The sequence below is a fragment of the Scardinius erythrophthalmus genome (assembly GCF_964197995.2).
Source record: "Scardinius erythrophthalmus genome assembly, chromosome: 18".
Lineage (NCBI taxonomy): Eukaryota > Metazoa > Chordata > Actinopteri > Cypriniformes > Leuciscidae > Scardinius > Scardinius erythrophthalmus.
In genome coordinates, this window is record NC_138238.1 from 19600897 (window position 1) to 19672985 (window position 72089).

Consider the following 72089-nt stretch of genomic DNA (forward strand, 5'->3'; position numbering starts at 1 on the left):
CTAAAACCAAACGATTACATTACTTTAAATGAATCAACCCCGCAAGATTACTGTTATAAACATGAGCCTCGTCTGAAACGCAAAGGGGGTGGTGTTGCTGTAATTTATAGTAATAGTTTCAATACCACTAAGAAATCAAGTTTTAAATATAATTCTTTTGAAGCATTGGTGCTTAATGTAAAAATATATAGTGTAAACGATAAATCACGTTTGAGATTTGTGCTGGCTACTGTATACAGGCCACCAGGGCACCATACAGACTTTATCAAAGAATTTGCGGACTTTCTATCAGAATTAATATTGACTGCAGATAAAGTACTAATTGTTGGTGATTTTAATATACACATCGATAATGAAAAAGATGCATTGGGATTGGCATTTAAAGACATTGTAAATTCAATTGGAGTTAGACAACACGTGTCAGGACCTACTCATCGTCGTAATCATACTCTAGATCTAATATTATCACACGGAATAGATGTGGATGCCGTTGAAATTCTGCAGCAGAGCGATGACATCTCAGATCATTATCTAGTCTTGTGTAATTTGCATTTAGCCAAGGCTGCAAAGCCGACTCCGTGTTTCAAATATGTGAGACCTATCACTTCTGCTACTAAAGATTGCTTTATTAATAATCTTCCTAATCAGTTTCATCATCTCAGCATCTCAGATAGCTTAGAAGAACTAGATATTACAACAGAAACGTTTAACTCTCTCTTTTCCAGCACTTTAGACACAGTTGCTCCGTTGCGCTTAAAGAAGATTAAAGAAAATAGTCCAACGCCGTGGTACAACGAGCACACTCGGGCCCTTAAGAGAGCAGCCAGAAAAATGGAGCGCAACTGGAAGAAAACAAAACTAGAGGTATTTCGCATTTCATGGAAAGAGAGCTCAATTACTTACAGAGAGGCTTTAAAAGCTGCTAGATCTGCTTATTTTTCAACCCTATTAGAAGAAAATAAACATAATCCTAGGTATTTATTTGAAACGGTGGCTAAACTAACGAAAAATAAAGCTTCAAGCACCGAAGTTTCCAAGCAACACAGCAGTAATGACTTTATGAACTTCTTCACTTATAAGATTGATAATATCAGGGACAAAATTATAACTATGCAACCGTCTACTACAGTATCGCATCAGGCAGTGCATTGTAGTCTCCCTGAGGAAAAATTTGATTCATTCGTTGCTATAGGAGAGGAAGAATTTACTAAACTCATTAAATCATCTAAATCTACAACATGTATGTTAGACCCTATACCGACTAAGCTACTGAAAGAAATACTTCCAGAGGTCATAGATCCTCTTCTTAATATCATTAATTCGTCTTTGTCTCTAGGATACGTACCAAAAAACTTTAAGCTGGCTTTGATTAAACCGCTTGTTAAAAAAACGCAACTTGATCCTTCAGAATTAGTCAATTACAGGCCGATCTCGAATCTACCTTTTCTGTCAAAGATATTAGAAAAGGCAGTATCCTCACAACTGTTTTCCTTTCTTGAAAGAAATGATATCTGCGAGGATTTCCAGTCCGGATTTAGACCGTACCATAGTACCGAAACAGCTCTCGTTAGAGTCACAAATGATTTGCTCTTATCATCCGATCGTGGTTGTATCTCTCTATTAGTGTTACTCGATCTTAGTGCTGCATTTGACACCATCGACCACAACGTTCTTTTAAATAGATTAGAACATTATGTTGGCATTACGGGAAATGCACTAGCATGGTTTAAATCATACTTATCTGACCGTTATCAGTTTGTAGCAGTAAATGATGAGATGTCTCATCGATCACAAGTTCAGTATGGCGTACCACAAGGCTCAGTACTAGGACCGCTGCTGTCCACTCTGTACATGCTACCCTTAGGAGATATCATTAGGAAACATGGCATTAGCTTTCACTGTTATGCCGACGATACTCAGCTCTATATTTCTTCAAAACCTAACGAAACTTATCAATTCACAAAATTAACGGAATGCATAGCGGATATAAAAAATTGGATGACTTGTAATTTCCTACTTCTAAATTCTGAAAAAACAGAGTTTCTAATTATTGGACAAAAAACTTCCTCACGTAATAACCTAGAATACTGTCTAACACTTGATGGCTGCTCTGTTAAGTCTTCGTCGTCGGTTAGGAACCTGGGTGTGCTCTTTGATACCAATCTTTCATTTGAAAGTCACGTGTCTAGTATCTGTAAAACTGCATTTTTCCATCTTAAAAATATATCTAAATTACGTCATATGCTCTCATTGACAAATGCGGAACAATTAGTTCATGCGTTCATGACCTCAAGGCTAGATTATTGTAATGCTCTACTAGGTGGTTGCCCTGCACGCTTAATAAACAAACTACAGCTGGTTCAAAACGCAGCAGCTCGAGTTCTTACCAGAACCAGGAAGTATGACCATATTAGCCCAGTTCTGTCAAAACTGCATTGGCTCCCTATTAAACATCGCATAAATTTTAAAATATTGCTGATTACTTACAAAGCACTGAATGGTTTAGCTCCGCAGTACTTGAGCGAGCTCTTAACGCATTATAGTCCGTCACGTCTATTACGATCTCAAAATTCCGGCCAGTTGATTATACCTAGAATATCAAAATCCACTGCTGGCGGTAGATCCTTTTCCTATTTAGCACCAAAACTCTGGAACAGTCTTCCTACCATTGTCCGGGAAGCAGACACACTCTGTCAGTTCAAAGCCAGATTAAAGACACATCTCTTTGACCTAGCTTTCACATAATACATTATAGACTTCTATAATTTAATGTTATGCTGCATAGATTAGGTCAGCCGGAACCGGGAACACTTCCCAAAAATCCTGATGTACTCGTTACATCATGAGAAGAATGGCATCTACGCTAATTTTAGTGTCTGTGTTTATCCCAAGGTTTTTCCTGCAGCCTGCCGGATCCAGGCCGTATCCAGATCTGACGAAGGACCCTCACCTGGACCGATGACAACGCAGTGCTGAAGTGCCAACTAGTCTCTCCCTATGGAGGATCCCACTACCACTCCCGATAAGGCGTTGTCGGGAAAATTCGTCTCGCGGTCCTACCCCAAAGCAACAAATAAAATAAAATTCCTTATCAAAATTTATAAGGAAAGACAAGTATTTTGTTTAGGCTTGGCTTGTAGGGAATTCCAAACCTGCGTATATTCTAACGCACATAACTATAGAACCCATTCTAAATGCGCATGTGACCGCCATCAGCGTTTCTCACAGGTTCGCGTTTAAAGTCAGTGTAGAGAGAATGGTGTCGTCTTAGCGGCCCCTAATTTAATAACAAATGATCATTGCGACGGAACCAAATCAATTAAAACTAACTTTAGATGGAAATAACTTAACTCTGCTGTAAAGCCGAAACAATCTCTGTTACCTTAAATTATACGCTTATCTCTGTGAAGCTGCTTTGAGACAATCTACATTGTTAAAAGCGCTATATAAATGAAGATGACTTGACTTGACTTGGCAAATCAAACAATGATTTGTCTCAAAACAGTGATTTAAAAAAAGCTGTGATTGGATGATGACAGGTGTCGGTGATCATTCTCAAGTGTCGTGGTCAGCACTGCTGCTGTTGCTGTTGTATCAGTCAGTGGTTTATCAGCTTGTCAAAAAACGGGACACGGGAGGTCACGCACGGGACAAATAAATTAGGCCCAAAATACGGGACGTCCCGCCTAATTTGGGACAGTTGGCAACCTTAGTGACAGTATCATCCTAAACCAGCAATCCTTCGCTCAACACCACCATCTACAGGCCGATGAGTGTACAGTCACTAAATGTGCACATAAATGAATTTATTTTAGCATACCCCCAGAGGAGGTCAAGTTAATCATACACATGAAATATGGTGCAGTTCTGAACATCTCAACTGAAGATAGGGGCGATTAAAGCAGAATAATATTGCATTTTCATTCTTTATGGGAGGGGCGCAAATCACAAATGAGTGATTATGGGCTAGGTTGATGTGGGCCCTTAAGAGCAACATACCATAAAAATTTCTTCATCCTCGGTGCCACGGTTCAGGTAGTTATTTAGGAAAAACTGCATTTTTGGGGGGGTTTGGGGGGGTCCAGCGCGGGGGGGTCCAGCGCGGGGGGGGGGGGGGGGAGTGGCCCCCGGGGACCAAACGAAATTTTTCCGTAAAAGTCTAGTGGGGCTACATGCCCACCAAATTTCATGTTCCCCGGTGTTTCGGTGTCCCTGGTATCATTGACGAAAAAATTCAGTAGATGACGAAAAAAAAAAAAAAAAACTTTGACAATCGATTATGGGCTAGGTTGATGTGGGCCCTTAAGACCAACATACCATAAAAATTTCTTCATCCTCGGTGCCACAGTTCAGGTAGTTATTTAGGAAAAACTGCATTTTTTGGGTTTGGGGGGGCCCAGCGCGGGGGGGGGGGGGGGGGATTGGGGGGGGGAGTGGCCCCCGGGGACCAAACGAAATTTTTCCGTAAAAGTCTAGTGGGGCTACATGCCCACCAAATTTCATGTTCCCCGGTGTGTCAGTGTCCCTGGTATCGTTGACGAAAAATTCAGTAGATGACAGAAAAAAAAAAAAAAAAAAAACTTTGACAATCCCTATATGACCGCTTTCGCTAGCTACGCTAGCGGCGGTCATAATAAAGGTGACTTGACTTGACACGGTCCTTGATACGGTTTCAGAAAAGTGTCTGACATTAAAAACAGTTTTCCTTCTAGCCATTTCTTCTCATAAAAGAGTAGGATATTTCACTACTGAAAAGTAATGTAGATGTCTGAATTGGCTTGAATGTACACCTGGTTAATATTTAATCAGATATAATTCTTTATGATTTAATATGTTGTATTTGCACTTGAGCAAGGATGAATGGAGAGGAAGAGAAGGACATAAATGAAGGCACTGGTTTTTGGACAAAGACTTCCATTCTGCAGCACTTTCAGCTGCTTGCACTGTGAGGGCTGAGAACGAGCCAAGACACCATACAACGTCTCACACACGCACACAATCACACCCAAAACCAAGTGTGTGAAATGTGCCTTTGTGCTGCAACAATGACTAACAAGTCAAAAAAATTATGCAGTACAGCTAAGAATATGTTAAAGACGGTATCATAGCTTAGTTTATATGCGTGAATAAGATAAATATCAAACGCAGAACTATGTCCTGCCATGCTAAATCATCCAAGATGTCAATTGTGATTTTGTCAAAAAGTGATTTCTTGTTTTTCTCCCTCATTACATTGCAACCTTCAGGCAGGCCACTGATAGCTGTCAGGATGTGTCCTTGACAGAAGCCTCCTGCTGGGTTTGGCTCGCTCCACCAGGGTCCAGCATGACTCTGGAATGGCATCCAGCCAGCAGGATACAGATGAAAGTTCAGCGCGGTCATCCATGGTGTGAGATTCCTCATGTGATGCAGTCAATGAGTGAGGCTATCGGTCACTCTCGGGACCCTCATGACATGCTCATTGTGTCCTATTAATGATGTGTTCACAGGGACCATGTAAAACAGCTGTGATGCATCACGCATGGTGTCAGTATGTCAAGAACACACAGCTGAAGTCCTCTTGTTGTTTCCATCCACATATTTGTTCACTTAAACAATGGATCCTAAAGGAAAGGGTATGAGCGTCTCAGAACAGTGAGTTCTGGGGTTAATGAAACTGATATGACCTCTATGTTCTTTTCCTCACAGTCACATTGATTACTGAAACGTATATATGGGAGGTGGTGTAATAGAAGATGTGTTTGAAGATGGTATATATGAAACTGATACTGTCTGGGACAAGTAAATCATCACCTTCTAAACAGTTATGTAGCCTATGTTACGTCACAGCAGTGAGTCATACTGTCTACAAACTATAATAAGGTCATAAGAAATTAACAAAATATTCCATATAATGAGAACTAATGTTTCATACTGCCTCAAAAGTTGAAAGAATCTCAGATGGTGAATGAACATTTCAAATACTTTTGTCCTTTTTTGGTATTGATTTTTGTACAATTCTAATAACAAGAGTTTGTGTAATTCAGAGACATTAATCAGAAAAATGGACCAACCTTTGTATTGTGCAGAAAGGGTACTTACAGCACCAAAAGAAATGATTTATTTTTAAATATTAAAAGAACATCCCTTTTTCAAAATACTGTATTTTAAAGATATTTTTATAAAATCTATAAGCTTTATAGATCATTATTGGAAAGGGTTTAATGCCCTAATTCAGGTGTGCCCAATCCTGCTCTTGCCGATGGACTGTCCTGCACTGTTCATCTCCAACCCTTATCAAACACACCAGCCTTTAATTTATTTTCAAGTGATCCTAAAGACCTTAATTGGTTGCTTCAGGTGTGTTTGATTAGGGTTGGAGATGAACTGTGCAGGACAGTCGATCGGCAGGAGCAGGATTGTGCACCCCTGCCCTAATTGAACTAAGGCCTGTTTCCTGGCTTAGTCTAAACCCTGTCTGTGAAACTGGGCCTTAGAGTTTACTGGTGTTAGACTGGTGTTTCAGTAAAAACATTTTTTTCCCCACAGTTTTTTTGTGATGGGTAGATACAGGGAATAGGGTTAGTGTAGGGGGATATATAAAAAGGCTCTGGAGAGAGTCAGAAATTCAGCACAGATCATTATAAGGACACAGCTTCCCTCACTGAAGAGCCAGATGTCTGTGTCGTGCAGCACGCATAATCCAGGACTGTTCTCACCCAGGAAACAATCTGTTCACACTGATGTCTTCTGGGAGGCGCTACAGGTCCATTTTTGGCCTGCACCTCTAGACTTATGAACTGTTTTTATCCAAGTGCCATAAAATTACTAAACTCATAATATTCAATGAACTAAGTATGGTAGAATTTCGTTGTACAGCTAAGTGCAATGACAATAAAGGCATTCAATTCAATTTAATACAGTTTGTACAGTATAAAACCATTACGCCTATTGAATGTCCTCATAATGATAGGTTCACTAATGTGTGTGTGTGTGTGTGTGTGTGTGTGTGTGTGTGTGTGTGTGTGTGTGTGTGTGTATGCATACATCTCTGATGGCAAACAGCCTGGCCCTCAAAAACAGTGTCAAGGGCATGTTTCCAAATGTTTTTGAAGTAACATCTGAGTTTCTTAAGAATACTAAATGTGCTTTTTGGTGTCCAAGTCAATTGTGTCCTAAGTGATTAACCACATTAAAATAGGACATGAAGGAAAGGCAATCACCCAACATGTCTATCCTCAGTCCATATGCTGGATGTATTAATGGAAGCTTGTACAAACTGTCTTGTTAATTAAGACATTATGATCTGGTTTCAATGTCTGTTTCATCAATAAAGAAGAGCCTTTTCAAACGTGGTAATCTTAAGACATAAACAAATCAAACAGTAAAGCATGGTGCTAGTCTATGGCTTAATGTCATGCTGTCAGGATCAGTTGTACGACACAGTGTCCAGTTCTAAGAGCTGAGCCATATTTGTCAATACCAACTGCAGAATCCAAGTCGTGTACTCAAATACTCATGTTACTGTACAGGAATGTTCGTCTGACTGCCGGGAGACAGTGAAGGCGGATGCCTGACATGGTCACAAGTGCTGGACATATATCACATTTTGCAATCTAGTGATGGTTTAGTGTAAGTTGAAAGCCAAAGATTATTTCAAAAGGAATATGCTCTTGTGTGGTCTGAGTAAAAGAAGGACCTTGTTTGTACTTCAAAATACATAATTTTAACTGTTACATTGAGGAAATAAATGTTGCCATGTTTAAATACAATTCTGAGATGTTTTATTTTAGTTATATTTAGTTTTATAGGCTATTTGTGTTCTCTGTGGTTCTCCAACAATGTTTTTTTTTTTTTTTCGTCTTCAACTGAATCATTTTAATATCCTGTTGAGATTCATTGAAACAAATTAAATCCCTTAACCTGTCAGTGTTATGCTGTGTTAGAATTATACTAAGATCCATTTCATTGCAATTGATGTAAACATGTTTCACGTTTTACAAAGACAGATCTCTTCCTCCATCTACTGGACGAGTGTGTTAGCAATGCAATGTTGTTATGAGCTTAGATGCAGAGCTAATTATTGATGGTCAATACGACTAGCTGTTTTATCCATCATTACTTTGAATTATAGATTGTCAAATTAAACAGCCTATATAAAGCATATGTAAAAATTACTTAGATTATAACTTTAATCTATATTACTTAGATTATAACTTTAATCTATGTCTATGTAACGCTCCAATTCACTGGTTATAAAAGAAGCAAAATATGTGGTTTGTTCATTCTGACACCTCTCGTCAAGGTCACAATAAGAGAAAGCTGATGCACAAGAACCTTACAATGCTCAGATTACCCACTTGAGACTTGAAGCTCTTTCCCTCAATTCACAGACTCAGAAAATGTACCTCTGTCAATGTTTCAAACCATATTTTTGGTGGTGTGGTGAAATGTTTTAAATAATACACGACTTATGCTGATACAGTAATAGCATGTTACAATAGGTTACATTATTCGTTAGCCTATTTATTATATTATATTATATTATATTATATTATATTATATTATATTATATTATATTATATTATATTATATTATATTATATTAGCCATATTAATCACGTTTCATCTAGGTCATATTTAGCACATTTGGCCACACCCCCCAAAATATGGTAGCCTGGGCCAGTGTACTTGGGCCGATTCTGGCGCGTCATTCATTGCCGCGTTTCACAAGAGTCCGGCAGCCGGAACTGGGCCGATTGATTTCTTCCGGCTTGCCGGTTCTGGGCCATTGTTGGCCCACATCTGTTTGGCTACCTGGGCTATGAGAAAAAAATCTTAAAATGTAACATTCAGTAGCACAGTGATATGCATGGTCTCAGATAGCCTATTTTAACAAAAAAATATAAACATATCCACTAGTGGACAGTAGGCTATGTGTTCACTTTTCTGTGGGCTATTCATCATCCTTAGTTACTTTTTATTTTTCGACCACCAAATTGTGATTGTGGTATTACCTACATACAAATATAGATTTTCGCTGGGTGTATGTTTAGTTCTAGAAAAGATTTTAATTAGAGGTGTGCAATAAATTTGACTCAGCAGCACGTCCCCAGTGTTACGTCGAGGCAGAGGCCGTATCCAAGTCCGTAACTACAAACCTCATCATCATCATCATCATCATCATCCTCAACAACATGGCGCCAGCGTACAGCTGGACTGCACACAGACGCCACGGCACTTCTTAAACAAGTTACTTCACTCACTAAACGCAGCGTCACGAAGATTTTTGTTGCTTTTCTTTTTACTTTTCTTATTATCCAGTTCATTTGTTCTCTTTGACAAGCAAAGATCAGCCCTTTTGGTCATCGTGGTCTCAAAAACTCACCTGCTTAGCAAAAAGAACAGACAGTAGCCTACTGGACTCACTACTCACTACTAGTGAAAGGAAAGTGAGCACTGAGATTACGCAGACGGGAAAAGTACTTTTTTTCCAGAAAAATAAGCCATGTAACTGTGCTCGAAAGGCTTTTCTTCAGAGGACATGCATCTAAACATGAGCGAAAATAACTGTCCACTTGAAGAAAGGGATAGAGACAGACTTCCTCCTATACTAAACCATGTAAGTTAAGTATTTTTCTGCATTTCATATCAGGCTATTGCAGACTGGTTGTAATTTACAAATATACAATATAACAAATACGTTATCATGAATGCAGCATTTTTTTTTAATCTTATCTTTATCTTATAATTTTTCCCTTTTTTAAACGCATCACTGATTTTGAATTGGACTAGGCTAATTATTTAGACTGGATCCTACGTGAAATTAGCCTACAGCTGAGACAACACACTTTTTGCAGTGTAAAACTAAATATTGATGGAATGTTTAGCTAAACATACTGCATGTGCAGTGCATTTTATCTTAGTGAGTATCTTAGTGTTGAAAACACACAGAATACATCAGACATTAATGTTCCGTTTCTGCAAAACAACACTGATGCTTCTGGTTACGCAATGAGTGACACAATCTCAATTAACAAGTTTTTGTTTACCTCCACTATTGTTTGAATCTGTTTTAATATGTATTTTGTACTTTGTAAACTGATACTTCTTGTTATTCAAATATTTGAATAAGAGGGAGGGGCATATTACTAGTACTATTTCTTTTTCTTTTTATGTTAATCTGTCCGTTTTGTGTACAGTAGTATAGCTACATATAGTTTATTGTAGTATCTGTTTTTCAGTGCCAAATGTGCACATATACAGGTGTACTGCAGCACCATTTATTTTCTAGAAATATCGGAATATAACGTGGATTGTTTCATCAGCAGAGCTTGGATCGTGGACCGAAATTCCCTTTCCCATCTTACGGAAGTTTCATCTCCACCCTGAATCACAAAAGAGAGTCAGGCAGCCATAGTTTTTCTTCTCCGTTCCTGCTACCTGCAGTTAAACAAGGTCAGACTCCTTCCAGTGATGCCAGTTTTGGTTAATTCTTGTTAGATATCTTAATTATCAAATACATCCACAGTCTGTGCAAGCAAAGGTTACTATGGCTTAAAAATGATATGCATGAGTGATTTAAAGGTAGTTCCCTTTTACAACATGGCAAAAAACTCATTGCATTTCAAAGCTGTCGATTCGGCTGCTCTGAATTAATAACCACTTCACTGTTTTAAGCAGATGATTTCCTTTCTTTGTCTTGGAGATCAAAGATGTTGTCTATGTGATGCATTCATCTTCAAGTCTCTGACAAGGCACAAGTGTGTTCACGTCTAACATGTCTTTAGCACAGATGAGCTGGGAACTCGCTATGAAGGCACTACATGGGCTGGAGGCTTGACGCAGTGCTAAAGCTCGTTAAATATCTCACTTTACCTTGTAAATTCACTGGCCGAACCCATGAAAACATCAGTTTTGCCTACTCTAGTCCACAAGTACAAATAGTTTTGTGAATTTTAACTCATCGATCAGCCTTATTCAGTGCATTTGTTGAGAATGAAAGGACTAGGGTGCATTTAAATAGAATAACAATTTGTGCTGATGGTAATTGCATGTCACCAGGTAGTTATTGGGATGCTGAGAGTCATTGTTTTGATAGTTGTTTCTGATAAGATAATGACAAATAATTGTTAGCTGGAGAGTGATTGCAAAAATCCCCTTAGAGGGCATGATGAACGGCCCACCTTGCTGATATTGTGAGTTGCCGTGTAATTCATTTTGTGTGTGTTTGTTTTCAGTAAGGGAGCTTCCCCCAATATTTCCAGATGTGAGACATAAGCATCGTATCTCTATTGATGTTCTCCCTCCAGAGGTGAAAGCTCGTTTTGTTTCAGAACCCATTATTCCCATTCGAACCAAAACCGTCAAAGAGTTTCAGTACGTACTTCTCCTTCCCTCAGTAACCCGCAGATTCACAGATCAGTTATATACTGATACAGTGAAGTATGATTAACCATGTCTTTGTCTGGCTGTAGGGACGATGTTGAAAGGGCAACTATCTCAGGGGATTGGAAGCAAGTCCATGATTTCTACTTGACCACATTCGACTCCTTTTTGGAACTCAATGGTGCCTTTAAGGTGTGTTGAAGCTCCCAAAGGTGTTGTTCTGGTTTCAAGTGTTGTTTTTTTTGGTCACATACTAGGTGTCTTTAACTACAATGTACTTACATAAAAATAACCGTACAATGTAATTATTGTGTTTATGTTGCATTGCAAAACACATTTGCTGCTATACTGTGGGATACGGGTAAGGTTATGGACAGGTTTCATGGTATAGTTAGGTTTAAGGCTAGGCTAATATGTATGGAAAGGGTCACAGTAATTATAGATGTAATTACAGCTGTTAGTTGTAATTACATGGTATTTTTTAAACAAGTACAATTTAAAAACATATATTTATACAGTAAGTGATTGTGTCAAATTATTAATTTAAATGTTAGTACATAGTAGTTAAAGACCTTTTTAACTAGGTTGCTGTTGATTGTTTTCATATTGCTTGAAATATCTATTGAGCATAAGTTTAATTTGCCAAATGGCCCAAATTAATCACAGCCCACTGTAAATCATCTGTTAATTTAGTATGTGCAAAATTTAACAACAATCATTTAATATATACAACTTTTCTTTAAATATTTCACTCGTTGCACAATTACTAATAGCATATAATTGACCTATCTAAATGTGCTTTTATTCAGACTTTTGAATAATGGTCATTTTATGAATGAACATCCTTTTAAGTATTGCCAATGTTTTTAATAAGAACTCTTGGAAATCTGTGGAAAACATAACCGTGAAAGTCAGGAAAGGAGGAAAACATTTTGATTTCCAAATGAATCAATGAGCTCATTGAGGGAGTAAAAAAGAACATCTGCATATGGTTTCATCAGAAAATGTTATTTTTATATGAGGTGAATGTTTTACCAACCATTTTATATGGGAAGTATATATAAAATGTAAGTGGATAAAAAGTGTGCTTAATGTTTTTATGTTGTAATGTTCTCCTTAGAAAGAAGCAAATGCTCCCTTCAACACTATTGAAGACTCAGGAATAAACATCAAATTTGTCAATATTGTTTATGATGCCTTGCTCCACACGGTACGTAAAGAAACTTTCCAAAACACAAACTGACTGAACTTCTCTTATAATTGAATTACACAGTAAGCCAGTGCACAAGGCTCTTTCTGTTGTTTTAATTTTGATTTTAACTAAATTGGTTTAATCTGGCTAATTTTCAGCCCGCGGACACACAGAAATCAGTCCTGAAGGGAATTATCAATAGCTTATTAAGAGAATGGAAAGGGTGAGTAGTGCATTGTGTTCTCTCACTGAAGGACTAAAAGAGGACATGAAGTCTTTGCAGAAAATTGCGATTAAAAAAGAATCACTGTCAGCTTTGTTTCTGTATTTTTAGGCCCCGCACAAAGGATGACCTTAGAGCGTATTTTGTTCTTGTGCAGGTAATGCCATTGTTTTTACACAGTTGGGTTTTCTTTTTGTTCATAAAGAAATTCATGATATTTTTTTTTTCTGTTCATCTCTCAAGAAAGCAATGCTTTCTTTTACTATAACATCCTGGCTCGATGAGTTGATCTTCAGTTTTAGTGAAGGTACTTTGAAACTGCTTTAAAGTTATCAGAATTTAAGTTAGAATAGAGTCAAGATACAGTACTGTTAAAAAAAAGTAGCTTCAAAACTAGCTACTAACATAAAGTAGCTAACTACTTTGAGCTAACTACATTGAAACTATTTATTAGGACACAATTCTAAATGTATAACAATAAGATAATATTGTTTCTTGTTCTGATAAGAGCAGTATTTATTTCAATTATATTTATTGTCATAATACACTGGCAGAAAAATACAACTAATTATATTTCAGCACCAGAATTTATATAAATTTGAAAACATTGATATTAGCATGTAACTAGTGTTGTCAAATGTACTGACTTGATACCGAAGTCGGTAATTTTGACAACACTACATGTAATTAAATAATGTGCAACAAAAAAGATGTGGGGATTGCACTTTTAAGTGATTCATTTATTTAATCTGCGAAATGTAGTCGATTTATGTATTTATTTGGTTAATTACGTGAACCGAATAAACAAACAAACTGATTTATCATAATCAATCATTCTCCTAACACTAACTAAAATACAAGAGAGAGAAAAGATAGTTGAGAAGAGTGTATCTGAATACTGCCTCAACTTGCTTAAAAAGCTTCTTGCACAATAAAATGTGATTAAAGGAGAACTCCGGTCAATTTTAACATTGAGCTCATTTTTTTGTAAATTTGGAGTGCTGTCAATACAGAGAACAATGACAAAAATCAGTGTTGCCTACACCAATGTTATCCTCTTTTAAAAATTTGCACCCTGTTGACTTCAATGGGGCAAGTTTTAAACCTGCTTTTAGCCTCTTAACATCCTTGATGTGTCATTACAAGTGCACAGCTAATGTGAGTGATTCCTTCAGAGTGATCACGGGTGAATCTGACTGCAGTAGATGTGAAAGATATGAATAAAAATTATGTTATTTCAGCCAGCGCACATACCTGTATTTTCTTCCTGTTTTCGGTCGAAGTCCATAGTAATCGATTGTCGAGTTCACGCGCGTGCGCGATCATAGGTAACTAAACCTATGCGTGTGACAATCGATTACTATGGACTTCGACCGAAAACAGGATGTAAATTCAGGTATGTGCGCTGGCTGAAATAACATAATTTTTATTAATATCTTTCACATCTACTGCAGTCCGATTCACCCGTGATCACTCTGAAGGAATCACTTACATGGCTGGGCACTTGTAATGACACATCAAGGATGTTAGGAGGCTAAAAGCAGGTTTAAAACTTGCCCCATTGAAATCAACAGGGTGCAAATTTTAAAAAGAGGATAACACGGTGTAGGCAACACCGATTTTTGTCGTTGTTCTCTGTATTGACAGCACTCCAAATTTACAAAAAAATTAGCTCAATGTTAAAATTGACCGGAGTTCTCCTTTAACAAATATAGTGTTGAGTTTTGATGTCACGCTACCGAAAATTTAGTTATGTTAGTGTCTTTTAGTTACTTTTTAGTCTTTTAGATACCCATACACTGCTGGCCTCTTCACTCCTCTTACTAGTGACCAAACCCATGGCATTAATTCAAAATTGCCTTCATTACACAGAACCCACAGACATGTGATACTTTTCTGTAATACCTGTAATTTCCATTTGTGAACCAAAGCAGTTATCTGTGTGCAATCCTATAGATTTGCACTTACAGCAAAATTGCTCTAATCTGTCTTTGAGTTGCCCTTTGTGTTGTCAGCCATGTTAAACACCCCAGGCTGAGTAAGAGGCGAACCGGAGTTGCAGGAAAGTCTTGATCTCCTCTCTCACCACATGGCCCATTGACTCTAGACATAGCTCTGCTCTAGTGCAGACAGATCATGAGCTAAGTGTTTACTTCACACATGACCAGCGCAGGCTGGCCTGGGACTGTCCAAATAAGGACACAGCAACTGGATTTCAGCCTGGGAAACCGTGGGCAGAGAGAGAGACGATGGCTTGGTTAGCAAGGATTCAGTTTGTTCTGGGGTTCAGCTTTTTTCTCTCCATTTGATGGGGATCAGTTGTGGTGGGAGTTTAGACGTTTTCATAAACAGAAGCATGTACAGATGTCGTCCTTTGCATATAGCGTTATTCATCTCCAGACTGTTGATGGGCTCCTTGACCTACATATACATGGAGGACACGGTGAAATTGAAAAGCCGAGGCAATTATTGGGCTGATCTGTCTGCCACCAATGTCAGGCAGCCTCTGTATATTGCGTTCACTGTGCCGAAGGAAGGGATGAGATCATGCTGGAGAGGAAAAGAGCTGGTTTCCGCTGCAATGCCACTTCTTATTAAAAGCCAGACTTCTTTCTCTGCTCCTAAACGAAAAGTTATATTTCCTTTTTGAAGTTTGCTGAAATGCTTCTGTGTGTCGCAGAACCCTCAGTACACCAGCCCTGCCACATATGTCATCTATGCACACTTACTGAGGCAAATAGCGGCCCTGGCTGAAGCGGACCACCATTTCCTGATGCACTGGTTTAAAAAGTGAGTCCGACGCTGTACAAGAGAGCAATTACCAATGGAAAAGTCTAGATCTTTTTGTTTTAAATAATTTATTTATTTTAAATACAATTTGTGCAGTTTGTACAATTTATGTATGAAACGTCATTATAATACACTGCCATTCAAAAGTTTGTGGTCTGTATGATTTTTTAAAATAAATTAATGCTTGACTTCATTTCTTTTAAATAAATTAGCTATTTGCCTTTTTTATCTTAAGTAGTTGTGAATTTAATTGTGAAATATATAAAGTCAACAAATAAAGTTGAATTGTGCACTATATAACAGTCAAGGCAGCTGGTGTCAAGGCATTACACAAACTGACAGTAAAAAAAGAAGTGTGTATGGATTATATCTCTCTGTTTACGATGTTTCATCTTGTAGACTGCCTCAGAAGCGTTTCAAACAGCTGGTGGAGCGCTTGCAGCTCTTCATCACCACCCGCCTATTTCCTGCCAAGCCAGAAGACCTGCCATCCATGGCCAAATGCTCTTGGTGGATTCCCTCAGCCACTAAAGTCCTCTCCCTTCTTAGTGAGTACCATTGTGCTAGCCACTAGAGAGGGCTTGGCGAAAGTCAAGATGCTTTCCCTTAATAATTTACCTGTAATAATTCCGAACAATAAAAATAATTCTAACATTGATCTTGACAGATGCGGCAAACAGCATTTCCTGTCTCCCTATCGTCCCTTTCACTGATTTCTACAACCTAACCCTGGACCATATAGACTTTATGGAGGATTATCACACGTGGCAGGCTCACGGAAATTCAAACAGGTGTGACAGCAAAAATATATTTTCAAAATAAAATATTTATTGAAACCAAGTCTTATTGTTTATGCAATTTTGCCTTTTTTTAAAGGATGTTTTATCAAACAATGATGCAAAAGTAAGATTCATGTGTGAAAGATAATTAAAATAAACTACAATTAGGTTAGGTTTTTAAAGAAATCAATTTTATTCAGTATGAATGCATTACATTTATTAAAAAAGACCATAAAGACATTTATAATGTAATTTTTTTTAAATAAATTGTATATAAATCAATCTTTCATCCTGATTTTTTTGTATTTTTTATCATGGTTTCTATAGAAATATTAGTACTGTTTCCAGCATTGATAATAAAAATGAGACGAAATGTTTCTTCAGCACCAATTTAGCATTTTAAATTGGCTTTTGAAGGATGATGTGACACTGAAGACTAGAGTAATGGCTGCTGAAAATGTATCTTTTTCAACAGGAGTAGATTACTGTCAGGATCACCAGTCACCATGCCTGTTTCCTTTACACACTACATTTCCCATAGTCCTCCCTGGTCATCACCTGCAAACCCTTCTTAATCACCACACCTGTCTGTTATCATGCTCAACTCTCCATAAAAGCCAGCACCACACACACAGTGGTTGTCTGGTCTTGTCCAATGGTAACCTGGATTGTTTTTATTGTTAAACGCTACTTACTTGCATCTACTTACCTGTAGGGATGGGCAAATTAAGCCTCATGAAGCACTGAGGCTTTCCTCTGATTGTTCCAGGAATAGATTCAAAGCTTCGAGAGTGTCGAAAACAGTGCCATCTGGTGTTTAGCAAAAATTAAAGCAGCCAAAACCCTGTGAAAGAATCTTCGTCGGATGAAGCAGTCACCACGCATTTCCTAGATAGTTTCATGTTACGTGCACAAATAAAAGCCTAACAGTTTGTGTGTGTGTGTTAAATTTCTCTCTGTGATAAATTAATTTAGCCATTAAGCTCTGGCATTTAATGCCAGTATGAATATCACTAGGATGTAATAGAAGAATAATGTACACACATATGTGAATTGCATATGGCAAATATTTTATTTTCCTGAAATAATTTGCATTCTTCATATTAATTGTATGACTGGGTATTTTAAAACGTAATTGAATAAGTCTGAATGAAAACTTACTCATAAAGTAAGATCTGGGGGTTCGAACATTCCGACACGCAAAATGAATCGCACACGTGATTGGACAGAAAGTAAGGCTTCGTTTGTAATTGGTCACGTGATTTCTGCGTTAACAACACAAGCCTCGAATCGCAACTTCATCTGGCACGCCCATTTATGCTCGACACGAGCTCCGACGCCTCGGTTCAAATGTCACATCACTACTTATCTGCATCTACTTACCTGTATCGTCTTCCTGTGATCCATTCATCTGTGTTCCTGCTTCCCTGGATTCCTGTCTCTTCCATTATTGTCTGTTCAGCTCCTACAAAAATAAAAGACATTATATCATCATCTTCAGCAATCATCAAGGTGTGTGTGGTGCTACTTACCTGTTTGGACTGTTTCATTCCTCATCCACTCTGGTTGTTGTGATTTGTGAGCTCCATTTCCTTTGATCTAGCCACTCTGATTCTCTCCATAATGCAAGATGGCTGCCCAATTGAATTCTACGATGAGGATTTATTTTGGAGTGGTTTGGACAACCAGCTGTTTCTCCAAGCACCAGCATGTGCTACCCCAGGTACTCTGGCATCATGTGCTGTGGCTCATCCTGCACCGTTGGCGAGGTTGCAGAAGACAGGACAGATGCGGTCTCCCCAACCCACTCCAGCCGTAATTCCGTTACAAGCCGGTTCCAGCCCCAGAGTTCAGTATCAAGCCTGTCCTGGCTCCTGAGTCTGCATTGGAGCTCACTCTAACCCCTAAGCTTGCATCAGAACCTGATCTAACTCCCAAGTCTGCTTCAGAGTCCGTACTCACCTGTGAATCTACTCTAAACTCCCCTTCGGTCCTTGTTTCTGTATGAGAGTTTTCCCGAGACCAAGAACCCGCTCCAAGGATCATAGCATTGCCAATTCCAATGGTCACAATGCTTCCAGTGAGTGATCTTCCCGAGTCTGCTCCAGTGAGTGATGTTCCCGAGTCTGCTCCAGTGAGTAATGTTCCCGAGAGAGAAGTTCCCGAGTCCGTTCCCCAGTCCGTTCCAGTGAGAGGAGTTCCCCAGTCATTTCCGGAGACTGTTACAGTGAGAGGAGTTTCCCAGTCCGTTCCTGAGTCCGTTCCAGAGAGAGAAGTTCCCGAGTCCGTTCCCGAGTCTGTTGTTCCCGAGTCAGTTCCCGAGTCCGTTCCAGTGAGAGGACTTCCCCAGTCCGTTCCCGAAAGAGAAGTTTCCCAGTCCATTCCCGAGTCCGTTCCCGAGAGAGAAGTTCTCCAGTCCGTTCCCGAGACCATTCCAGTGAGAGGATTTACCCAGTCCATTCCAGTGAGAGGAATTCCCTAGTCCGTTCCCAAGGGAGCGGTTCCCGAGTCCGTTTCAGTGAGAGGAGTTCCCCAGTCCGTTCCCAAGAGAGAAGTTCCCGAGTCCATTCTCGAGTCCGGGAATTTTCCGAGTCCGTTCCAGTGAGAGGAGTTCCCCAGTCCGTTCCCGAGAGAGAAGTGTCCGAGTCAGTTCCAGTGAGAGTCGTTCCCCAGTCCATTCCCGAGAGAGAGGTTTCCGAGTCTGTTCTAGTTAGAGAAGTTCCCCAGTCCGTTCCCGAGTCCGTTCCGGTGAGAGGAGTTCCCCAGTCCGTTCCAGTGAGAGGAGTTCCCCAGTCTGTTCCAATGAGAGAAATTCTCAAGTCTGTTCCATTGAGTGAAATTCTCCAGTCCATTCCAGTGAATGAAATTCCAGAGCTAAGCCCAGAGAGTGCAGCACTGACCATAATGACTCTGGTGTAGTGCAACTCACAAGTTTGGTCTGTTTCATTCCTTCATTTTCTCTGGTTGTTGTGATTTGCTACATTTGCCATATCATTTCACCCTGTTGGTTAATAAGCTGTTTCATCATTGTACTCACCGTTCTCCATGAGTCTGTATTCCATGACAATTACGTTTGAAAATATATTCAAAAAGACATTTTAAGTTATTTTAAATTGTAATAATATTTTACAATATTACTGTTTTTAAGCATAAGAGACTTCTTTCAAAAATATTATTAAATCTTACCCACCCCAAATATTGAATGGTAGTTAAATAAAAAAAAAACTATTTTTAATGGGATTATTAAAAGAAACTTACTTCAAAGTAAATGATGTGAATCCAAAATAAATTATGTGAATCTAAAGTCTTTATTTTAATAAAATCATGCAATTTTGTCTCATAAGTAAATTGACCGTGTTGTAAGGATGCTAAGATAAATTTACTGAAAAACAAAGTACAAATATATATATATATTTTATTTAACAGTATACACTAGTGGTCAACCAGTATCACTCGATTAATCAACCTCGCCGATGTATTGGTCTATCACTAGTGTACACTTTAAAGATACAGTTTAAACTCCTCCCCCAGACAAAGTCATTTCTGATCTATATTTTCTCAGGTTCACCTTCTGTCAGTTCCCTTTCATCCTGTCCACAGTGGTGAAGAAGGCTATTATCCAGAGAGACTCTGAGCAGCAGATGATCAGCATGGCCAGGGTGAGAATTCACATGCCTAAAGAGCTCTCACTATAGCCTTAAGATGAAAAAGCTAGTCTCTGTTTAAGAGAACATGTCTTCTAGTCTGAGAGTATTTTCTGATAACAATCCTAGCATGGGTGGGGCAGCGTAATCGCCATTCCTATGGCTCCCTCCCAAACATATGTGTCCAGACTGTAGGATAAACAGACATGTGGCTAGAGAATAATATCATCATACACCGCAAATAGGCATCATTCATATAAGAAATGTAACTCAGAAACAAGACATCTAGAGGCATGAAATAAAACCTAGATGAAGCCATGTTCTGCAAACTTGTTTCTTTCAGGGGGATGTTTACTGATAAATGCTCTGTATGTCTAATGCAGCAAACCCTGGTGGACAAGGTCTCTCGCAGGCAAAGGGTGGATATGAGTCTGCTGTTTCTCAACATTAAAGTTAGGCGTCTGCAGCTGGTCAGTGACTCACTGGATGAGGTAATACTGCTCGGTCCAGATCTGTAAACGTAGAATTGCGTCTGCTCCTGGAGATGTTACCATGAGTTCCTTTGAACCACTGAAAACTATTTAGTTCTATAGGAGGAAAGACTTTTGTATGGGCTGCATTACTCTGGATAAAGTAGCACAAATCTACATTTTGTTTTCTTAGGCTGAAAGGACTTTCAGGCAAAAGCGTTTACATTATATTCTGGAAAGTTCTGAGTCTGGCTAAGACTTAATTTGGAAAAATGGCCCCTCCATAAATGTGTTCCCTTTTTTAATAGCTTTCGAGAAAGCGAGCAGACCTGAAGAAAAAACTGAAAGTGACGTTTGTTGGGGAAGCAGGGTTGGACATGGGTGGACTCACAAAAGAGTGGTTTCTTCTCCTGATTCGACAGATTTTTCACCCAGACTACGGTAAGATGGTCAGGACAAATAGTGCCAGTCTTGGATGATATACAGCTGGTATATGCTGCAAAAAAGCAGTCTTGTTTTCCCATAAAAACATCTAAGCTATTTCTACAAATACAGTTCCTTGAGAGACAAAATGGCAAAAAATATTAAATGTTTACTTATCTTAACAAATATGTCTCCTCACTAACATACTTCGGAAAGGTATATGTTGAAAAAAAATTCCCAATAGTTGAGAATTTATACCCTAAAATTAAGTGCTTTTCTAATGGTATGGCAATTTTTATTATTTTAACTCTATTAATATTTTGAAGTCAGTTGTTACTTCATTTGCCTATTTTATATTGACAGTGTGTGTAAATAAATAACACAATCATGCTCATTCTGCTCGTTAATGTTTATTGTTCTATTCTGTGTCTGTGTGTCATGTTTCAGGCATGTTCACATATGTGAAGGAGTCCCAGTGTCATTGGTTCAGCAGCTGGAAATGTGACAACTACTCTGAGTTCCGATTGGTTGGAGCCGTATCCTTTCATTTTCCTGCAGTTTATACAGTATAGGTGGTCACGTGTGGGTGTGACAAACTTAAAATAGTGCATAAATATAGAGTCAGCTCCCACTTGGCACACACTTCTGAGGTTCATTCTCGTCCTTCTGTTTTCTGGTGGGAAATGTATTTTCTGCCACCAATCTGTGCTATAATGATGTGAAAATGGAGCATATGCTATTTTTATGCCATGTGATTTCTAAATGTTAATTACACAGGGTTATAATGCAATATGACACTAATGAAAGATGCACAGATATAGTTATAGTTATGAAATGGTTTTGTAAATGATGGGGTGCGGGGACAGGCACGTGTCAGTGTGGAGACCCGGTCCACACGGTGCTCTTGGGAATGTGTAAGGAGAGACACGGTGGCAGCCAAAGCCTGCCATGTCCTGCTTTTACCCCTCTAATTGTCCCCCTGGCTCGGGCTTCTTGATACATCTGGCTGCCGGTCCAGCGCACGACCTAGCCTGTGCCTGAGTTCTCTCTCCTGCAGCACAGAACTGCTGTGTCACATCAGTGAAAAATTATGAAATAAAGATTCTTTTGTTTTGTCCCGTTAGGAACAGCCAGAGCTCGGTTTGTGTTGTCTCATCGCTGCAGTCCTCATGGAAACTGTCCCGCCTGTCTGCTCTCTCCCCTCTCTCTCTCTCTCCTGAGCTGAGGACTTTTTTTCCATCGCCCTCACTACACATATGGAGAGCACATGGGGTTGAGTTGTCAACTACAGCTGAAAGCACTTACTCACAGGGCTTTTCACTTTTTCCTCTAAATGTATTATACACCTGTTGGGTGTTCTTCCATGCATCTTACTGTGATACTTTAGGGGATGTTGTGATATAAGGGAATATGAAAGAACTTGTGCACCACTTGTGGCACCAAAGCGTTTCAACAGCTTTCTTCATCTTCAATTGGTATTCAGTTGGGACGCTCAAACAGATTACAATTCCATTTGCTGCCACTAGTTGCACAGAAATGGGAAGTTGTGCCCCAAATGACGTACTAAACATTATGCAATTATACTATGCACTATGTACTGAACCATCTAGTGTATGGTTTTTTTAAGGTTATTATGTCATCCAACATCGGATAGTCAGTCTGATAGTCCCTCCCCCTCAGCTACATAAGGAAAGTGGTGACAGTTGAGTGCATGAAGAGTCCAACCACACTTTTTTCGGCATATCAAAGGGCTTTTTTTTTTTTTAAGCCAGTAGGCTTTAGTTTCCGTTACAGCCATAAATCATAATTTGCTACTTGCAATTGCTAGTCAAATACATGTAGGTTTAGGAGAGGGGCGTTCTTATTCAAATAAGCACTAGTACTTTAGCATATAGAGCAGCTCTGGCCTTCAAGGTCCACTTTCCTGCAGACTTAAGTTACAACCCTAATCAAACACACCTAATCAATCGGCCTTTGATATCCCACAATCCTGTGCATATACACTACTGTTCAAAAGTTTGGGATTGGTAAGAATTGTCTTTTGCTCAAAGTCTCTAATGCTCATCAAGGCTGCATTTATTTGCTTAAAAAAAACAGCAATATTGTGAAATATTATTATGTTTTAAGATAACTTTTTTTAATATTAAAAATGTAATTCATTCTTGTGATGACAAAGCTGAATTTTCAGCAGCGATTACTTCAGTCTTCAGAGACATGATCCTTCAAAAATCAGTATATCAATATATGGATTAAATCAATATGCTGATTTGGTGCTGAAAAACTTTTCTCATTATTATAATCTATGTTGAAAACAATTGTGCTGCTTAAATTTTTGTCAAAACCATGATTTTTTTTCATTATTCTTTATAAAATATAAAGTTTGAAAGAACAGAAATAGAAATCTTTTGTAACCATATAAATGTATTCACTGTCACTTTTAATCAATTTAATGTAATCCTTGTGCAAAAAAGTATTCATTTCTTTAAAAAAGTATTACTGACCCCAAACTTTTGAATGGTTGTGTAGTTTGGTAGGCTAATTTAAAGATGTGCATTTTTGTATCTTTTTTTTTTTTTTTGCTCTTAATAAAAGCTTTGCAACCGTTAAATATTTGCTTGCAAGCTCACTTGATCTTGATTTAGATCATTAGACATGAAAATAATGGAAAGCAAACTGTTAAAGGTGCCTTCATACTAACAGACAGCGGTGACTTTGGTTTCGGATACAGCCATTGTGTAACAGAAGGCTATAGGTGTGTGTCAGGTCTGTGAATCTGTCCAGCTGTGTGCACTTAACTCCATCTGTCAGCTTATGGGCTTGGCTGTGTATAACAGCATCACACTGGACATCCGCTTCCCCCCCTGTGTCTACAAGAAGCTGCTGACCCCGCCCATTGTGCCGTGTGACCTCGACACCCCCGTTGGCATGGCGACCCTCACCCTGGAGGACCTCCAGCAGATTATGCCTGTATGTACACAAGCTGTGACACCCCTCATGGCATAATATTCAATCCAGTCCAATCCTGATGAACACAGAGTTTGTAAGTCACTGATGAGTGAACCACCAGCTGTCATTGTGCAGTGTAACACATTATTATTCCAATATAAAGTAATGATATTCTGCAGCCCATATAGCTTATATGTACTATTTAGGATGTGTTTCTCATTATATGGTTGCATTGAGCTCACTCAGCCATGTATAAACAGTGTAGATGGCTGACAGAATAGTCACTGGAAGCAGAAATAGCTTTTGCGTTATCGTTTGCACTTCCAGGGTGTCAACCAGCCATCACAGGCTCACACACTCCTGTTGTCTAGTTTCCTGGATGTGATTAATAAGCTTCAGATGATGCATTGTTTGGTAATAGCACTCTGTTGGCTTACAGCTTTGCTGGTTAAGTCATGCCTGTCTTGTGATTCTCACAACACCCTTTGAAGTATCATGTTTTTTCTTCTTCTTCTTTTGAACTCCTTCACATGTTAGTTTCTCATGTTTTGTTTCTAATATAGCAAAATATCAAGTACAACATTTTCAATTACAGTTACTTATTACTGTTAATTATGAAACAAACAAGGTAGCAAACAAAATTGTCTGAAAGTCTGATTTTACTTACGAAAGTTTGGGGTCAGTAAGTTTTTCTTTTGAAGAATACTGGTGGTGTATACTCATGGTTTCGACATGAATACTCATGGTTTCGACAAAAATATTAAGCAGCACAACTGTTTTTAACATTTATATTAATAAGAAATGTTTCTGCCACCGCTGAAGAAAACAATGGACTTTTGACTCAAAACCCTCTAGTTAATGAGATATAAACATTGTAGCAAGCCACTTCACTGTTTGACAACTAGCCCTGCTCTCCCCTACATCATTACAGTTTTTTTTTTAAATGGTATATTATTAAACTTAGTAAGTTTTAAATACCTTTAATTAGAACCACATGGGGTAATCATGACTGAATGGTTCCAGTGTACTACAAAGCTAATTTATGTTTTCTTTGAGACATGATATGCCTGTTCAGATTCAGCCATTTCCTCTCCTGTGTCCAGCAGAGGGCGCCCAATATTAGCTATTTCTTCTGAAGCAACACTCTTTCTCATAATACAGACTAGTATGTTTGCTGAAATATAATGTACAAGAGGTTGATTGTATTTTGAAAAACTAGTTAAGCTCCGCTTTCATATTGATTTCCCTTCACTCTCCTGTTACTGCAAAGTCAGATTTAATTGAGCCAGATGTTCTGTTTTAACGGTCTCTGGCTTCCTCCAAACTTACATAACTGCCTGCGGGCGTTGTTTGCTTCCTTGTTTCAAACTTTTTCCAAAGGTAATGTGGACGTGGAACCTCTAAAGCTACTTTCTTAAAATGAAAAAAAAAAGCAAGATATCCGCCATTTGCCTCAAACAGTACAACATCTCATCTGCTATTACTGGTATTATTTTATTAGCCACACAGACTTCAAACTAAAATGAAGTACAGCCCTTTAACATAAGATTTAATGATCACACAGTCATGGATACTTCACATAATGTCACATATGTTGAGACATTATCATCTCTACTTTATTTTATTTTCAATGCAGTTTTTTATGATTTGTATTGATATTCCTTCCTCTGCAAAGGAGAAATACACATATACAAAGTTACAAATTCAGAATATTTGTCTAATGTAAGTGCTTGTGTGTACATTTCAGGATCTTGCTCATGGGCTTGGGGAACTCCTTAGCTATGAAGGAAACGTTGAAGAGGACTTTTACACCACATTTCAGGTGAGTCTTTAGGTGAGTCTCTAAACTTGACCTGTACAATCAGGATGTTTGCTCTCAGACTTTTCTCTCATTCCATGGTATCTAATAGATAAGCATGTTTGTCTGATTGAACTAGACGATCAGTTCTACAGATAATGGAAGCAGAGGTCATTTCTGTACATTTCCCTCTAGGTTTTTCAGGAAGAACTTGGAGTGGTCAAGTCATATAATCTGAAACCAGGAGGGGACAAGATCCCTGTTACCAACCTAAACAGAAAAGGTGAGAGAGTCTCCACTCTCTAGTTATGTGCATGACTGTGTTTTCACTTTTCAACATGAATTGCCTCATTGTCTTATTCCCGCTACTGAAGGATTGATCTGTTTGTCCCTGCACAGAATACGTCCAGCTCTACATTGATTTCCTGCTGAATAAGTCCATCTACAGGCAGTTTGCTGCTTTCTATCATGGTTTTCACAGCGTTTGTGCCTCAAATGCCCTGATGGTAAGTTTGCTGTATAGTTTTTGTCAAAGTCCTCATTGCATGGTAAATGAATAAGGAATTCTGAGGGGAATACTCTGGAAGCAAGTGAGTAGAAGCCAAGAAACAGCTTGACATTTCACTTCAACTAATCATTTTTAGCAAAGCAAGCTCTGCAATATTCTACTAGTGGCTCTCAGACAGAGAGAGTTTCAGAGGCAGGAGAGAGGGCAGGGTGTGTGTGTGTGTGTGTGTGTGTGTGTGTGTGTGTGTGTGTGTGTGTGTGTGTGTGTGTGTGTGTGTGTGTGTGTGTGTGTGTGTGTGTGTGTGTGTGTGTGCGTGCGTGCGTGCGTGCGTGCGTGTGTGTGTGTGTGTGTGTGTGTGTGTGTGTGTGTGTGTGTGTGTGTGTGTGTGTGTGTGTGTCTGTGTGAAGGCTACATCTGTGTATGTATGGTCCATCCCTTCCCCCTCTGTTGGAAGGGTGCCCTGTAACTGGGCCTGCTTTGTTTGTTCAATCTCCATACCATATCCAGGCTCTTCTGCTACTGGCTGGGAGAGACCTCAGGATTCAAGGTCAAATAGAATGAATACATAGAGACCCCCAGAAAAATGCAAGTCTCTAGCTCTGCTTAGCATGTCAATTGGAATCTGAACAAAGGCGCAGTTTCTTGCAGAATTTTCACAGCTCATGAGCATGTCATTTAACATGCTCTCTTCCATTTGTTTAAAAACAGCCAATCCTGACTAAATTAATGGCTAGTTTATGAGATTTTAATACATTTCATATTATTGAAATAAATATTATTATTGTAATTACTAATAAGTTACTCCAAAGTAGTCTGTAAGAAAAGACATTTAATAAAATATGAACATAATAAAAAAATATTTTATAATAAAATATAACAATTAATATATTTTTTATAATAATAAATAGTTATTATTATTATTTACTAATTATTAATGTTACATATAAATTCCTTTTGAACAAAACACAATAATAATGGAAATAAATATTGATTACAAAATGAGCTATGCTTGAAGAAGTATATTTCTATTCAAATTGGAATATCAGTTTCAATTTATATTTTGACTGAAAGAATATCCAGTACAATTTAAAGAGACCAAAACTGATATACATTATAGACTTCCTGAGCTCTTTAGACTCTTTAGATTCTTTTTTCATGCCAAGCTGTTGTACGGTGGGAAAATGTTGTTATTGTGATACATGGATAAGAGTGTTTTGTATCAGCAGAAGTTGAAGTTGTTTTGTTGTTGCTTGTTTTGCATGTTGGCACTATTTGACATTTCGTGCAGTTCGCTGAGTTAATAGTTCTTAATTAAAATTCTTGTGTCTTAATGCATGTTAAAGGAGTGTGTTGCAAACTGTGCCCTGGAATAGTTTGCATAAGAAAGCACATCTACCAATACACATTTTCTTTCTTATTGCAAAACTTTCTTTTATAAAAACAACACTTCATTGAACCTAAAACTACTGATGATGTGTTCAGTGTTCAGGATGAAGTGTATTTGTTGGATATTTTTCTCTATGCACCAGGGCAAATAATAAATTGAACGTATGTTTATCTTGGTGATGATCCAGCCTCGATTTAGACTTCCCAATATGGTGATTCCCCAGACTGCTCTCTTAATCAAGAGATGCACACAGAAAAAAAGAAAAGCAGAGGGGTAGTAAATTCATCAGACCATTTTAAGGAATGTTCAGCCTGTGAATCATTTGTTTCTCTCAGGGTTCACTGAACTGCACAATCACAGGATGCTTTGCTATGGTTTTTTTTTTTTTTCTCTGTATGTTGTAGGATCAGCTGTATATGTGTCTAGTTGGTTAACAGTGTTACGGTGGTAAAATAGTGTAACAATGAGAAGAAATAAACATGATTTCAGACCTCCTCTGGCCTGATTCCACTAACCATGATCAACTTTAGACCCTCCCTGTCTTTAGTGATTACGCAACAGTTGACTGTGTCCCTGGCTGCTTATGTAAGAGGCTCTGTAACAGTAATATCTGACTCGCTGGTCCTGGTGTGGTGTGAGGCGGGGAGGGGTGAGGTGGAGGGTTAGGGGGAGGGGAAGGACGTGGCAGATTGGTTTGGACCATTGCTACCTATTTTGTGGCTTAAAGACCTATCTTTATCTTTCGTCCTCTCTGTTTTTCACACTGTCTGTCTGTTTCTCAACACACTGCACAGCACAGTCTATGTACGTGCAGGGTGTGGCATTAGAAAGGGTTTCATGTTAATACCAGCACAGAGTAATTTTACTTTACTTTTATTTTACTTTACTTTTTCTTTTTGGTGTGTATGAAATGTGTGATGCAAACACAAATGCAAAACATTGTTTAATATGCAGATTTGACTGTTTCTTTAATTGTTTTTTTTTTTCTCTCTAGGGCTGTCAATCAACCCTTTATTTTAATTGAAATTTTTAATTAAAGCCATATTTTTTTATTAAATGTTAATAAATTAACATTTATTTTGTTGAACATTTAATTCTGGTTTATTTTGTCATGTCTTGCTGTTTTTCAGCATCTAGCATGACTTTTTAAGATGCTGTGCCAAATTAAAAGTGTAACTATAAGGAATGCAAATGCTAGAATGCATAAATTGGTCAGTTGGTACTTGTAGGATAATTTATTAACCCTTTTCAATGTGGTTAATTTTAACATTAATATATTAGGTATCAAACTAACAATGAACAATAACAATTATTTATTTAAACCTGGATTGGCATGAATTGATCAACTTGACTGTATAATTAATTTCAACTTAAATTGTATTAAACTGACTTTGAAAAATGTTATATAACTTAAAATAGTTAAAACAAATATTTTCACGAGTTAAAGTAATTTATAAAATGTTGTCATGGCTTACTGATCATATAATTTTTTACAGTGTACCGTTCAAATTGTTTTTTGAAAGAGATTAATATTCAGCAAGACATTAAATTGGTAAAAAATGACAAAGACATTTACAAAAGATTTCTGTTTTATATCATTTTAAATACTGTTCTTTTGAACTTTCTATTCATCAAAGTATCCTGAAAAAAGTAAAAAACATTTAAACAAAAACCTACAATCCCCAAACTTTTGAATGGCAGTGTACATTTATACATTGTGAGTTCATGTTTGCTATTGCTAGTGCTAAATAACTGTAATTAATGTTAATTATTGCTCATGTTCATGTATAGAACTTTACTATCAAGTGTTACCCATACTTTTTTGTTGCAATGTTTATGTGCAGGTGATTGTGTGTAATTAAATGCATAATTTTTATACGTTATTTAAATTAACAATTTTTCTACACAAATATGCATATAATTATAACTATAGAAGTAATATAAGGACTCATTAAATCTGTCATTTATGTAGCTCTTGAGGCCAGAAGAGGTTGAGATCCTGGTTTGTGGAAGTCCAAATCTGGACATGGGCTCTCTGCAGCGAGTGGTGCAGTATGAGGGCTACAGCAAGACTGACCCCACCATCCGGTACATGTCTTGTATACAATTTGTTATAGTCATGCTTTCAAATGCATGTCTATTAGTAGAAAAGTGACTGTTCTCTCTGGTGTTGCAGGGCCTTCTGGGACGTGGTTCTGGCCTTTCCTTTGGAGCTGCAGAAGAAACTGCTCCACTTTACCACAGGAAGTGACCGCGTTCCTGTGGGTGGAATGGCCGACCTCAACTTCAAGATCTCCAAGATTGATGTCTCCACTGACTGGTAATCATCACAATGGCTGATTGCAGTGAAACGACTGCATGCATGTTCATTCTCTTCAGTTTATTTATTCATCTTCTTCGCAGGCTTCCAGTGTCGCATACATGCTTTAACCAGATTTGTCTACCTCCATACAAGAGCAAGAAAGAATTACGGCAAAAGTTAACTATTGCCATTTCAAATGCAGAGGGCTTCGGATTGGAGTAGATTACAGTTGTAGATCTGATAATACAACTTATAACTGTATTCAGCCTGCATTCACTGAAAGATAATGGGCAATGATATTGATATTGATATATGATGATTAACAGCCAACAGGGTTGTGCATCAACTGAATTTAGATTTTTGAATGGTGGTGAAGATGTATTTGTAATTGTAGCATTGTTGGTTCATTAAAACCTTTTTTGAAAGATTTTAAAATTATAGGTTTATAGACTTCATTTCCCAGAATGCATTGCCTGTGTTAAATATCAATCAATTCCACTTCCTGTCATGCCAATTCCAATTCCAAATCGACTACCTGCGATTGTGGTCAATTCAGTTCACATTTACACTCATGAAACAATTCATTGGAGGATAACGCACAGCAGTGATAATGTAAGCTCTAGATGTAAAGTTTCACCAATATGACATATTGTGGATTGTGTGTACAGTGTAGTATTATTTTTTTGTGAACCAGGGTTCTATGATGAACCCAGTTAAGCTGTTCGTCTTTAGTCGTTATGTAATTTGGACTCCTCTAATGCCATTTTATGTGGTATTAGAATATAGGGATTTTATGGATAATACAGTGTATATTTGTTCAAGAAGCTCAATTGTGCTGCAATATGAAATGAAAACTAAAATGTTTTAGGATTTTCTCTTCAACATGGGCCTGGTCTAATGTCCCATGCTCTTGTTGAAAGTAGGTCAGTAAGGGGCTTGGTCTCAGCTAAAATAGCCTGGCAAACAGGCTGTCAAACTAACCCAGCATTCTTAAAGAGACAGCGCTTTGTCTCCAGGGTTACAGAAGCCCACAGTTAATAAAAGCTTATTTTATTAAAATTACTTAACTCAAGCATTTTCTCCATTTCTGATGGGCTTTTAAATTGTAGCTGTTAATAAACGTTAAACTTTTTAAGTAAAAGTTTGTGTCTGAGCTCAAACGTCTGGGTTTTTTTTTTTTTTTTTTTAGTGTAGTTTAGTAATTGTCGACAACCCTTTCTCATCCTCTCTTGGGCATGAAAGGAAGTTAGGTAATGTGATTTTTGTGTGTGTCAGTGAATGTTTCATGTTTGTTGACTAGCCATAACATGGATGAACTTTTTATTTGATTTTTTATTATTCTTTAAATAGAGTGGTTGACAGCAGTATTGGTCGCAACAACAAAAACATTATTTATTTTACAATTAATTCTCTGCTTTATGCCATCAGTTTCATGATTCATTTAGGACACAATCAGAGGTCTAGTGATACTGCAGTATGCTAGTAGATGGCCTCTAACTAGTGGGGTGTATATCAGTCACCCTACTTATCCTGGTTTGGCTTGCGTAATTGGATACTTTTAAGTGGTGTATTTTTGCATATTTGTGGCTCATGTGATTTTCTTTGGACTTGTGAAGTGGCTTTATATGTATTTATATCGTCTGTAAGTCTGAATCACTCCAGTGTTCATGCTATGGTTTTATCTTCTCCAATGACTGAATACAAATGTATTTACCATGTATTTATTTCAACTTTGCTCATTCATTTTTAATGAATAAAGTTATACTGCAAAGATTTTGTTTTGTTCTGTGATGAAAGAGAGATCCTTTAACCTGTATTTTAGTTAGCTTGGAGTTATTGCCACCTCCTGTCTAGAATGTGAGCCTAGAGCATTTCTTAAAAGTCATAAGAAGAATCTGAAGGTCAAATGAAGAACTACAGAGAGCACAACAAGAGCCGCATACATTTCACCTTAGGCTCTTTAAAAGAAAAAAATATTATTTGCTATATTTTTACTGTTATAATTTCTGCTGTTAAGAGTAATGTTTTTATGCATAGTCTTTTTATTCAAAAAATTGTTTGTACAAAAGTAGAACACAGGTAATGAATGACTATCTTCACTATGCAAAATATATTTATTTGGTGGAAATCACTATACACTAACAATCAAAAGTTTGGTGTCAGTAAGATTTTTTTATGTTTTTGAAAGTCCTTTATGCTCACCAGCGCTGCATTTATTAGATCAAAATACAGTAAAAACAGTAATATTTTGAAATATTATTACAATTTAAAATAATAGTTTTAATATTTTTAATAACGTTAGTTCTTGCGATGGCAAAGAGTTTTCTGCAGCCATTACTTCTGTCTTCAGTGTCACATGATCCTTCAGAAATCATTCTAAAATGCTGATGTGATGCTCAAGAAACAATTATTATTTTCAATGTTGAAAACAGTTGTGCTGCTTAATTATTTTGTGGAAACCAATATATTTTTTTTAGGATTCTTTGGTGGATCCTAAAACAGCATTTATTTGAAATTGAATTTAAAATCTTTAACGTTATGAACAGTGTTGTGTAAGTTACTCTTAAAAAGTAATTAATTCCTAGCCACTAATTACATCTTCGTCAGTGTAATTAGATTACTAGAGTACTAATTACTCTATATAAAAAGAATTGCATTGCTTATTAATAAATACTTTCTAAATCCTATTTCAACCTCTGCCAGTTGAACAATACAAGGATGTAAATGAAACTGCTCTTTTAATTCTTTCAAATAAATAATATAAAATTGCATAAATTATTCTTGAACTGACCAATGTATTTAAAGGGAGAAGGTTACATTAAAAACAAATTTAGATGTTAAATCCACTATTGTTTTATTTAGAATTGTTCTATACAGTAATTAAAGGGTTAGTTCACCCAAAAATGTAATTTCTGTCATTAATTACTCACCCTCATGTCGTCAAAAACCCATAAGACCTTCATTCATCTTCGGAACACAAATTAAGATATTTTTGATGAAATCCGAGAGGTTTCTGAATCTGCCATAGACAGCAAATTTCAGGGTCCAGAAAGGTAGTAAAGACTATTGTTAAAATAGTCCATGGTGACTACAGTGGTTCAACCTTAATGTTATGAAGCGACGAGAATACTTTTTGTGCACAAAAAAACAAACAAACCTCTTGGATTTCATCAAAAATATCTTAATTTGTGTTCCGAAGGTTTTACGGGTTTGGAACGACATATGGGTGAGTAATTAATGACAGAAATTCATTTTTGAGTGAACTAACCCTTTAATGCAGTTACATCAGAAGTAATTGTAATCAAATTACAGAAAAATTAAGAGTAATCCCTTACTTTACTTGTTCAAGGGAAAAGTAATTAAATTACAGTAATTCAATACTTAATACATTACACCCAACACTGGTTATAAATGCCTTTAATGTCACTTTTAATATATGCTAGCTGAAAAAAAAAAAAAAAAAAAAAAAAAAAATCTTACCTCAAATTTGAATGTAAGTAGTCAACCAGGTAGTCACTTCCCCAAAGTCATGCTATTGGTTCACCCAATAATGCTAATTGTTAATGCAATGGTTTAGTTTACTCAGGTGTTGTTACACAACAAGTATAACTTCATCACAGGGGATGACTTTCTTGGTACCTATAGCAGTCAAAATGAGCCTCCCAGCTCACAATTTTTCAGCTTTTTGATTCTGGTTGCACTCTTCTGATGCAGACAGGTCATTTGGGTTTTGTTTGTGTACTGTATCATAGTAGGGAAGCACACATTTTCAGATATAGATCATGTATACATATTGGTTTAAAGCATGACCAAGCAGGCTAATATTTGAGAAGAAAATAATCTGCATAATCTGCAACTGTTGTGGTCTAATGGTGCTCCGGCCCATGCTTTGGAACACACTGCTACTCAAGACAATGATCCGTTTCTATAAAAATTCCGGCACTAAAAGTGAGAAGTGCTAGGTTCAACCTGTTCAACCGAGGCTATTTTGACACTGAAACAAAATACTCCCGAAATCTCAGAGAGATCTGATCGCAATTGTACGAAGGTCACGATTGTATCAGGTTGTCATATTAGGAAACTAGGCAGATAATTAGGCTATATAACTTGTCAACATATGAGACATTTACAAACGATTGCCAGATATCTCTTGAGGGCCTGGCTGCTATCCAGCGTGGATGGATGAGCTGACAGTCAAGGGGGAAATGGGCCCCCATAGTTGTGGTCAGGGCCGGCGAAAGCGCTGGGCAAGCTGGGCAATTGCCCAGGGTGCCAGACACTAGAGGGCGCCGCACCATGACGAGCACGATCATTGAATAATTTATGGGATGGCTTTGCTAAGAGCAGGGAATTTGATTTTCATACTCTGAGCAGTGGTAACGGGTAATCACAATGGCTATGTTTACATGCACAACTTTTGTTTCAATCGGACTGAATTCATTCCGATTGATGAATCTGAATGTAGTGTTTACATGAACACCAAACAAGTGATTGGTTTGATGTGCGCGTTTATATGTTAAAAGTTTCAAATCGGAATTGATTTTTTAACATGCGCACACTGCACAGATAAACAGATTTACTCGCTGTTTGTGCATGATAACCATTCTCCTACATTGGTTCTTTATTTGTTTTAAACAGCAGACTTAAAATGTATCCGTTTCTGGCCATAATTTGGAGACAATGAACATATGAACCATTGTGCCTGGCTGCTTATATTTATCATGCAGTAAAAATGTCCCTCTCCACGCCCAAAACCAGTCGTTTGTAAATGAGAATCCGAAAGAACAAGGACTGGTGGGACGTTGTCCTGCTCCACTTTACAGACGCTGAGTGAAAGGAGAATTTTATAATGACGGGACAGTCATTTATATGACGCTTTATTCAACAGGAAGAACAGCTCATTCCTCACGTCATGCGTCATTAATCCATTAGTAATCAGATTGACGGCTCAATCGGACTGAAAAGCCTTCATGTAAACACGTTAATCAATGAAATTTCGATCAAATTGAAAGGGGTGGTTTGCCCGTGTGCAATGACGTAGAAATAGTGTAATGACGTATGACGTGTCTTATAATAAAATGAGTGTCCCGTCATTCTAAATTCTCCTTTCACTCAACGTCTGTGAAGTGGAGCAGGACTACGTTTGTAATAATGGTGGGTTCCTTAGGTAGGCAGCTCCCTCATGTTTTAGTGAAGTTGCGGCTGCTCCCCAGATGCTGAGTCCCTAAGCAGGTGGCCCCTTCACGAGTCATTTTATGTACTACAGTAAGTTTCCCCTGATACCGGATTCCTTAAGCAGGCAGCCCCCTTAGGTCCTGAAGTGGTAGCTGCCTTCCCGAAAGTTGGAGTCCTTAAGCAGGTGGCTCCTTCATGAGACACTTCATATATATTTAAGTTGGAAGCTGCCTCACCTAATATGGGTCCCTTATGCCTTTTGAAGCTGTGGCTGCCTTCCCCAGAGTTTGGGCCTTAAACAGGCAGCCCATCCATGAGCCACTGCAATGCTTTCAGGTTGAAGCTGCCTCCCCTAAGCAGGTGGTCCCTTCACAAAGTCATTGCAATATATTCTATGGTTCATGAGGTGTAGCTTCCTTCCCTATCTATTAAATAGGAAGTTCCTTCATGGGTATTTAATGGAGAATCCTCACCCCTAAAGGGGTTCCTTTTAAGTAAGAAACTCCTTAATACCAACAATTGGTTGCCTCCTCTCCCTTGTGTCGGGTTTAGTGAGTAGGAGGCTCCCTTGGGTATTGCCAAGGTGTAGGCCTCGCCAAATTTGCGTAAGCTTCAGGAAGGCCACCTTGAGACTGGTAGAATGACTGCACCTTTAATATAATGGGTTCTAAGCAAGGTCCTTGTCACAGCTTTCGAGCACTCGCGATCTCCAAGGTCAGGGGAGATCATGTATGAGCAAGTAGCCCCCTTATGATTGTCATGGGCAGCCGCCTCCCTCAAGTTTTTAGCACGGGGCTCCCTTTTTCTAGTATGCTAAAGTTCAAGGTTGTAGCTGCCTCTCCCTATCTGAGTCTTATAAGTAGGCAGTTTCCTTGTGGACAGCTTTTTAATATAGCCGTTTCTAGTTTCCTCTAGTGGGTATAGTTACCCTTCCTCAAGGGTCATTCGTCCCTGGTCTTAGCCTGGTCTAATTTGGGGATTAGTCTTGGGTGAGCATTGGACTCCTCTAGATAAGAGGGTCTTTCTGCTGAGTCATTGGCTCCCCAGAAACCCTATATCTGGTCCTGGTGAGAACCGGCTTTTTTCCTGAGCGTTGCTTTCCTTCTCACTGGTTGAACACTCTTAATTCAGGAATGCTGGCTGTGCAAGATGCTGACCTTAGGTCAGGCAGGGTGGAGTATTTCATAAGAAAATGCTCCTCTGTGGCGTTTATAAGGTTCATGCCTCCCCCTATAGCGGGTTTCTAAGTAGGCTAGCTTCCTTATGTATTCATGAAGCTGTGGCTGTCTCTCCACAGGCGGGGTTTTACAAGCAGACGGTCCCTTCATAAGTTTATAACAAGGTTGAAACCGTCTCCCTCTGATTGCGGGTCCCTTAAGTAAACAGCTCCATTAGGTTATGAGTGACAGGCGAGGAAACTATTGTTTTCCTGTGTGAGTATTCCCTTGAAGATAATGTCTAGCATAGAGGCTAGCATTACCAGATCTTTGAGCTCTGTCAGTCTAAATTAAGAAGGCATGGAGCTTGGGTGGTGGCCATAGGGAGTAATAGGGCTTTTCACACTTGAAATAGTTAACCCTGAGTCATTCTGAATCCTGAGTTATCTTGCTTTTCGTTTCACACTGCTCATAATTTACCCGGGGTTAACAATTAATCCTGGGTATTCATAAACTGATGTTTCACATTGTTCATTTTCAAACCCTGGGTTAACGTTCTTATTTGCATATTTGCGGGTTCAGTGTCATTGAATGGATGAATTCAATAAAAATGGATGAATTCAATTAAAAGCGGTGTTTAGAACAATGATAACCTGGGGTTAAGCGCAGTGTGAAAAGCCCTGAAAAACTGTCACTGACAGTTCCATGGACCTGAGTGAGGGAATCTGACTCTAAGTCCATTGAGCTTTGTTTTGTGCTTGTTACAGCCATTTAGGCAGTCATTACCTTAGCATGGTGGTGTTGGCCATTTGTTCCCCTAAGTGTCCTCTAGAGCAGTGGTTCCCAAAGTGGGGGTCGTGGGACCCCGGCGCAGGGGTCGCGAGATGATTTCTATAAAAAAAGTGGAAAAAATATATGGGCCCCATTTATTTTTGTTGCAATTAATTTAACCCTTTCGCACATACGATCACACCGGGTAGATTTTCTGTTTGGCGAGTAAATCTCAAAAGGCTATCCGCCACACTGGCGGGTGAATGTTCATACCAAAATATGAAATTTTCAGCGCGCACGCGCTCTTCTGCCTCTGACGAGCAGAGAGAGAGCGAGAGAGCCCCGGCCGCGCACTCACTATTCAAAGCGGCTAAGCGCCAAGCTTCCCCGTACTTTTTGACAAGCGTCCTTGACAGGACGGCCAGAGCTTCTTTGCAGCTCAAGTCGGCGGCGGTGTGTGCGTACAGTTAACGCTCTATCTGTTGACGGCGCTGAGGAAAAAGCTCCCGCCACTGGAAGAAGCGGTCGCCGCCCATTTGTGTCCTGCTGGCAGTTGGAGAGCAAAGGCTGCGCACCCATCTAAGCCGCACAGAACATCTTCAGCACTCGTGGAACGTGCATACTCCGCCGCTGGCCAGGCTGCTTCTGCTTTACACACCATGGCCGTTCTTTTCTCGAGAAAAGGAGTTTTCCCATAGCGTTTGCAACGCAATACTCGTTCCCTTATCTCTTAGGGAACCGAGGTTACGTAACCGAGTACGTACGAGTCAGGTAACAAAACTGACAATAAAAAAAAAAAGTATTTCACCCCAATGATAGTAATATTTCATATTCTCACATTTTGATCAATATAGATTTTTTTTTATTTTTTATTATACATTTCAAATTTTACTCTGGACATTTTTTTTTATATTTGTATTCAACATAATAGGCCTACCTTATTATCTCAATTAAAAGTACTGAAATGAATGTATATGTGACAAAAAAAAAAGGGGCATACGGGGTCGCGGGGCAGCAGCGCATTTATCATGGGGGTCGCGGGCTAAAAAGTTTGGGAACCCCTGCTCTAGAGGATACAGTGCAAGTGCCCATTAGAAAGGGAACATATCAGGTTATGCATGTAATGTCAGGTTATGCATCTCTCTGCCATGCACTGGGCCTGCCTATTTATGTCTCCTTCAGACAAACAAGTTGATGACGTCTAATTCAGGTCGCACCAGTAGTGACGTCACAGACTGTCATCGGCCAATGACATTGTCGCGTTTTTACACATGCTTCAGACACCGGTTAGACTGAAGGCGTTCCCCAAAGTGTCCTCTAGAGGACGCAGTGTCTTGTTCCCGTCTCAGGGAACCATGGTTACATGCGTAACCTGAGACATTTTCTGTGTGCTTTGGCTGTGTGTCTTGATATTTAAAAAGGTACACTGACAGGTATCAATCAATGATAAACTTTCAAAGGTACCATGCACACAATAGTGGGATCAATTAATCTTTTCTATCTAGGTTTACTGTTTACAAAACATAGAAGAAGATATTTTGAAGAATGTTTTCAGCAGAAGAAAGAAATGTACAGGTTTGGAACAACTTGAGGGCGAGTAAACATAATTGTCATTTTTGGGTCATCATTTAAAAGTTGTTTCTGTTTTTTCCTCATGGGATTGTCATTATATGCAGGCATGATCTTTGCTTGGTAGGAGAGTACAAAGGAACATACAGTAAAGTGATTTAGCCTTTGGTTACAGCTTATGGACTATGGAACTATGGAAAACATAAATAGAAAACATGAAGGAAATCACCACTATTTCCCAGTGTTCCCAAGGCTGCAAGCTCATTATACATACATACATACATACATACACATCATAATTTAAGTAAGTTTGGGGCAACTGTAGTTTTGGTCAGATCATTAAAGGATGCATTTATTTAACATCATGGAAATCGTAATCTGTCTTTTATGGCACAACTTAAATGCATAGATTGATTTTCCATGACAGCAGGGCATTGATCAAACCCATGATCATCTGACGAGACGACTCTATCTTGTGTCTGTAATCAAATGTTTTCATTAAAGGGTAAGTTCGGTATTTTACACTTAAAGCCCTGTTTACAGATCGTTTCTGATGAAATAGAACGGTTAAGATTAAAATTTGGACACATGCTGCTGTCCCAAGAATTTTAGGTTTCTTTCGCTTTCCCCAAAACCTCTAGAATGGGTGTATCTTTTGCAGCGATTTTTGTGTGAGCATATCAGTGAACACCCCTGACCACTCGGTGAGTTTCAGATCTTTGTAAACGAAAGTTTAATGCGTTTTATGAAGTATTGTTCCAGTGCACCTATACACCCATTCTAGAGGTTTTGGGGAAAGCGAAATAAACCTTAAATTCTTGGGACAGCAGCATGTGTCCAATTTTTAATCTTAACCGTTTTATTTCATCAGAAACGATCTGTAAACAGGGCTTTAAGTGTAAAATACCGAACTTGTCCTTTAAGCTTAAAGGTCCCATGACATGAAATTTTCACTTTCTGAGGTTTTTTAACATTAATATGAGTTCCCCTAGCCTGTATATGGTCCCCAAGTTTCTAGAACTTTCAATCGGTGTAAATCGAGCTTTTGCTATCTTTCTCTACCTTTGAGAAAATGGAGGCTCATACGCGCTGATCTTGAATCTCCTCTTTATGACGTCATAAGGAGGAAATGTTACCTCCCCTGTCTCTGCTTTGCCCGCCCAGAGAATATTTTCCGTCCATGAGAAAATGCGATAGGAAGTAGCGATTTTAGTTTGTCCACGAGAGATATCATGGCTTTTGAGCGAGCGAATTGCTCAATAATTGGATGTACAAATGAACACCGAAGGGTCAATACAGAGCTGGGCTTGCTGAACGTCTGAAACTAAAGTCTGGATCACTCTCTTTGGCTCAGCTACACACCTCAGATAAGTAAGTCAACTAATGATATAAGTGTGTTGCTTTACTGTTTATGGTTACCTAGATTGTTACACGTAGAATGTGGCTGTAACATAAGCTATGCAGTTTATGTGTGTGAATACACTGTAACGCGAGTGTTGTACACTTCTTTGTTATTTGGATAACCGTTTTCCTGTTGGTTATATGGCGCGCACGATATCCGCATTTCAAGATCGCAGAGCTTGATGTAATTGTAATAAGATAAATACAGACGTAACAGATCTCTCATGAAAAGGCAACAGTAGGTTAGTGTTAGCTACATGATAATAACTGTAAACCATCCGAATAAAGTACCGTATCCAGACATAATATTTTAAACTAACCATTCGGAAACGTCCTGCTGGAGCCGCTGAGTTGCAACTTCTTCATCGGTTGCTTCTCCATCCAGATCAGATTCTGGGTCAAACTGAAATGCTTGAAAGACTGCGTGTCTTCGTGCCATTGCTATATCCAACGTAAACATGCACGCCACGGTACCGTTGCGCAAGATGGTCAAGGCCACACCCACCCTCCACCTTGCGCCGCCTTTCTCCTCCTTATTAGTATTTAAAGCTACAGACACCGAAACGACCTGTCTGAAGGAAGCTCATTCTGGGACTGGCTTGTAGTGGCTATAATTCTGCACCGAGGCTGAATTTTTGGAAAGAGATTTCAGATACAGTACTAGGGACCACTAAGGCCTATATTAAAGCCTACAAAAAGTAGCATGTCATGGGACCTTTAACTGCCGTCTTATTTTAAGGTTTGATCATCACCATTACTATCACCAATTTTAATATTCAATTCAAAATACTCCTGCTAGTGGTTTATTCATGGCTCGATGCTGTTAAGTATTGCTAACATCCCTGCTATAAATATCGAGCACTGTGGTGCAATTAAAACTATGGCTGCAGTACTAGAGGGCTTGTTAGACATACCAAAATGCAGTGCTATGTGGCCTGGTTCTGTCTGTGACACACAGCCTTCTACAAAAAAAGAGTGTCCGGTTTGATTTGCAGCACTGAGAGATATAAGCCTTAAAGGGATAGTTCATCCAAAAATTACAATTCTGTCATCATTTACTCATGTTTTTCCGTATGATAAAATAAAATATTTTAAAGAATGTCCAAGCTGCCCTTTTCCATGCAGTGAATAAATAGGGGGCTAAGCATATCTTTGCCATTTAATAGCATGGAAAAGAGCAGTCTGGACATTCAGACAAACTCTATATTCCACTTTAAAAAAAAAAGAAAGTCCTACAAGTCCAAAAGGAGTAAAGGACAACAGGAATTTAATTCTAGGCTGAACTATCTCTTTAAGATCAGAGATTATGTTCACCACATTATGTGAAAAGGGTGCCATTGCATTTTTTTTTTAAATGCAGCTTTTAAAGTAGCTGATATGGCTTTATACCAAAGCCGTTGTTTATTTACATAGAATCGTCTTTCCTGGTTAAGCTGTTTTTTGTAGCTTTAGTGTAGATCTTTGCTCAAGGGTGGCTTTAAAGGTAATTTCTCCTGCAAATATGAAGGTTATTCTGAAATATTAGCCATTCTAGCTCAATCAAAATAGTCTGCTTTAAGTCTGGTTTGGACTTCTGACCCTAAAGTCCACTACTGTAAGATATATTAGAGTTAAATATATTAACATTATTATTACATCAGAGTAGAGTGCAAAATATGTTTATAACAGAAACATGACCTACAGAGGCCATGATATTCTGTGCTAAATAAGCACATGCTTCTAATCATCACATGGTTCTTCTGTGAGATTGTACAACCATAAGAAGCTGTTCCTGTGTTCATGCATGATACTTTTTAGAAAAGATATAAACATTTTTGATGAAGATACTGTATCAGAGTATAGAAAATTAAAGTAGCCTTTCTTTTCAAAATGTATACAATGAGAAGAGTAGCCTACTTGGTCAGGAACAAATACAGCCTACAAATATGGATATAAGGATTCTTTCTTTCCTTGGTCCTAAAGTATCCTTTGTCCTAAAGTATTGACCTTTACATGTATTTAAATTATAGACCTGTAGATTATGTCAAACATGTTACTCTTTGGCAGACCAAACAGCTCTGTCCGAGTCTAAGTTTAGAGCGAACTTATATAACCTTTCTCTGGTACATGCCAGTCCCCATGAATTCCAGTCTGAAATGGTGCGATGGCTATATGTCAACACATGCAGAGTCTCCTGTTGGAAACCTGTGACATGGTGGTCATTCTATTTAGGGCCAATCCCACCTTCACCTCAGTATAGATATCCATTTCATGCATTTTTGTATGTGCTTATACTGTATATGATTGATTGATACAAATGTGTGGATACCAACTGTTAAAACAAATACTTTATTAATTTCTGTATATTACAGAATCTCCATGTCTACTAAAACGGTCTTCCATATTATTGTTAAAGATACTTTTATTAATGAAAGTAAATAAATAAAAAGGTGCAAACTTGATGTAAGGATTCCGGGATTCTTAATTCCATGTTATTTGCAATAAAAAAATGTTAAAAAAGTTTTATAGCTAAAATGTATACTAAATGCAATTAAGATCATTTTTTTTGAGCCACTTAATTAGGTATTAAGTACATCTTTGTGTAATTTCATATTTATTTCTATAGTCTTTTAAATATGGTTAAAATTTAATTTTAGAATTTATGGTAAACTAAAATATCCTTTAATATAATTTATATTCAAACTTGTGTGTCATATTTAAATTCATTACACATTTGTAATGATGTTGCAATGTAGTACATTTAAAATATATTAACTTTAAATGTAATATAAAATAACACACCTTGTTATGTGCTTTAGTTTGCTAGTCAACACAGCGAAATAATTGTACTTCTTTAAAGCACAACAAAAATGATAAAACGCAATGATTTAAAATGTACTTTAAAGTAAAACTTTTAATTTGAAAGTATTACAAAGTGTACTTTTTAAAAGTGTACTTAAGTGTGTTGCGTGGCCTTTTATTTCATTTTATCACAAGTACAGTTTTCATTAAATATACTTTTAAGACTTGAAGTATACCTCATGTGCACATTCATTACAATTAAGTGCATTTCTTTTTTTACAAGGGTAGTGTTAAATGAGCACATGCTTTGAATGCTGATGCTCATGGCATCAGACATGGTTTCACACCATAATAGATGCATTTCAAAAGAATGTATGCTTGAATTGTGAAATGCATTCCTTCAAAGCAATGTCCTCACAAATCATCTTTGTCATTTGCCTCTGGCAAGGTGGGGATTTTGAACACATTTCCTGTGAGATCATATGAAATTCGTCCAAAAGCTTCATATTGGTAAAATCAACATAGCAAGACTGAAAGATGCAAACAGCTGAAAGGTTGTAAATGCGTTGAGGTTACTGATGCCATTCTAGCTTTTTGATCGTGATTACAACATTTTCATCAGTCTATCAACAGATTAGCATTGAACTTTATGTCTATATTTTGAGAGGTTAGTGTCAAATTAAAGCTCATACAGAGCTCTCTTTAAGACTCTTTATTAAACACTGGACTATAAGAGCCATTTGATCACTTTGCATCCTTATTTAACTTCTCGTGAATATTTCTCATGGTTTGATAACTACGTTAATGCTGCAAGTAGACTATGATCTTGCTAACGCAGATGGATATTGCTACAATCTATTCTTTCAGAATGATCCACGCTGTGTGATTATTACAATCTCTCTAGTTTTATAAAACATTATTTTATTCTTATGTACCGAGTCCTGTAAACAAATACCTTTGTCAGGAGGAATCTGTGTTGATGGTGCTGTTGTCATCCCTCATTCATCAGCTCTTTTGAGCTCAGTGCTACAGTCAGACTCAATCATGTACTGGTGTTTAATGAAGCAGCACATTTTGGCCATGCCAGTGCCGCAGGCACTGAGGTGGCACTGTCTACAAACCGAACCCTCCCAAAAATAGGCTACTCTGTGGCTCCTTATAAAAAATCCTGGACATTCTGCTCAAAGCTATTCATGTCCTAGGACTTGAAATGATGAGTTTCTGTGCAATACTATAATGAATGAATCTGTGTATTTTGAGTAATCAATAGATAAAACCAAAATACAACAAATACTGCAACAGTCATTATACAAATGCATTAAGAAAGTTATAGTTTATTTAGCTGGACATTATATATTTATTCAACTCTGTGCTAACAACATTAAACTGTATTGTATGCTTTTGAAATGAAAAAGAATTAAGTCCTACAGAAGAAAGAAGAAAGTGAGGTGACAATGACACACGCAGTACAAAGTTTGGTGTCAATATGCCAAAGCATTGCAGAGTTGCTTTCATAAAAATTAGTAGCATTAAGTGCAGCTTTGGACAGTTGATGGCTGTCACAAAACAGAAACTCAAGATCCAATTGCAAGTCAAATTAACAGTCTTTATTAGACAACTCCAAACATACAGTCTCAGTAGAAGTGCAGAATAAATCCGGCCGTGCAAAATCTTCAGCAAAGACAAGGAATAACTTCATCCAGTCCTTACCATCCAGAGAATGAGAGAACAGCAAGCAGATGAATACAGACTCGAGTCACTAGAAGAGCTGACAGAGAGCAAGACAAGACATGAGCAACAACGATCCGATAACACACACACAGAACGCCAGCCAGATAAAGACAGTGCAGATGAGTTACACCTGTGCCCACTCTGATTAACTCATCAGGTATGCAGTGATTAATTAACCCTAACAAGCCCAACGAGTGGACCTACACACAGACATACACACACACACACACACACACACACACACACACACACACACACACACACACACACACACACACAAAAATGAGCATACGGATCCATGAACCGTGACAGTACCTCCTCCCTCAGGAGCGCCACCTGGCGCTTCAAGAAGAACTTTCTAGGGCTGGGCGATATATCGCATGACATTGTTAGGCGCATCTCGTCAGTAAAGCCGGTTCCTTGATTAGTAGTAAATCGGCATCACCTGCTTTCAGATGGAGCGGCATTTACAACACAGAGCCGTAGTTAACTGACAAGCTGAGCCATATCGCATTAATTATCGCAGGCGATACGTCCGTGATAATTAATGCAATATGGCTCAGCTTGTCAGTTAACTACGGCTCTGTGTTGTAAATGCCGCTCCATCTGAAAGCAGGTGATGGCGATTTACTACTAATCAAGGAACCGGCTTTACTGACGAGATGCGCCTAACAATGTCATGCGATATATCGCCCAGCCCTAGAACTTACCTGACGATTGTAATCATTGATAAGAGAATGATCCAACATGTCCTTTGCAGGCACCCAACTCCTCTCCTCCGGACCGTAACCCTCCCAGTCCACCAAGTACTGGAATCCTCGTCCCCTCCGTCTCGAATCCAGAATACGATTTACAGAATAAGTTGGTTCCCCATCTACGAGTCGCGGCGGTGGGGGAACCAGGGCAGGCGGATTAATATCTGAACAAAATGAAATGACACATGAAAAATGGAATGAATCCTCCTGTACGCCGGAGGAAGTTTGAGGTGGACTGCCACCGGATTAATGATCTTGGAGACAGTAAACGGGTCGATAAATTTGGGAGCTAGTTTGTTAGAGACGGAGCGGAGAGGAATATTCTTGGTTGAAAGCCACACTTTTTGACCAACAATGTATGCGGGAGGCTTCGACCGGTGGCGATCGGCCCTAGCCTTGGTGCGCACCCCCACCTGGAGCAGAGTCTCACGGGCTCTGGTCCACGTGCGGTGACACCTCTGGACGAAAGCGTGGGCGGAGGGGACCGCGACTTCGGATTCCAGACTGGGAAAAACTGGTGGCTGGTAACCTAAGCTACACTCAAACAGAGATAGGCCCGTGGATGACACTGGTAACGAGTTATGTGCGTACTCAACCATTGAGAGCTGCTGACTCCAGGAGGAAGGATTCTTGGACACCAAACATCGCAAAACTCTTTCCAAATCCTGGTTGGCTCTCTCGGTTTGGCCATTGCTCTGGGGATGAAACCCAGAGGACAGACTGACAGTCACTCCCAGTAATCTACAAAATTCTCGCCAAAATTTGGACACAAATTGGGGGCCCCTGTCGGAGACCACGTCTATCGGGAGGCCATGTAAGCGAAAAACATGGTCAACCACAGCCACCGCTGTCTCCTTGGCAGAGGGTAATTTAGGCAAGGGAATAAAATGAGCCGCCTTCGAGAACCGGTCCACTATGGTCAAAACGACCATCATGCCCTGGGAGGGCGGGAGGGCGGTGCTAACATCTAGCGCAATGTGGGACCAAGGTCTCAAAGGGACAGACAGCGGTTGGAGTAACCCATCTGGGGGTCGATTGGAACTCTTACCAGTGGCACAAACCGAGCAAGCCAAGACAAAACTGCGAATGTCACAAGCCGTTAATGGCCACCAGAATCGTTGCCTGACCAAAAAATTGGTGCGATTAACTCCTGGATGACAAGCTACGTTAGAACAATGCCCCCATTGAATAACGTCAGACCGTAATCCCTCCGGTACAAATAATCGGCTTGGTGGGCCTTTTAAGGCCGTCTTGACCTTCGACTCGATCTCCCATGTGAGTGTAGAGACAAATAGGGTCTCTGGTAAAATGCACTCGGGAGTGGACAGGCGTTCGGAATGGTCAATAATACACAATAAAAAATCGGGTTTGATATTTTTGGAACCCGGGCGGTACGAGGGAGAAAAATCAAAACGATCGAAAAAAAGAGCCCACCGAGCCTGCCTGGAGTTGAGTCTTTTAGCTGTTCTGATATATTCCAAGTTCTTGTGATCGGTCCAGACGATAAAAGGTACCCCCGACCCTTCTAACCAATGACGCCATTCCTCTAACGCCAACTTGACTACCAATGTCATAGTTGCGTTCGGCAGGAGATAAACGATGGGACAAAAACGCGCAAGGATGCATCTTGTCATCTGTGAGAGAATGTTGGGAAAGAACTGTGCCTACCCCCACCTCTGATGCGTCGACCTCTACCACAAACTGACGTGAGGTATCAGGGGCTATCAGGATGGGAGCCGAAACAAAGCGACTTTTCAGTTTGGCGAATACAGCCTCCGCTGTATCGGACCACCTGAACATAGTTCTGGGGGAGGTCAAGGCAGTCAGAGGAGCGGCTAGTTGGCTGAAATTGCGAATAAAACGGCAAATAGAAATTGGCGAACCCCAGAAACCTCTGTAGGGCCTTACGGGAATCTGGACTTGGCCACTCTACCACAGCCTTAACCTTATCAGGATCCATACACACTCCCTCAGACGAGACGATGTACCCTAGAAAAGAAACAGACTGTGCATGAAAATCGCATTTCTCCGCCTTGACAAAAAGCCCATTCTCTAGCAACCTCTGAAGTACTTGTCGGACGTGCTGCACGTGTTCCTGGAGAGAAGACGAAAAAAAAAATCAATATATCATCCAGGTAGACATGAACTGATCTACCATATCTCGCAGCACGTCATTGACGAGTGCCTGGAAGACCGCTGGGGAGTTGGACAGCCCGAAAGGCATGACCAAGTATTCAAAGTGCCCCCTGGGGGTGTTAAAAGCGGTCTTCCATTCATCCCCCTTCCTGATGCGAACCAAATGATAGGCATTCCGTAAATCCAATTTTGTGAAGACTGACGCTCCCTGCAACCTCTCGAAACCTGAAGACATCAACGGCAAAGGATAAGTATTCTTTACCGTGATGTTGTTCAACTCCCGGTAATCAATACAAGGTCGCAGAGAGCCGTCCTTCTTACCCACAAAAAAGAACCCCGCCCCCGCAGGTGAAGAGGAAGGCCGGATGAAACCTGTTGCTAGATAATCAGAAATATATTTCTCCATGGCCTCCCTCTCCGGGACAGAAAGTGAATAAAGTTTGCCCTTAGGCGGAGACGTACCTGATAATAAATCTATTGCACAGTCATAGGGACGATGCGGAGGTAGAGAAGCAACTCGAGACTTACTGAACACTCTCTTCAGGTCGAGATACTCGTTGGGCACGTTTGACAGATCCATATGCTCATCCTGAAACACAGAACAAGACACAGAAGGACAGGCAGACAACAAACAAGCAGCATGGCAACTCTCACTCCAAGAGAGAATAGAATTCTGACTCCAATTAAAGTGAGGGTTATGTAGCACAAGCCAGGGATGCCCAAGGACTACTGGCGTAATGGGAGTGTCAGTTAAAAAAAAATTATGGTTTCAATGTGATTACCAGAAGTGATGAGTCTTACTGGACCTGTGGTGTGAGTGATGGAAGAAAGAGATAGACCATTAAGAGCATGAACAGCAATAGGCTGGGAGAGAGCAACCACAGGAAGTTTGAGTTTATGAACCAGATCAGAGTCAACAAAATTACCCTCAGCACCAGAGTCAATTAAAGCCTGACAGTCGTAAGTGGATGAGGGCCCTTGCAATTTAACAGGAAGAAGGGTATCAGCAAGAGAGGATTTAGTTAATGTGACCCCACCCGTCAGTAACCTCTTACCTACTGACGGGTCCTGGCTTTTACAGGACACTGCGCTGTGTCCAGCAGCTCCACAATACAGGCAGAGACCCTCATTTTGCCGTCTACGCTTCTCCTCCAGGGACAGACGGGACCTGCCCACCTGCATGGGTTCCGGTTCTGAGAAAACGACATCAGCATCGCAGGAGGTGACGGGAAGATGGTTCAGCAGATTGGGTGTAGGGGCTCGGTGCGCGCGCTGACCTCTCTGCTGCAATCTGTTATCCACCCATATAGCTAGACTGACCAAATCATCCAGCGCTGTAGGTAGCTCCAGTGAGTAAATCTCATCCTTGATATAATCCGCAAGTCCATGTAAAAACACATCCCACTGTGCTTCTGAATTCCAACAGCACTCCGCCGCCAGGGTGCGGAATTCAATGGAGTAATCTGTGACGCTCTTATCACCCTGACGTAACTCCGCCAGAAAACGAGCCGCCTCTCTGCCCGAAACCGCCCGATCAAAAACCTTTTTGATCTCCTCCGAAAATGATTGGAACGTAGAGCAGCAAGGAAGCCTCTGCTCCCAAACTGTAGTACCCCAGAGAGCTGCCCGTACCGCGAGTAGCGTTATGACAAAGGCTACCTTCGATTCCTCAGTAGGAAACGACGATGGTTGCAGAGAAATGTGTAGAGAACACTTGGCAAGGAAAGAGCGGCATTGCTGGGGCTCACCAGAATAAAAGGCTGGTGGCGTAAGGCGGGGTTCGGTGAAACGAACAGTTCGATCTTGGTTAGCAGACACAGGTGGATTAGACGCAATGAGTTGTTGGATAGACTCAGGCTGGAGACGCTGTACCTGGGTGGTCAGCTCCGAAACTTGATAGACCAGGGCTTGAACAGCACGATTAGAAGCTGCCATCTGTTCCTCCTGGCGATCAATACGTGAGTTACTGTGCGACAATAAGTCTCTAAAATCTGATGTACTCGCTGGATCCATCTTGATCGGATCGTTCTGTCACGAAACAGAAACTCAAGATCCAATTACGAGTCAAATAAACAGTCTTTATTGCATCTCCAAACACACAGTCTCAGTAGAAGTGCAGAATAAATCCGGCCGTGCAAAGTCTTCAGCAAAGACAAGGAATAACTATATTCCAGTCCTCACCATCCAGAGAATGAGAGAACAGCAAGCAGATGAATACAGACTTGAGTCACTAGAAGAGCTGACAGAGAGCAAGACATGAGCAACAACGATCCGATAACACACACACAGAACGCCAGCCAGATAAAGACAGTGCTGATGAGTTACAACTGTGCCCACTCTGATTAACTCATCAGGTGCGCAGTGATTAATTAACCCTAACAAGCCCAACAAGTGGACCTACACACAGACATACACACACACACACACACACACACACACACACACACACACACACACACACACACACACACACACACACACACACACACACAGAAATGAGCATACGGATCCATGAACCGTGACAATGGCTTTAAAGTGATTGCAATAGAGACACCAAAATTGCTGTGGTTAATGTTGAGACTATGGACTGCCATAGACTCAAGAGCGGAAGAAGAATAACACTAACACTAATTTACTCACCTTCGGTGCTTGGCCCCTAAATACAGGAATTAATCAACAGAAATATTACAAACTAGATGCTTATTGCTTAACTACATTTTACTGCTGAAACCGTTGCCATTTCAAGTGTGTCTGCATGATGTTGCAGTGATCAGTACAAGTACAGGTACAAGTCTCAGTTCTCAGAAAACTCAGTTTACAAGTTGCAATTATGATTTCTACGTGGACATGAATGCATTTAACAAGTCAGAATCTCGTAATTACGGTAATTCTGAAATGACCGCTCTTTGTGTACTGTTAAAACTGCCCAAAACAGCAACATAAGCAATGGCAGTAATTTTGTGTGGACAAATTAGAATGTTAATTCTCTATTCTAAACTAAAAATTAAAACCAATTCTCATGTCAGTTTTTATAATGTTTATATATGGGTTTTTAATGTTATGCTGCCACAAGTTTAATTATGCACACATTACCAAAGTGTTTAGCTAGCCAGGCAGAGAAGCAATGCCAGGAAAAATAAAGTTATTATGTGCAACAACAGGCCATTATTTAATTAGCAAAATCCTGCAGAGCTGTTCCTAATCTTCATTCATACAGATAGCAAAAGGATACTGATGACTGCAATGTAACATTCCTCATTTGTTTGTATTTCAGAAGGTCAAGTAAGGTCAGCGCTAGTTGATGGGCTGGAATATGTTGTCCTGGGAAAAAAATACCTTGACCTTTCTGGTGGGCTTGACAGCTTGGAACACAGTTGTGATCAATCAAATCATCTAGATGTCAAAACATGTTATGTGTCACATATGATATGGGTATGCATGTCAACACTATCCCTGTACTATATGCAGGAGGTATGAGAAGAATGGTTTCTTTTCCCTTATGCCCCAGTTCACAATAAACAACCCCTTATTTTGTTTTGGTCAAGTTCTTTCTCTTATCTCGTGATATCCCCTGGCTAGGTCACAGTGCCCTTGATTTGCTGGAAGAAACAAAAGGATATTGTAGAATAAGTTGAGACAGGTTTTAGGTTTGGTCAGTTTTCAAACACAACAAAGTTTGGGACAGGTGTGGAAAGTTTTGACCTCTGTGTGCCCTGCCATCAGGTGCTTTTCCTTGGCATGGCTTTACAGGTTGTTACTCTTTGTGTAAAATACTAGGGTGATGGAGAGAGATTTTCTTCCTTAAAGTAAGGATTTGGGAAGCCTCTGTGGAGCGTGCGACTAAGATAAGAATTCAGGAAAGACTTTTACTGCCGAACTTTTCAATTTCCGTCTCATCTTCTAAAGATTACAGTGGCTCGCCATTTTCAAGGCCTGCAATTGTTTGTGTTTGTGAAGGAATTGTGTGTTTTCTATTAAGGCCATGCTGTTATTGTTAAGAACTATGGTTGCTTGCTGGAAAAAAGAAAGTTTCTAGCAGGAATATAAAAAAAAACTGCCCAGAGCATTTCATTCTGTTGGATTCTCTAAGTCCAATTTCATACAGGTCTCATACAGATATTTCAAAAGCAAGTAATGCAGGTTAAGTTTCTAGGATTTGTTCTTCTCGTTGCTCTGTGATTTTACCGCCATAGTTTGATTGCACAATATTTGTGGTATAAAATCAACCCTGAGGGGGTCTTGACTGCAAATACAGATAGATATCGAATTGAATTGAATCTCAATATGGGATCAAAGAGTGCATGTGGTCAAAAAGGTCAGTGTGTGCAAATCTTTATATATCAGATCATATATTAGTTTATTAGAAATTTATTCTTACTTCATTTGCATTTTTCCTTAAGACAAAATATATGAATATTACAGGTTTTTTTATTGCTTTGGCACAATTTTCACAAGCAATTGGTAAATTTTCAAATCTTTTAGTACTAATATCACAACAGATCATCGAAAGTGAACTTTTTTCAAACATGTCAGCATATTTTCAATTGTGTTAGTACAAAACACAAAATTACAAAGTATCCTTTTCAATACACTTAATGTGTGGCATCTGTTTCAACTATTCATTCACAGTAACTGCCTTTCATAATATCAAACTTTTGATTTGCATCTCTTATCATTCAGTTTAATACATTTGTCTATCATTTAATTCAACTGATCTTAATTTTTAATCAATTAATCATTTATTATGTCTATAGATTTTCAACTAGCCAGATTGTTGCCTGATCATTTGTAAGTTACAAATTGCTGTAAGAGCTTTCAGTCAAGAAAGACCAAATACTAATTACTTTCACCTGATGATCACATTTAGATACCATATAAGTAGAACTGTGTGTGAGTTGTTGCAATGCTCAAACATGGAGCAGGATAGACTTGTAGAGAGAGGTGGTGCTCCTCAACAAAGAGGTGGTGGTGGTGCTCCTCAACAAAGAGGTGGTGGTGCTCCTTAACAAAGAGGTGGTGGTGCTCCTCCACAAAGAGGTGGTGGTGCTCCTCGACAAAGTGGTGGTGGTGCGCCTCAGCAAAGTGGTGGTGGTGCTCCTCGACAAAGAGGTGGTGGTGCGCCTCAGCAAAGAGGTGGTGGTGCTCCTTAACAAAGAGGTGGTGGTGGTGCTCCTCCTCGACAAAGATACGGTGATGCTCCTCGACAAAGAGGTGGTGGTGCTCCTCGACAAAGAGGTGGTGGTGTTCCTCGACAAAGAGGTGGTGCTACTCCTCGACAAAAGAGGTGGTGGTGCTCCTCAACAAAGAGCTGGCGGTGCTCCTCAGCAAAGAGGTGGTGGTGCTCCTTGACAAAGAGCTGGTGGTGATCCTCAACAAAGAGGTGGTGGTGCTCCTCGACAAAGAGATGGAGGTGCTCCTCAACAAAGAGGTGGTGGTGCTCCGACAAAGAGGTGGTGGTGCTCCTCGAAAAGAGATGGTGGTGATCCTCGACAAAGAGGTGGTGGTGCTCCTCGACAAAGAGGTGGTGGTGCTCCTCAACAAAGAGGTGGTGGTGCTCCTCGAAAAAGAGGTGGTGGTGCTCCTCGACAAAGAGGTGGTGGTGCTCCTCAACAAATAGGTGGTCTTCAGAGAAATGTAGGGAGAAGACAGGGTAGTGTCATCTCAAATGAAGTCTGGGCCATCATTGTTGACCATGTGGTTAACAGAGGCCTTACCATGGAAGAGGCTGCCAGGTTCGTTCAGCCTAACTTACAAAGGTAAGGTCAGCTCTATCATCAGAACTTTTCACCAAGAAAACCAGTAAGTTTGCTACAGTAACTATTCACTATACTTTTACAATATAGTACTGTAAATGGCATTACTGTATAGAAGAACAACATATAGACACAGTTTGATGTAATTTATAGTAGTAAAATATTGACAGCATACTGCTTTACTCTCAGAATTAACAGGAGACACCTGGTGGTGGTCGCCCACGTGTTCTGACTGACCAGTAGGAGTTGGCTGTGGTGGAAATGGTCAGGGCAAGGAATGACATACGGCTGACTGAAATCAGTACCTAGTACCTATAATCTTTGTATACAATTGACCGTTCGCAAAAGCCACGCCCCCTAGTTATTGTTACTACGCCCGTCAAACATTGGAGAAACAGACACATGGCTGGGTTGAGCTCCATACCGGTATAAGTGATTGTTTTGGAGTAATGCAGCAGACATATCCTCCAGGGCACGACAGAAAGGGCTACAATATGGAGTGGAGGGATATGTTCAAAATGTTAAAATAAGCAAAGACAGGAATATTACAACAATCGAGGCCAGTGCTTGAAGTGGGGGGAAAAGGTGCCAGTAACTGTTACTCTCATGCATTGGCAAATCATGACATTTGAGATTAATACAGTGAAAAACAAAACTTGAAGATATTGCTGGTACAACAACAATTTATTGTTATTTATTCATATAAATGTATTTAAACAAGTCGTGTGTGTGTGTTTGCTTGTGTTGTGTGCAAACGGAACTCCTCCAAGTCTGCAAGTCCAAAAATACATTTAGGCTATGGTGAGTTTACTACATTTTATTTTATTAAATGCATTTATGGTGAGATTATTATATTTTCATGTCAATCTGTGTTCGTTTTGACCAAGAACCATGCGCTGTCACTTTAATTCAGCGCGTGCAGCACAGCAAAAATAGACTCGGTGCAGAAACGATTGCAGCATCCGCGTGCAAAAAAGTGAAAGCTTTACCTGTTAACATGGGTGCGGAAAAAAAACGCACTGTAAACGGACTACGGAGTATATGTGAAACGGGCGTGACTGACGCTTATATACGCTGACATATGTATGCTTATTAATCTTCGAGGTATTTAGCTGTGAGTGAGGTCTCCCACACTGCTTAATCCATTGTCGGCATCTTTCCGCTTGGGTCTTGGGTTTTGGAAAGGCGAAAAAAATGACCCCTCCCTCTAAACTTTTGGGGTAGCCTACCTAGTGTCAGGCTTGCAGGTGCCATAGGCGCATCGTTTCACCATGTGCTGAAATCGCAATGTTTGACGGAGGTCCTTCTCCTTAGTTACAGTTGCTAAGCTAGGATTGGACGAGGACCGTTCGAGGGCGGGGTTTTGCGAACGGTCAATTCTACAGTAAAGTAACATTAATTCAGCACCGAGGGTGATTTGAAACCTGTACCTTGTATTGTTTGCTACTGAATGAACTGATTGTTAAAGGGTAACTCTCGCCAAAATGCAACCTAGGCTCTTTTTGTTAATCTACCCGAGGCAAACTTTCATTTAAAAGCATAATTAGAATGGAAACGCCACTTTTAAGTTTGACCGTATTCTCGTTTTAGGTTAAAATGCCTTGTGAATGGGAGTGAATGATCCCATAATGACACATCAAGGATGTTAAGAGGCTAAAAGCAGGTTTAAAACTTGCCCCATTGAAGTCAACAGGGTGCAAATTTTAAAAAGAGGATAACACTGTGTAGGCAACACCGATTTTTGTCGTTGTTCTCTGTATTGACAGCACTCCAAATTTACAAAAAAATTAGCTCAATGTTAAAATTGACCAGAGTTCTCCTTTAAAAGTGGCTTTTTCATTCTAATTATGTACACATAACCAGTGTCTGTGTTTCTTTCTTTCTTTCTTTCTTTCTTTCTTTCTTTCTTTCTTTCTTTCTTTCTTTCTTTCTTTCTTTCTTTCTTTCTTTCTTTCTTTTCCAGTTGGTTGAGGAAAAATACATTTTAATTCAAGGTATATTCTCGGGAAACAACTCTTAATAGCTAATCAGACAGTAAATATTGTTTTTTGGATGTTTTGTTATTTTTACTGAAAACTGTGACAAAATACTGATTAAGAAAATCAGTATATTTTGTGGTGAATATATGCTTTTGTGCAGCACACAATGGTTGCTTAATCTCACGATTATGTGTGCTTGTATATATCTTTGAATTGTACAGTGATTCGCACACATGTCTGTTACAGTGGTCAGAGTATAGGCTTCATACTATTGAGATAAACACTGGCTATAATAATCCCTGGATGTGTCCTACTTTAGAGGCCCTGCCCACTGTCATGTGTTATATTTAATATCTTCCTATTCAGCATAGCTGATTATCTCTTGAATACACAAGTACTTCATTTTTTGCATTAATGAAATGCAAGAAACAAAAACTTGTATATTTAAGGTAAATACAGGAAAAGTTGCCTGACAGGTCAGAGGTATGTTGATTTAATTGATTTAGACTTTTCTGAACCCTGGATCATCACTGTTTAAACAAAGACCATTGCAGGTATTTGATTTATGTACTTTACTCCACAGTTACCTTTCGTGATTACAAATCATCATATGACAGCACAGTTATTCCCCATTTATCTCAATACTGACAAGTGCTTCACTGCATGTGCTAAAATATTACATTTTGGAATTACATTTATTATAATTGTTTATCTTATTTGCATGTTTGCATTAAAAACTAGTTTCAAGATATAAACAATTTATTTGTTTATTAATGCATTTTCTTTTTGGCTGTTGTGCTGAATGTGTGAGATTATTTGTGTACAGAAATGTCTGACTCACTGAATTCAAGCTAACATGACAGGTGTGTCTGTTCATGCCTGTCATCTCTGTTAAACTCAAATGCAATAATAGTTATGGCAATTTACCACTGTGATCAGCACCTCCCTTTGTTCACTGTAATCATCGTTCAAGTCTGGTACATATTTCAAAATGTATTCAGTTACATAGTTTAATTCAAGTTTTGCTTATCTGAGATACCAATTGTTAGGTCTCCGTCTGACTATAATAATAATAAAAATAATAATACAATAAAAATGCTGTTAATTTTCAAACATTTACATTTATGTATTTGGCAGACACTTTTATCTAACGCAACTACAATCAAGGTATACAACGAAACCAGTTGATAACTGGACCGTTTTTTCTCTTCTATTGAGTTCATTTTAATCTGAACTTGTGCAAAGCTTTTTATCAGATAACTTAAAATAATATTTTTTTTCAGACACAAACCAAAAAATGTTTTTATTTTGTTATTATTTGTGTCACATCTCAGTTATTCTGTTGGTTAAACACAGGGCCCTCGATTCATTGAAATTAATTTAACACTTAAGAATATCATAGAAGACATTTAGTGCAGTTTACACACAAGCTTATAAACACAACCAAATCTAGGACAAGCATGTCACCTCCCAGCCTCTGGTTGTTTTGGTCATTATACCTGCATTAATTGAAAGCTGTTTAACTTCTGTAGTATATCATGAAAGATGCCTGACATTTAGTTCAGTTGCTGGCATGTGAAGCAGAAGAGGTATGAGCTTAGGAACTAAGAATAGATATGATCTAAAGAGAGGAACGGTTCCCAGCTCTCCCTGTGCAAATACTTACCCAGCAAGCCAATCAGAGATACACGTATGCATGGGATTTCAAGTGCTGAGTAAAATTGGGCTCAGTGTCCTCAACTGGGCTTTTAAGCCTGAGCTTGACCCTTGAAGTCATAAGGGGAGTGGAAAATTCTGGAGTTCTTCCAAAAGGTCATATGCTACCCAGTGTTGATAATATGTTCAGTGTCATACTGAAGATAAGAATGTTCAAGTTTACGGATTAGGAAAAGCTCAAGATTCAACCAATTGCTGTACTTAACATGCCCTTTTTTGTGTTAAATGTACCATTTCCTCTGGATTTTAGTAATAACTGTTATGAACCACACAATAGACCTTCACAGTTGCGCCATCTTTGATTTTTAACGGGAATGAAAGTGAGGCTGTGAGGGCTACACTGTTAGAAAAATCTGTAGAAATTACAGTATTACTGGCAGCTACTTGCCAGTAACTTACTGTAGATTTAAATTGATGTTATTTACTGGCAATAATTTGTTTAAAATTAAATGAACATTAAACATTAACAAGTCTTTATCTTTACAGAATAAAACTAAAATAACATCCTCATGCAAAGCATTCTGGGAACCAAAATCTGAAGGAAAAAAACAGAAAAAGGTTGATGAAGATTTCTGGTTCCCAGAATGCTTTGCATTAGATTGTTATTTTATAATTTTATTCTTTAAAGACAAAGACTTGTTAATGTATAATGTTCATTTAACTTTGAACAAACTGTTGCCAGTAAATAACATAAATTTAAATCTACAGTAAGTTACTGGCAAACAGCTGCAAAATTACAGCAAATTTTTTACAGTGTAGACTACAGTACATCTCTTCAGTGGGTTGTACTGTTATTTATTGTGTTTTTGGATTGTTCTGCTTACAAAACACTGCAAAAATATCTTTCCAAGAAATCTCAGTAGACAAAAAACTCTAGACAACATGAGCTGTGGAAAATTATACAGCTTCTTACAGTGGATACCACTGAAAACATGGTAAGTCAATCCCTCACAGCCTCGCTTTCATACCTGTCATGGTGCTGCTCTGAATAAGGTCTATAGCAGCCTTTTCAATGTTCCACCCGTTTCACTTGAAACGGGCCTCTCAAAAAAGAGCCCCTCCCTCTGCCACCATGTCACGCACACACCAGGGTCGCAAATTACTAGAGTAAAAATGTCACCAAAATAAATAAAAATGTCCCCAAAATTCAAGATATGGGACAAAATAGTTAAGCAATACAACACGAGCAAGAATGCTGTTTTCCCGAATGTCAGAATTATTTCAAATGTGATTTTTTTTTTTTTTACAACATTTTAATAAACAAGTTAATATTTTATTTTAGACTTGGAAATTTGTCTAATTTTGCTCTATTTCACCAATGACAAGAATGTGTGGAACTGTGGTAAATATGTGTGTCAGGGTTCTGCCCTGACAGTCTTGTCAGTCTTGTCTTGTCTCTGTTCAGTGTTTCTTTGTTTGTCTTGTGCCTGAGCACATGGCTTTGTCTTTGTTTGTGTTGACCATTTGCTCCTCTTGTACTGCCTCCTTGTTTCCCTTTACCACACCCCCTTGTTTAGTCCTTGACTGGTCCTTGTTTCACTAATTGTGCTCACCTGATCCTCATGTGCTCTGATCCCTTTATATTGTGCTCCTGTCTTTGTATCTTTGTTGGATTGTTGTGTGTGTAAGATTTTTTTGCTTGTCTACTGATTTTTTTTTATTTTTATTTTTTATAATAATATAGACAGTATTCCCTGCCAGTTCTATAATTTTACATTTTATTTTTCTGAATTTGCTGTAGTCTAGTTCCAGTTTTTTATTCTTGTTTTCTCGTTTTCTCAAGCCTTATTTTTGCTTTCTATTTAGATTTTTTTTCTCTGTTTGTAGTTCCAGTTATTTCTTCCTAGTATTTTCCTTTCTGTTTATCATTGTTTTATTATTATTATATATCTGCAGTTAAATTCTATATATATCTGCAGTTAAATTCTATATCTACTATTAAATTAGCTTATTTCTTTTCCTTTCTCTAGTTGCTGTGCTGCTGTTGTTGTCTTGTTGTGTTTGTTCATGTCCTCCGTCCTGATCCACCCTGGCTGCTGCTCCCTATACCAGGCAGTAAGACTGATACAGCTTCATTTGCAGCTCAAAGTTCCAGCCTCTGGTTCCTCAAACTACTGCCTGATTTCCAGTGTTGTCATTATCTGGTGCTACTCCATCTCCTTGGTTCTCCTGCCTACCTTTGCCCGGGTCGGATCTCATCGGTCTTCCCTTTCTCCTGTTGACTGCCCTGTCCTACTGTTTGGATCATCCTCACTCCTAACTATCACTATTGTGCCTTGTCAATAAAATTCAGTATCTTGGTCATTCTGCATCTGAGTCCTCTTTCTCCATAAAACTGCTGTGACAAAGCCTGACAATGTATTTATAAATAGACTATTAAGAGTGAAATCTGAGATAACATTGTAAACATACAGCAGAGATAAAGCAATTGCAGTGTCATTGAATACAGTTAATTTTATTTTATTTATTTATTTTTTGCCTCCAACTGTCTCTTTGAGATGGGCCTCAGAATTGTATAGGCTGTCTCTGGAGCCATGAAGCCACTTTCCCCCTAGAAATTCTGCATTTGCTCTCAGAACTTTTGCATTCCTGCTACATTTTGCATTTGCTCTGAAAAGCATTGAAATATAGTTTTACATTTTTTTCACAAAGCTTTTGCGAGAGAATGCAAAAGTATTGAAATATATATATACAGGTACCCCTCCCATTTCATATTTTTTTTCCATGTTCCTTTAGGGGCTTTGTAATTAAATCTCCAAAAGTAGACCCATTTAAGGGTAAAAATGTAATTGATCAACAAATAAAAAACAGATATAATAGAGATGAACAAATGATATAGCTCGGATTGCTGAACATTTTAATAAATCCTGCTCACTTTTACAACTTAAAATAGTCTAGAAAATCCGAAAAATATTTGTTGCAGTATGCTGAACACATTTATAATTTATTATTAATTCAGTTAATAATTAATACATAGAGGTATATGTTTGGATAAATATTTTGGTGGGGCTCTGCCCATACAGACGAGCTCCAGCTGCTCAGATCATTATCTAGTCTTGTGTATTCTCCATTTAGCCAAGGCTGCAAAACCAACTTCCTGTTACAAATATAGTACAACTATCACTTCTACCACTGAAGATTGTTTTATAAATAATCTTTCTAATCAGTTTAATCTCCTCAGCACACCAAATAGCTTAGAAAAACTCTGTTGACTCTCTCTTTTCCAGCATTTTAGACGCAGTTGCTCCTATGCACTTAAAGAAGATTAAAGAAAATAGTCCAATGCCGTGGTAAAACGACCACATTTGGGCCCTTAAGAGAACAGCCAGAAAAATGGAGCACAGCTCTAAGAAAACAAAACTACAGGTTTTTCGCATTTCATGGAAAGACAGCACACTCTTAAACCGAATTAGTTGACTTTACTCGTAAATCGCGAGGAAACCCGTTGCCTTATACCACTTTAGTTTTTACACAAGCAGAAACTAAACATGTTGAGTTGTATTAACATGGAACCTTAACCTTTTACACAAGCTGAAACTAAACATGTTATGTTGTATTTACATGGTTTAGGATAATAGGTTTACTATTGGGTACCCAGCATGCATTGCAAGTGTCACCATTGTTGAGATTCATATACAATTCTGTTGGATTTCCTGCTGTAAAATCACACGAAAAGTCAAGTGCTACTGACTTTAGTGACTTATAATCTCTATTCATAACAACATCAATAGGCAGTTATAGTCAATTGATCAATTTACTCTTGGCTTTTTGCTATAACTATTGTGCCTTTTAAACTCACAGTTAAAGCAGTCAGAGAACATAATGTTTAAATATCAAAGGCAAGAGCCCAACTAAAGCCAACACCTTTCACCATCATGGTGACTACAAATGAAACAATAAATAATCACCATCTAAACCTCTGTTGATTCTCAACAAGATCTTTTGTAGACGTCTGACAGAAATAAAGTCAGTCTGTTTAGTAATAAGTTAAGCTGGTAATGTTCGACTCTTCGGGTCAAACTTTAAATGGCGCACTCTGCGCACTGTCACCTGTTTAAATAGGCCACGCCCCTCCCTTACAGAAGCTTAACATAGCGAGTTATCTCAGCTTAACATGATTAGTGCAATGAATCTTTCAGCTAAATAGTGCAAACAACTAATGTTGTTTAGTAATGATAGCAGGTTTTTACTAAACATAAAAGAATAAGTAATGATTACTCGTAAGTTTAATTAGAAACAAAATCTGGGTTTACAGTGCAATTTTGCATACAGAAAGGCCTTAAAAGGGCACATAACACACAGTTTTTGCCAATCTCATGTTAATCTTGAGTATCTATAGAGTAGTAGTGCATCCTTCATATATCCGAAGAGTCTTTAGTTTTATCAGATTTATAAAAGACAGATACACTGTACCGTTTCTTTCAGAAAATAGCCGTGCTCCTAGAGGCGTGTGATGGGCGGAGCAAAGAGTCACGCACAATACATCGTCGCATTATCCCTGGATAACTTTTGATTCACTATACGTTTACATTATATGCACTTACACGCCGATTGCAATTCCGACTCATGACTGGGATATTTTATCGCTGGGACTGCTCCATCTATCAGTTTCAAACGATCTGCAAATCCAGTGTCGAACTGGGTCTTGTTTGTAAAACATTTGTCACCGAAATGCCAGGAAGAAACATACACACTTGCACAACTCCATTGCTGCCCTGGAAAAACGTCTCAAGGTTACGACTGTAACCCTAGTTCCCTGAGTTGGGAACGAGATGATGCATCGATGACTCTTTGGTCACGCCCCCAATCGTGATTGCGTCTGAAGCATCTATGTCAACTAGTCCAATGGAAAGAATGAACGTCACGGGCGGGTGACGTCATGACCAGGAAGAGATAAAAGCGCATCCGGTGCAACCGGCATTAGCTTCGAAATTGCCGAAGCAAGTAGATCACAGGGATGTAGGAAGTATGGCAGGGCAACACATTGTCTCGTTCCCTACTCAGGGAAATAGGGTTACAATCGAACTTGTAACCTAGAGACTTTCCCTTTCGAGGGAACTCGCGATGTGTCGATGACGCTTTGGGAACGAGAATACCCAAATCGCCAAACTTACAAATGCGTGTGACAAGTGTCAGCATGTTGTCAGAACTAAACACTAAGCACCTGAGACCCTGGGGCAGCATCCAGGTCCAGGCTATAAAACCTCACAAATGTGAGCGGTGAGGACCAACCCGCTGCATCGCAAACATCTTGGAGAGAAACCCCAGATAATAAGGCTTTAGAGGCCGCCATACTCCTAGTGGAATGAGCTTTAACCACCAAAGGGCACGGCTGGTCAGAGGACTCATAAGCAAGAGAAATAGTCTCAACTTGCTAACTGTCTGCTTAGAGGCTGGAAGACCTTTCTTGGGTGATCCAAAGCAGACAAATAACTGATCGGATTTTCTCCACGGAGAAGTCCGATGAAGAGGTTCAGCTTCTCCTGGTCCGAAGAGGTAAACGGAGGAGGACAGAAAGCCTGCAGCACAATAGGCCTCGGTACTTTAGGGACGGTCGGTCGGTACTTTAGGGACGTATCCCTGTTTAGGGTATAAGAAAGCCTTAACCATCCCGGGTGCAAACTCAAGGCAGGTGGGAGATATCGAAAGGGCCTGAAGGTCTTCGACTCTTTTGAGGGATGAAATAGCTAGCAGAAAGATGGTCTTAAATGTAAGAATTTTTTCTGAAACCGAATAGGGGCTCAAAGGGAGCTCCAGACAGGCCTTCCAGAACAATTGAAAGGTCCCAAGCCGGCACCCTAGTGCGAGTTACAGGCCTCAACCTCAAAGTGCCATGAAGGAAACGTCTCGACCCAAAGATGTACTACCCACTGGGGCGTGGAAAGCCGCAATGGCCGCAACATAAACCTTAAGGGTGGATGGACATAAACCTGATGCAAAGCGATCTTGCAGAAACTCAAGTACTGTATTAACTGAACAGTTAACCGGATCCCAGTGACGCTGGTGACACCAAGAAGTGAAAACTCTCCATTTCAATGCATATAGTTTCCTCGTAGCAGGAGCTCTGGAGCTTAAAATGATCTCAACAACCTCGGTTGAGAGACCACTCTCTATAAGTTGGGCCCCCTCAGAGGCCAAACCCATAGTTTCCAAATCTCTGGCCGGGGGTGAAATATTGTGCCCCCTGCCTGAGACAGAAGGTCTCTCCGGATCGGGATCTCCAAGGGAGGGCCATCGAGGAGATGAATTAGGACCGCAAACCAAATTCGACTCAGCCAGCGTGGTGCTACTAGCAATAGACTTATTCCATCCTGGCGGACTCTCTCCAGAACTCCTGGGAGCAGAGCAACAGTGGGAAATGCATACAGATGTAGCCTCGGCCACGTCTGCACCAAAGCATCCAGCCCCAGGGGGGCTGGGTGAGTAAGGGAGAACCAAAGTGGACAGTGCGTCGTCTGCTGAGACGCAAACAGATCCACTTCTGCTTGGCCGTAAAACTCCCAAATTTGCTCCACCGCCTCGGGGTGGAGTCTCCAATCCCCTGGCCTCAGCCACTGCCTTGACAGGGTGTCTGCTCCTATATTCTGGCCCCCTGGAATATACACTGCCCTCAGAGAGAGTATTTTCCCTAGGGACCACAGGAGGATCTGGTGCGCCAGTTTGCATAGTGGACGCGAACGCAGACCCCCTGATGATTTATGTAAGAGACCACCGATGTGTTGTCCATCCGAACAAGCACATGATGGCCCCTCAGGTCTGGGAGGAAATGTCTCAACGCATTGAAGATGGCCATCATCTCGAGGCAATTTATGTGCCAAACGAGATGATGACTACTCCACAGACCCTGAGCTGAGCGGCCTTCCATTACCGTTCCCCAGCTGGAGAGGGAAGCATCTGTCGAGATCGCAACTCGATGGCAAAGAGCACCCAACACCGGACCCTGGGACAAGAACCAATGTTTCCTCCAGATAACCAAGGCGCAGAGACACCGTCGAAAGATGCTTGATCATACGGAGTGGGTTTCCCCTCGGGGAGAACTCTCTGGTCCTGAGCCACCACTTAGCTCTGTTCCCGGTCGGGAGAAGCCGCATAAGGCCCTCGGACCCATCTCCAACCCCGCTGAGAGATCCATTTGCGATCCCCAGGAATGCTTTCTCCGTGCTGCCTTGGCAGCAGCGGGTCCAGCACCCCGAGGATCGCGAGCCTGGCCACTTTCCTCAAAAAGTGACAGGCGGGAGCAGAGCATGCGAAACGGAAGCTTCTCACAATGCTGGCAATCAGCCCCCTCGAAGGCTGAATCCGCATACTCCACTCCCAAACACATCACACAAAGCTTGTGCGTATCCCCACCCATTAAATAGCGCGGGAAGGGAGAAGCGCACGGCTTGTATAATTGTTTTGCCATAGTGTTTGTAACGTGACAGACAACAGTAAATATAACAGACAGTATAGACACAGATCGCTTGCTGAGGCAACAGAAGCTAATGCCGGTTGCACCGGATACACTTTTATCTCTTCCTGGTCATGACGTCACCCGCCCGTGACGTTCATTCTTTCCATTGGACTAGTTGACATAGATGCTTCAGATGCAATCACGCTGGGGGCGTTCCCAAAGCGCCATCGACACATTGCGAGTTCCCTCGAAAGGGAACTAAACTGCATCCACTGTTCCCCTAACGCTGGGTTCTTTGGGAAACTGAACAAGGTTATATTTCCCTCATAATCAAAAACACACTTCTTTGGTGACATTGTTGATTTCGTGGTCTAAAAGCAAAATGACAGCGTTGCCTACGGCCTCCGTAACATGAAAGAAGCACGTTGATGGGTGCCTGAGAGCTCTGAGGGGACAGAGTAAATTTGCGTCTCTTTCGTCCTCTGGTGAGGAGAGAGCTGTTAGGGAAATAACCTGTGCTCTGACGGGGATAGAGAGGACTTTAGGAATATACCCATGTCTTGGCCTAAGGACAGCTCTGCAGTCGTTAGGTCCAAACTCAAGACAGGATGCGCTCACTGACAGCGCGTACAGATCGCCCACTCTCTTAACTGAAGCGAGCGCCAGTAAAAGAGAGGTTTTGAGCGAGAGATGCTTCAGGTCTGCAGACCGAAGCGGCTCGAACGAGGCGCCCTTCAGCGCTTCCAGGACTGTGGAGAGGTCCCAGATAGGCACAGAGGGGGGTCGCGAGGGATTCAGCCTCCTTGCCCCTTTAAGGAAGCGCACGATGAGTTCGTTCCTTCCCAGAGAATGTCCGGCCACAAGAGCGCAATATGCTTTTATGGCCGCCACATATACTTTGAGCGTAGAGGGGGTGCGACCCGCGTCCAGGAGCTCTTGTAAAAAAATTAGTACACTTGGTACCTCGCATGAGCATGGGTCCAGGTTCCGTGCTGCGCACCAGCTGGAGTACACTACCCACTTTTGAGCATAGAGGCGCCTGGTTGAGGGCGCTCTAGCCTCAGTGATGGTTTTTAGCACCCTATCCGGGAGACACCCGGGTACCCGTTGAGGGGCCATACATGAAGGGCCCACAAGTAGGGACGGGGATGCCAAATTTTCCTGTTCGCCTGTGTGAGGAGGTCTCTCCTCAGAGGAATCGGCCAAGGGGCTGTTTCCAGCAGTTGTGCCAACTCGGAGAACCATAACTGGGTCTTCCAGAGAGGGGCTATTAGTAGCACTGCACACTTGCTTTCCCTGATCCTCTCAATGACCTGTGGCAGCATCGCGATCGGGGGAAAAGCATATAGCGGACGGCTCGGCCAGTCGTGGGTGAGCGCGTCCTTGCTCTTTGAGAAGTATGTTTGGCAACGAGCATTGTCTTCTGAAGCGAAGAGGTCGACCTCTGCCTCGCCGAAAATGCTCCAGATTAGCTGAACCGTCTGAGTGTGAAGGGACCATTCCCCGGGGGAAATTTGTCTCTGGATAACATATCCGCGCCCTGGTTAAGGATGCCTCGCACGTGCGCTGCCCTCAGCGAGCGCAGGTTGTGCTGAGCCCATATGATGAGACTCTTGGCCATGGTGTGCAGGTTGCTTGACCTGAGACCGCCCTGGCGATTTATGTAAGACACCACTGCCATGTTGTCCGTTCGGACCAGGACATGGTGGCCTTTTAGGTATGGGAGAAAAGCCTTGAGTGATAGAGCAACCGCTCTCATCTCTAGACAGTTTATATGTAGGCGCTTTCTCTAGGCTTGACCAAAGGCCAGAGACCAGCCTGCCCTCATAAAGGGCTCCCCAACCTAGGTTGGAGGCGTCTGTCGAGATCACTTTTCTCTTTGAAACCACACCCATACTCACGCCAGACTGCAACCAGTCGGTCGCTTTCCAGGGAGTCAGGGCTTTTATACAGCCGTGACTCGCTCTGATCAGTAAGTGGCACGATCGCCACGCGTGAGCTGGTGCGAGGGGTTTTAGCCAGCGCTGAAGAGGACGCATGTGCAGTAGTCCTAGCTGGAGTACTGATGATGCTGAGGCCATGAGACCTAACATCCTCTGAAATCTTTTGAGAGGAGCGAGAGCGCCCATTCTGAAAGATACCGCTATGCGTTGAATGGTGAGCGCGCGCTCCCGTGTGAGGCACGCTTTCATTTGTATAGAGTCTATCACCATACCCAGAAAAGAAATATTCTGGCTGGGGGACAGTGTGCTCTTGGAAGTGCTGATCCTGAGCCCCAGGCATTCTAGATGGCTAAGGAGCCAGGATCTGTGAGTTATCAGTTGTGCCTCCGATTGAGCTATAATCAGCCAATCGTCAAGGTAGTTCAACACTCGCACTCCCCGCTGTCTCAGGGGGGTAAGTGCTGCGTCTATACACTTCGTAAATGTATGAGGTGCTAGCGATAGGCCGAAGGGAAGTACTGTGTACTGGTAAGCCTGCCCCTCGAAGGCGAATCTCAGGAATGGCCTGTGATGGGGCGAAATATGGATGTGAAAATAAGCATCTTTCAGATCCACTGAGAAAAAACAATCTCCCGGGCGAATTTGCGCGAGGATATGCTTGGTTGTCAGCATCCTGAACGGACGCGTCATCAGCGCCTTGTTCAGGTGTCTGAGGTCTAGAATGGGTCTGAGACCGCCATCCTTCTTTGGAACGAGGAAGTAACGGCTGTAGAAGCCCGACTCGCTTTGAAAAAAGGGGACTGGTTCGACAGCTCCCTTTTCTAACAGTTTCGACACTTCTGTGCGAAGAACGTGGGCAACGCCCTTTTTCACTGTCGTCTCGAGCACAGCTGAAAAGCGCGGCGGTCTGCGAGCAAACTGTAGCGAGTAACCTCGCTTTATTATGTTCAACACCCACTCTGATATACCAGGGATAGCATCCCAAGCTTTAATAATAATAATAATAATAATGCATTTTATTTAAATGGCACCTTATCATAACACCCAAGGTCACCTCACAAGCAATATACAGGTTACTGCATAAGACAATACACTTAACAAACAAGCCGCATATACAGATAAAGTGCATTAAAAAGACTCAATACAACGTTATAAAAAAGCTTGTATAAAAAGATATGTCTTAAGACGCTTTTTAAAAGTCAACAAGCAATCGCTATTGCGAACATCAAGGGGAAGAGAGTTCCATAGGTGGGCGGCAGCATAACTAAAAGATCTGGCACCCATGGTAGTTAGTCGAATCCGAGGTACCACAAGAGAAATTGAAGATGAAGATCTGAGAGTACATGAAGGAGTGTAAACATGGAGAAGTTGTGTAAGGTATTGGGGTGCAAGATTATGAAGTGCCTTATAAGTAAGTAGCAAGATCTTGAATTCAACTCTATACTTTACTTTACTGGAAGCCAGTGCAATTGCTGAAGAACTGGAGAAATGTGTTCAGTAGAAGGTGTTCTAGATAGAACACGAGCTGCAGAATTCTGAACCAATTGAAGCTTATGTAGCACTTTGGAGGGAACACCTGTGAGAAGAGCATTACAGTAGTCTATACGTGAAGTGACTAGTGCGTGAATGAGAACTGCAGTATTATTATTTGAAAGAAAGGGACGGAGGTGGTTAATATTACGCAAGTGGAAGTATGCAATCCGCGTGATATTATTAATTTGAGCTTCAAAGGATAGTGTGCTATCCATGATGACACCAAAACTTTTAACCTGTGAAGAAGGACAGATTGCAGTATTGTCAATGTACAAAGAAAGACAATTAGATTTAGACAAAACAGATCTAGTGCCAACAAGCAAAGCCTCAGTTTTGTTGCCATTTACCTTCAAGAAGTTAGCTGAAAGCCAATCTTTTATTTCAGCTAAACAGCTGGACAAAGATGATGGTGGAAAAAAAAAACAGTGGGTTTGGCAGACAGGTAAAGTTGGGTGTCATCCGCATAACAGTGGAAATTAACACCATATTTCCTCAAAATACAACCAAGAGGGAGCATATAAATAATGAAAAGAAGCGGGCCCAAGACAGAACCCTGGGGAACACCAGTGGTGACTGTAGATGTTCTTGATCGAAAACCCTTTAATTGAATACGCTGACTGCGTCCAGATAGATATGACCTAAACCAAGACAGAGCAGTGCCAGTAATACCAATAGAAGCTAACCTGTCAAGAAGTATCTTATGTGAGACAGTATCAAAGGCAGCGCTCAAGTCTAGAAGGACAAGTATGGTTAAAAGCCCAGAGTCAGCTGCTAACAGTAGATCATTGGTTATTCTGACGAGAGCAGTCTCAGTGCTATGGTGATGACGAAAGCCAGATTGAAATTGTTCATACAAGTTATTATTGGAAAGATGTTCATGAATTTGAATTGCAATACAATTTTCCACTACCTTAGAGATAAATGGTAAATTTGAAATTGGACGAAAATGATCAAAATTAGATGGATCACCCCCTGGTTTCTTAAAGGGGGGGTGAAATGCTATTTCATGCATACTGAGTTTTTTACACTGTTAAAGAGTTGGATTCCCATGCTAAACATGGACAAAGTTTCAAAAATTAAATTGTACGTTTGAAGGAGTATTTCTGTTCCAAAAATGCTCCTTCTGGTTTGTCACAAGTTTCGGAAAGTTTTTTTCGAGTATGGGCATGTGTGTATTTCCTTATACGGGTCCTAAGGGCACTTCTCCGGGAGGACGCGGGCGCGCGCGCACTCGTAGACCAGAGCAAGAGAGCAAAAGCAGTACCCCATCAAAGCGCTGTGCTCGGCTTTAGGGAAGTCAATGTCACCAAAGAAGTGGGTTTTTGGTTGCCAGGGCAAGACAACCCTGCACAGATTCCCAAAGAACCCAGCGTGAAGGGACCAGTGGATGGAGTTTGTTTTTTCAGAGCATCAACGGAGGTTTTGCAAGACTGTTTGTTCCCTGCATTTCGACGATGATTGTTTTATAAACAAAGCCCAGATCGACGGATTTGCAGATCGTCTAATGCTTAAGGATCGAGCAGTCGCAATGATAAAGGTTCGCGGTCGTGCGTTGGAACCGGACGGTGAGTAAAACTGCTTCTATTGTCTCTGTGTATTGTTAGCTCGGCGCGTTAGCACACAGCTTTAGCTTCGCCCACACAGCCCGCCTCCAGCCGCTCGTTTTTTTCCGGAAAGACTCGGTACAGCCTATCTTTCTTTAATAAATATAATAAAACTAAAGACTTTTTGGAGATATGAAGGATGCAATACTACTCTATAGGTACTCAAGATTAACAGGAGATTGAGTGAAAATGAGCATTTCACCCCCCCCCCCCCCTTTAAGTATGGGAGTAATAATAGCAGATTTGAGATATGGAGGTACAGAACCAGAAACAAGTGAAGCATGAACAATTTTAGTAATCAATGGCGACAGGGCTGGTAAACAAGCTTTCACTAAAGGAGTTGGTAGAGGGTCTAACTGACAAGTCGAAGATTTAGATTTACCTATCAGACCCACTATCTCTGAAGTAGTTGCTAGTGTAAAGTTAGAGAAAACAGAGTGGGGAGGTGTGTGAGTGATAGACTGACAGGAGTCATTGTGAAGAGTACCAGTACGTAATTGCTGATGTACATTTTCAACCTTAGATGCAAAAAAAGTCAAAAAGCGATCACATAAGTCAGTGGAATACATATCAGATGGCAAAGAATCAGGTGGTTGCAGAATATTGTTTACCACCAAGAAAAGGGACCTGGAATTCCCATTGCTAACTCCAATTATGTTGGAGTAGTAATCAGATTTAGCCTTGGACAGTGCATTCTTATAATTTTGAATATGTTCAGCATACATTTCTTTATGAACTGTAAGGCCAGACCTGACGTACAACCGCTCTAACCTACGGCCTTTAGTTTTAAGTTCACGCAGTTCAGGTGTAAACCAAGGAGCTGAATGTACAAATGAAACAGTTCGAGTTCCCTTTCAGTCGCTCACGTTCGACGTAACGTCGACGTGACGACGTAATTGGGATCACTTAAGAGAGCCCTATCAACTTCGAGTATCTACAGAACAAGCCAATGAACGTTGGCGTGCATGAACGCGTCACGCGCCCCCTCCCCGCCGCGCGGGTATAAACAGGAAGCGGGCGCACGCACGCACACATTGTCTTTCACTTCGGAGCCGAGCTTTCGTTTGACTTCTGAACCTACAGACTGCTTACTGAGAACGAGAAGACTCTCATTCGTGTTGGTGTGACGGCGCGATCAGCGGTGGCCGCGAGCATTGCAGCTCTCAACTGCTGTTTTCACAGCACTGCTGTTTGTGTATTGTGTGTGTGTGTGTCGGTATCGGTGGGCGTTTCCCCTGTGTGTTATTCACACCACGGCTACCCCTGGGTGCCTCAGCACTGAGAGAGAGTTTCTATTTTTTTGTTTACACTAAAAGAGCAACACAAGCGTGACCCTGCGTCTTTTTCAAGATGTCATTCCGCTTGTGCATTTCTGGATGCCGTCGTTCCCTGGCGCCAGCAGATGGCCACAGTAGTTGCCTCTCGTGTTTGGGCATTCAACACGCTGAGGCAGCTTTTGTGGATAGTTCATGTTCCCATTGCGGGAATATGACTATCTCAGCGCTTAGATCGAGACTCGCTTACCTCAAGGGAGGTGCAGTCCCCTCGCCTATGCCCCGATCTAGTGTTTATTCTGCCCCGCAGAATAGACCTACTTCGGCGCATGACCAGGGTGATCTGAGGATTACCGTGAGGGCTTCCCCGTCGAGTCAGCCTCCGCCGGCCCCTCACGCCTCACAAGCGCTGTTGCCATTGGGGCCCCTTAGCGATCGTCTTGGTCCTTCTTCGGAACGACCAACCGTTTCCTTTGGGGCTCCAGCTGATGATCAGATGTCGATCGCAGCATCAGAGGGGGAGCTTCAGTCCTCTGGAGATGACGACTCGGCTGCGTTACCCCCTTCGGGGCGTGTAGCGTTGTCCGAGACCGATCCAGAATGGACGGCTATGCTTTCCCGGGCCGCCGAGAAGGTTGGGCTTGCGTGGAACCCTCCACCACGTCCCGAACCTTCTCGGTTGGACGATTGGTTTCTCGGGGCGGGCCGTGTTGGTTCTCAGTGCGCCGCCCCGGTACCTTTCTTTCCGGAAGTGCATGAGGAGCTCTCTAGGATGTGGAAGGCACCGTATAGTGCCCGAAGCCGTTCTAGTGGCTCCTCCCCCCTCGCCACCCTCGACGGCGGGGCAGCTAAGGGGTATGTGGATATCCCCCCAGTGGAGCGGGCCGTCGCGATGCAGCTGTGTCCGGCGTCCGCTTCCTCTTGGCGGGGTAATCCACGGCTCCCGTCCAAGGCCTGTAAGTTTTCGTCCGGTCTAACGGCGAAGGCTTACAAGGCCTGTGGACAGGCTGCTTCCGCCCTCCATGCCATGGCGCTCTTGCAGGTCCACCAGGCCCAGGCGCTCATGGACATATACGAGGGTGGTTCTGACCCAGAGGTCCTCCGGGAGCTCCGTGTGGCAACCGACCTCGCCCTCTGGGCGACGAAGGAAACCGCATGTTCAGTTGGTCAGGCAATGTCCACCTTGGTGGTCCAGGAGCGCCACCTTTGGCTCAACCTGGCGGATATGAGGGACACCGATAAATATCGGTTCCTGGATGCCCCTCTTTCCCATGTTGGGTTGTTCGGCGACGCGGTCGAGAGCTTCGCCCAGCAGTTCTCGGCCGCACAGAAGCAGACGGAGGCCATCCGACACATCCTGCCCCGGCGGACCGCTGCTGCTTCCACCCGTCCGCCGGCCGCAGATCCTCCGTCTACTCGTCGCCAAGGTCGGCCTTCTGCGGCGTCCTCCGCTCCCACTAAGCCCCAGCAGCAGCAACCATCCAGGCCTCAGCGCGGAGCAAGCCGTAGGAAGCCGACGGGCGGCCCACAGGTGGATCAAGTTGCTCTTCAGGAGATGGCGAAGGCACCACTCCTTCCCCCGGTGGAGGG

General features: G+C 40.6%; 1 protein-coding gene across 3 annotated transcripts; it reads left to right on the plus strand.

The window, feature by feature from the left end:
- Positions 1 to 9093: 9093 nt before the first annotated feature.
- Positions 9094 to 31597, plus strand: hectd2 (HECT domain containing 2). Of its 3 annotated transcripts, none has more exons than XM_081392655.1 (21): positions 9094 to 9600; positions 10310 to 10436; positions 11219 to 11357; positions 11456 to 11558; positions 12487 to 12576; positions 12717 to 12781; positions 12893 to 12938; positions 15462 to 15571; positions 15971 to 16119; positions 16239 to 16362; positions 19913 to 20009; positions 20378 to 20485; positions 20773 to 20905; positions 21335 to 21423; positions 23696 to 23854; positions 25581 to 25655; positions 25827 to 25914; positions 26031 to 26137; positions 29499 to 29614; positions 29703 to 29846; positions 29930 to 31597. In XM_081392655.1, exons 1-21 carry the CDS (start codon positions 9523 to 9525, stop codon positions 30048 to 30050), a joined length of 2268 nt encoding a protein of 755 aa, XP_081248781.1. In that variant the 5' UTR covers positions 9094 to 9522; the 3' UTR covers positions 30051 to 31597. The 3 variants fall into 3 exon arrangements, with proteins under 3 accessions (XP_081248781.1, XP_081248780.1, XP_081248782.1); XM_081392654.1 differs by having other exon boundaries at positions 9164 to 9600; positions 10307 to 10436; XM_081392656.1 differs by lacking the exons at positions 12717 to 12781; positions 12893 to 12938 and having other exon boundaries at positions 9382 to 9600; positions 10307 to 10436.
- The last annotated feature ends 40492 nt before the right edge of the window (positions 31598 to 72089 follow it).

Coding starts and splice junctions, on each gene's coding strand:
- hectd2 (XM_081392654.1), top strand. CDS start 9,523: ATGCATCTAAACATGAGCGAAAATAACTGTCCACTTGAAGAAAGGGAT. Junction 15,572..15,970: donor CTGATGCACTGGTTTAAAAA/GTGAGTCCGACG, acceptor TTCATCTTGTAG/ACTGCCTCAGAAGCGTTTCA. Junction 20,906..21,334: donor GATTTTTCACCCAGACTACG/GTAAGATGGTCA, acceptor GTCATGTTTCAG/GCATGTTCACATATGTGAAG.